Source organism: Carcharodon carcharias, chromosome 7 (assembly GCF_017639515.1).
Source record: "Carcharodon carcharias isolate sCarCar2 chromosome 7, sCarCar2.pri, whole genome shotgun sequence".
In the NCBI taxonomy this organism is placed as follows: Eukaryota; Metazoa; Chordata; class Chondrichthyes; order Lamniformes; family Lamnidae; genus Carcharodon; species Carcharodon carcharias.
Genome location: NC_054473.1, coordinates 22,638,355 through 22,710,443, shown reverse-complemented (window position 1 = coordinate 22,710,443; position 72,089 = coordinate 22,638,355). Strand labels below are relative to the sequence as shown.

The following is a 72,089-nucleotide window of genomic DNA, read 5'->3' as shown; positions in this document are numbered from 1 at the left end:
CAAAAATTTGGCAGATGGAATATAATGTGGGAAAATGTAATGTGCTCACTTTGGCAGGAAGAATAGAAAAGCAACATATTATTTACATACAGAGAGATTGCAGGACTCGGTGGTAGAGAGGGACCTGGGTGTCCTGTTACATGAATCACAAAAAGTCAGTATGCAGGTACAGCAAGTGATTAAGAAGGCAAATACCCTCTTGGTAGAAATCATGGACCCTGATGCTTCTCTTGTCTCTGTACCCCTTATTCCCCACTCCCCACGTTAACCCTCCCAACCCACCCCCCAGCTATCATGCATGATTTTTTTTTTCCCTTTCTAGATTCACCAATCAATTCACCAACCAATCACAGAAAAGGTACTGGTAAAATGATAATGCCTATTGTTGACATCTGTTACAAATATTGTCTGATATATGTGCAGCATGGGTCATTAATACTAAGAGCAGCAACAATATAATGTCATGTTAGTTTGTGTGCACCCAATAGGTGATACCACCATAACTATTAAACAAACCAAAGATTACAAATTTTACTTGAACAGCATTGTGCAATATTGTTAATTTGACAGGATAATATCCTATGAGTTATATATAACTCTGTGCTGATGATAACACCGATTTCAGTGGCTGCCTCAGCCATCATTAACATGTTCTGCACATGTTCTGGACATGCCTTCAGTAAATTCACATTTAGATAAAATCCAGATAAACTGCACAAGATCTTTTCCATTCTGTGGAAGTAGAAGATGACTTTCTTCTGCCTGGGTGCATGATATGATTCAATGTAATTATTTCATATGAGTGGTGTAATTGGATTCTATTTTGTAAACAATCTCACAGGGTAGAAAGATCAAATGGCTCCTGAGAAATGAAGTGGAATGGTCGAACAACATAAGTCTTCACTGTCAGTGAGGAGTATTGGTGCCCTCAGGTGTCTCTGTGGACACAACTTTAAAGAGGTCAAAGGACAACGACTAAATGGTTCACAATTGTATGTATTTTCTTGATTAGTAAGTCTGAAGACTCTGCTGAATGCTGCTTCTTACTACAATATGTTTTCAATATCTACAATGTAACACAACTTTATCATGATATTTTAATACCTCAGAAAACTCATAAAAAGTACCAAGATGGAGTGGAATAATAGCTAAGTGGACAAAAAGACAAGATTGAAGTCATTGGAAAAGACTCCCGAGAATCCAGTGCAGTGTAAATCAGATTACTGATTCACAATGAGCCCATTATGCACTACTGCTCTGGCAATTTCACCCCACAAAGCCCACTCACAGTAAGCTTTCATTAGCAACAAAATAAACAAAACTCCAGTCATGATTCCATCCCCTGTTCACAAGATAATTATGGATGATAAAGGCCATCTAGCCCAGGTCATCTCATCCATCTGGAATGGCATGTGAACTTACTTATTAGGAGCAGGAGTAGGCCATATGACCCCCTCAAGCCTGCTCCATTCAATAACATTGCCTACGTTATACCAGTGACTACAACTCAAAAATAGTTAATTGGCTATAGAGCGATTTGGTACATTGTGAAAGGGACTATATAAATGTAGGTTTTGTCTTTCTTTCATTACACCTGCATGCAGTAGACGGAGTGATTGTAGCAATGGTGAAATTGGAGGCCCAATGCTGAGTCTCTAAGGATAATTAATCACAGAGCAATCAACTGATGCTAGGAAAGTGGCTACAAGGAAATCACTACATTTACAACACAATCAAATTCTGTAGCTAATTCAACCTTAACATTCTGACTTCTCTGACACCAACCCACTGTCATACAATTGTGTTGTACACTGAATTAGCATCTTATTCACAGGTTCCATATGATGTTTCATTACATTTGTACTAACTAATTATGCAAACAGTTTTTTTTATTCTAATTGCTGTATGGAGATATGAGAGAAATAGGCAAATTAAGTGGAAAAATGTAATTAATAAACAAGAAACTCCAACAGCAAAAGAGTGTGACAGCAAAATCCCAAGAGAAATAACTTGAAGAAGTACTTAAGTCATAGGATTGGGTATCAATAAAGGTCCTTGATGGTAAAAGCCCTTTATGCTGTTTCTCTGGGATTTCAATGGATTTTTTTTGCCAAAGTTACAATGGGTGATCGGGAATCCTCACCCCCAGGGAAGTGTTAGTCCCACAGTGTGACCGTCTTCTGCTAGGTTTTAATCAGGAAGGTGTAGGATGGGATGAACTTGGAATGGAGTAAAACCTTTCTTTAAGCAATCTCTTAATGACAAATAACGATTGCATTCCCAGACTTTGCACGGGTAATAAAACAGGTGACACGGAGTCAACACCCCATTTTGCATCACTCTGAGTTTAGTTTCTTACATTTATTTTGATGAGGCCCGAGATTCTCAAATCACAGAATGTCATCAGAATTGTGTCTACTTTGTCACGACAGCTACCAACTACCTACGGGTATATTGAACTTTTTTTTTTAAAGAGGACCTGTGTTTTTAGAAGAAATACAAGTAAACACTGATCAAAATATGGCTGTTAATGTAAAGTGACAATCTTCTGGAAAATTCCTATGTGGATTATACTAACAGACCTGTCCTGAGAGAACACGGATTGTCGTACCTGAAGAGGTGTCAAGGCCTATTTCAAACAGAAACACTTGAAAGGAAGATATAGAAAATGCAAAAACTGGACTTTTAATCTCCAGTGTTTATGGAGACAATGGAGACTGATTCCCACATCTCAGCAGCCATCTAAAAGTCTATCTCCTGTTGTTTTATATCTCAGAATATGTAAAATGGCCTGAGATGAAGGAAAAATAGACTGTGGGTGCAAGACATGATGATTTCCCCCCCTGGGAATACACAAAAAAAAGAATTAAGAAGCTGGCTGCAGACCAGTGTTTGTGAGTGACAGAAACAAGAAGAAACACCAGTCAACCCTGCAAAGACAGGCAGGCGATCCTCTCTCTCTCTTTGCTGGGGGGCAAGTGTGTTCTAGCAGAGACTACGAGTAAAAAGAAACAAGGCAGCCTCTTAAGTTACACTGCAGAAAGAACCAGGATTCCTGCCTCTGCGACAAGCCAACAAGTATCTCCAACAAACTGTGAACCTGCCAAGGTCAGTTCTATTGAAATCACCCAACTTAACAAACGCAATGCATCACCATCTACACCTCACGAACAAGCCACGGACTGATTTGTATATTTTTTAACTTTTATTTTGATTGGTAACTGCCCCTTTCTGATCAGAGTGTGCATGTGTGTGTCACATCTTTATGATTTTTCCTTGGGTTTCAGTATCTAGTAGACTTATTCTTTAACTCAAGAAAGCCTGGCTAAATTGGCTCCTTAAAAAAAGAAATACATTTGGACTGGGAAAAGTATCCACAGGGAAAGGATTTCTAAATTAACTTTGTTGCGACCAACTGAGGGCGTTGAACAAAGAGGGGAGCCAACTCATTCCTCGTCGCCCGGGATCATAACAACAATTGGGGTCCTTCACGGTTGTAACAAATTGGAGATCTCGTCCGGGAATTTATCAAATTGGGGACCTCATCCGGGACAGGTCTTAATAACTTTAAGGCATAATAAAAATTTGGACTGCTGTTTAAATGCAGATTTAAATTCAAAAGAGAATTTTGAGAAGTGTACAGTATTTAATTTTGTGGTACTCCACCGTAAAAATAACACCCCCACTCGACTCCAAGCCCCCATCAATCTCCAACCACCCCCCATTCGTGTCCAACTAACCCCCATTCCCATCCAACCTCCCCCCGCAACCTCCAACCCACCCCCAACCTTCCACCCACTCCCTCAACTTCCCGCCACCCCCATCTACCCTACCTCCTCCCTCCACAACCCCAATCTACCCACCCACCCCCTCCAACCTCCCAACCCAACCTCCTCCCCCCTCTCCCATCCAACCTCTCGCCCACTCTCGAACACCCCCAATCTTCCCCCCATGCCCCTCCAACCTCCCACCCCCAGCACCATCCAACCTTCCCCCACTCCAAGCCCAATCCAACTTCCTTCCACTCCTCCAATTTTTGCCCCTCCAAACACGCACATATACACACACACAGGGTACCAATTCTTTCGAAAATTGCATGGATTTCCCTTGCCATTTTTGAACAGTGAACATTCCCTTGGCAGTGGCTGTGCTGCTGACCTTCGGGTAGTTTTGTGGTTTTTCTGGCAGACTTTCAAAAAAAATTCAGAACCCAGAAGCAGTCCAAAGGTCAGAAGCAGCCACGCAGCTACTGGTGAAACTGACCTGACACTGACAGACAGGCTATATAAAAAAAAACACGAAACACGTAGCCTGACACTTACGAATTTTTCTAAGCTGATCTTTAAGGTCTGAAGCTCTGGCTGGATGACCTGAGAAATCTGTTTAAAACCTCGGGCCCAGCTGTTTGGCACTCTCAGGACACCCCCTCTCCCAGGACCTGGTCGAGCCTCTTAAATGTTGTTGGAGCTGCACCCACCCGGGCAAGTGGGGAGTATTGCATCACACTCCTGGCTCTTAGCTGCTCCAGTTGTAGCAGTATTTATGTGGCTGGTTCAGTTTATGGGGCAACGCTGAACACACCCAGCCCCAGCCCCACCCCTCCCCTCCCCTCCCGCCCCCCATGCCACCCAGGATGTGGATAGTGGAGGATTTAGTGATGGCGGTGATCATCAAGGAGATGCAGTTAGATTCTTTCTTGTTGGAAATGATCATTGCCTCTCCTTTGCCACTTATCAGCCAATGCCTGGATGTTCTCCAGGTCTCACCGCATGTAGACATGGACTGCTTCAGTATTTGCAGAGTTGGATATTGAACTGAACACTGTGCAATCATCATTAAACCTGGTAATCTTAACTTCTGACCTTATGATGGAGGGAATAGATAAGGGAGAACCCGTGGATGTGGTGTATTTGGATTTCAAGAAGGCTTTTGATAAGGTCCCACATATGAGGCTAGTGGGCAAAATGAAAGCACATGGGGCAGAATTTCCCCTTCGGTGTGCGGGGGCAGGACCCACACGCTGACGCGTAAAATGATGCGGGGTGACATTAGGTGTGCATCCTGACGTCACCCCGCATCAGTTACATTTTCAGTTCGGCGGGCGCGCAGCCGAATCGGCTATGCACCCGCCAAATTGCCAAAGGCCTCTTAAGGCCTATTACTTAGCTAACTGTCGGGGCTGCCTGTCCAATCTTATGGTTGGCAAGCAGGCCGGGAGCCCAGGTGGGCTTCCGAAAAAGCATGAAACCTCATCCATGGGCGGGATGAAGTTTCATCACAGAATCACAGTGCAGAAGAGGCCCTTTGGCCCATCAAGGCATGACCTACCTACCTAATCCCATTTACCAGCACCTGGCCCATAGCCTTGAATATTATGACCTGCTAAGTGCTCATCCGGGTACTTATTAAAGGATGTGAGGCAAACCGCCTCCACCACCCTCCCAGGCAGCGCATTCCAGACCATCACCACCCTCCGGGTAAAAAAGCTTTTCCTCACATTCCCCCTTAAACCTCTTGCCCCTCACCTTGAACTTGTGTTCCCTCGTGACTGACCCTTCAACTAAGGGGAACAGCTGCTCCCTACCCATCCTGTCCATGCCCCTCAATCTTGTACACCTCAATCAGGTCGCCCCTCAGTCTTCTCTGCTCCAATGAAAACAACACAAGCCTACCCAACCTCTCTTCATAACTTAAATGTTTCGTCCAGGCAACATCCTGGTGAATCTCCTCTGCACCCTCTCCAGTGCAATCACATCCTTCCTATAATGTGGCGACCAGAACTGCACACAATACTCCAGCTGTGACCTCACCAAGGTTCTATAACTCCAACATGATCTCCCTACTTTTGTAATCTATGCCTTGATTGATAAAGGCAAGTATCCCATATGCCTTTTTCACCACCCCACTAACATGCCCCTCCGCTTTCAGAGAGCTATGGACACACATGCCAAGGTCCCTTTGTTCCTCAGAACTTCCTAGTGTCATGCCATTCATTGAATAACTTCCTTGTCAAATTACTCCTTCCAAAGTGTATCACCTCACACTTTTCACGGTTAAATTCCATCTGCCACTTGTCTGCCCATTTGACCATCCCGTCTATATCTTCCTGTAACCCAAGACACTCAACTTCACTGTTAACCACCCAATCTTTGTGTCATCTTTAAACTTACTAATCCTACCCCCCACATAGTCATCAATGTCATTTATATAAATGACGAATAGCAGCGGACCGAGCACAGATCCCTGTGGTGCGCCACTGGTTTCCAATCATTAAAGCAGCCTTTTGTCAACACCCTCTGTCTCCTACAACTAAGCCAACTTTGAACCCACCTTATCAAATTACCCTGTTACCCATGTGCATTTGCCTTCTTTATAAGTCTCCCATCTGGGACCTTGTCAAAGGCTTTGCTGAAAACCATTTAAACTACATCAACTGCACTACCCTCATCTACACACCTGGTCACCTCCTCAAAAAATTCAATCAAATTTGTTAGGCATGACCTCCCTCTGACAAAGCCATGCTGACTATCCCTGTGACTGTTCCTCTCCAAGTAGAGATAGATTCTCTCCTTCAGAACTTTCTCCAATAGTTTCCCTACCACTGACATGAGACTCACTGGCCTGTAGTTCCCTGGCTTATCTCTACAACCCTTCTTAAATACATGAGGGTTTTAAAAATGTTTATTAGGTTTTAACATTCAAGTAATTGACATGTCCCAGCTCTTGTGAGTGTCACATGAGGGGAATGTCAATAATATTTTTTTCTCTGTTCAGCACAGTTTTTAAAGTTGAAGCGATCTCCCTAAGGCAACATTTTGCCTCTGGGAGACCTGTGGGCTCTTTCGCATATGCGTGAAAGGGCGCACAGACTTTCTCAGGGAGTCCACCCCCCAACCCCCCGCACAGGGAGTGCACAGTGCTTCAGGGCGGACATCATGCTGGGCGGGCTTTAATTGGCCTGCCCGTGTAAAATGGCAGCGTGCTCCCGCCTGGGGATGATGATCGGGAACCCGCCCGCCCGCAAATGCGCCCGCACAACCCAACAGGCAGAAAATTCTGCCCATGGGATCAGGGGTAATATAATGGCATGGAATGAGAAATGGTTGACAGACCAGAAACAGAGAGTGGGGAATGAATGGCAGGCGGTGACTAGTGGTGTACAGCAGGGGCCCAGTGCTTGGGCCCCCAGCTATTCACAATGTTTATAAATGACTTGGATGAGGAAACCAAATGCATTATTTCCAAGTTTGCCAATGACACAAAACTGGGCAGGGTTGTGAGGAGGATGCAAGGAGGCTTCAGGGCAATTTAGACAAGTTGTCTGTGTGGGCAAACACATGGCAGATGCAGTATAATGTGGATAAATGTGAATTTATACACTTCGGTGTGAAAAACAAAAAGGTAGAGTATTATTTAAGTGGTGATATATAGGGAAATGTGGATGTACAAAGGGATCTGGGTGTCATTGTACACCAGTCAATGAAAGTAAATAGGCAGGTGCAGCAAGCAATTAGGAAGGCAAAATGATATGTTGACCTTCATTGCAAAAGGATTTGAGTTCAGAAGTAGGGATGTCTTACTGCAGTTATATAGGGCCTTGGTGAGACCACACCCGGAATATTGCATGCAGTTTTGGTCTCCCTACCTGAGAAAAGTTCACTAGGCTGATACGGGGGATGGCAGGACTATTGTATGGGGAGAGATTGGTTCGACTGTGCCTGTATACACCAGAGTTTAGAAGAATGAGAGGGGATCTGACTGAAATGTATAAAATTCTAACAGGGCTAGATAGAGTAGATGCAGGGAGGATGGTTCCCCTGGTTGGGGAGTCTAGAACCGGGGCCACAGTCTCAGGATGTGGGGCAGGCCATTTAGGACTGAGATGAGGAAACATTTCTTCACTCACAGGGTGGTCAACCTGTGGAATTCTTTACCACAGCAGCTGTGGAGGCTGGGTCACTGAGTATATTCAAGAAAGAAATTGATAAATTTTTGGATATTAGGGGCATCAAGGGGAATGTAGAAAAAGCAGGAAAATGGCATTGAGATAGAGGATCAGCCATGATCATATTGAATGGCCAAGCAGGCTCAAAAGGGCCAAATGGCCTATTCCTGCTCCTAGTTTCTATGGAAGGTAATTGATGAAGTAGCTGAATATGATTGAATGGACACTGTCCATTCAGAGGCTATTAAAATGCAATTCTTTAGTGGAATTCTTCACACGGTATCTGCTTCTCAGTAATGGAGTCAAAAATCTTAGAATCATTTCAGAGAAGTGGATGCTGTGATTTTAGGACTGTATGGTTTTTTTTAAAATGACAGTGCTGAGAAAGGCTGAATGGCCTTCCCTGTCCTCCTTTATCTTGCATCACATAGCAGACTGAGCGAAGCTGATAAAACAGACGAGCCTTTGCCAAACACCTTACCAAACTTCAAACATGGTAATAAAGGGCACAGAAATTAGACAAATCTGAACTGAATTGATAAACCAACTAACTGGTCTCTTAAAGAACAGATTGGACAATATGGCCAAGGTCTTTGATTAGAATTGATTATGGGATGTTCCCCAGAATGACCCTCTAGCAGCTTTTATCTTTAAATCCTCATCTTTAATCCAGTTACAGCTAATCTTGATCCTGTATGGATTGTGTCTGTGTGCCATGACAGGCTGAGATATCACAGCTTCCTCTGGAAGGCGAGATTCAGCAAGAAAGGGACTTGTATTGGGGAATTTCCAGAGTGTGTCATATACAATCCCCAAATAATTGTTAATAATAAGTGAAACAAATAATAGTGATAGTTATAAAAACAAAAAAACTGCGGATGCTGGAAATCCAAAAACAAAAACAGAATTACCTGGAAAAACTCAGCAGGTCTGGCAGCATCGGCGGAGAAGAAAAGAGTTGACGTTTCGAGTCCTCATGACCCTTCGACAGAACTTGAGTTCGAGTCCAAGAAAGAGTTGAAATATAAGCTGGTTTAAGGTGTGTGTGTGTGTGTGTGTGTGTGTGTGTGTGGGGGGGGGGTGGGGGGGGTGGGTGGGGAAGAGAGAAGTGGAGGGGGTTGGTGTGGTTGTAGGGACAAACAAGCAGTGATAGAAGCAGATCATCAAAAGATGTCACCAACAATAGAACAAAAGAACACAGGTGTTAAAGTTGGTGATATTATCTAAACGAATGTGCTAATTAAGAATGGATGGTAGGGCACTCAAGGTATAGCTCTAGTGGGGGGTGGGGAGAGCATAAAAGATTTAAAAATATTTAAAAATAATGGAAATGGGTGGGAAAAGAAAAATCTATATAATTTATTGGAAAAAAAAGGAAGGGGGAAACAGAAAGGGGGCAGGGATGAGGTAGGGAGCTCAAGACCTAAAGCTGTTGAATTCAATATTTAGTCCGGAAGGCTGTAAAGTGCCTAGTCGGAAGATGAGGTGTTGTTCCTCCAGTTTGCGTTGGGCTTCACTGGAACAATGCAGCAAGCCAAGGACAGACATGTGGGCAAGAGAGCAGGGTGGAGTGTTAAAATGGCAAGCGACAGGGAGGTTTGGGTCATTCTTGTGGACCAGACCGCAGGTGTTCTGCAAAGCGGTCGCCCAGTTTACGTTTGGTCTCTCGTTGTCTGCCTCTATCAGTCGAGTTTTGGTCCTTTGGTAATCCGACTGCCAAAATGAAAATTCACACATTTGGAATTCTTATTGAAGTGAGACTGAGACTGGAGAGTATTATCAGAGTGCATATCTAGTAACAGGTGTCCCAACTGAACCTTAAAGAGAAGTCCATTATCAAGGGCTTGCAAACCACTTAAAAATGGAGTTGCTCTGGGTGGCCTTATGGTCCTGTTTGCATCGTTTTCCTCTTTCACATTAACCCCTGCAGTCAAATGCAGCTGTCTTATTAAATCACCGAACCCTACTTGTCTTCAAAATAAGCAGATCAATAGCTCATAGCTAGCTTTAACTGAAAAGTGCACATACATACGCAGTGTTCATAATGCCTCAGACAAACGTCTACTGCAACGTCAAGATCCTGGAGTTTTAAGGACATAACGCTTCGGGAACTGAACCTGTCCAGAAACTTGTATGTTCTTTTCAAAATGCCTTTCCTCTTGTCAAGCACCAAACCCAAAGGCCCATTGATGAACAAAGTAACCAGTTCACAAACTTTTGGCTATACCACTCTAGAGGTGCTTTCTTGTTACAAGACAGATTATAATACAAGATTACAAGGATCCCCCCCTAAAACTGAGATAATGCTCCGGTAAAAGTATCGCCATTTGTGCTGCACTGATGTATCTTCCTTCTCATGTTCTTTGCAATATTGTGTCAGGTACTACTATAAACAAATACTGGCTCAGTCAATAAAGGCAGAATGTAACTGAGGCATCAAATAGTTCCAGTTCATTTGTTGGCCTGAGCTGAGTCAGCTGAGGTAATAGGAGAGATGCCCTGATTAGCATTGTTGCCTGGGTTACAGGAGGAAGAAAGAAGCTGAGATTCCATTGAGATCCAGCCTGACTGTGATGGTTCTCAGAGTCAATTAGCCCACTGACTCACACCAGGGTGATGAGGGGCTTGGAGGGAGCTTCCAGGTCGTGATGTTCCCATTTGTCTACTGCCCTTGTGCTTCCAGATGGTAGTGGTCGTGGGTTTGGATGCTTGGTGAGTTCCTGCAGTGCATCTTGTAGACGGTACACACTACTGCCACTGTGCATTGATGGTGGAAGGAATGAATGTCAGTGGATGGGGGTGCTAAGCAAACAGGCTGCTTTGTCCTGGATGGTGTCAAGCTTCTTGAGTGTTGCTGGAGTTGCACTCATCCAGGCAAGGGGAGAGTATTCCATCACACTCCTGACCTGTGTCTTGTAGTTGAAGGACAGGCTTTGGGGAGTGAGGTAAGTTACTCATCACAGGATTCCTAGCCTCTGACCTGCTCTTGTAGCCACAATATTTACGTGGCAAGGCCAGTTCAGTTTCTGGTCAATGGTAATCCCAAGGATGTTGCTGGTAGAGCAATTTAGTGATGGTAATACCATTGAATGTCAAAGGGCAATGGTTTGATTAAATCTTGTTGGTGATGGTCACTGGCTGGCACTTGTGTGGCATGAACATTACTTGCCACTTGTCAGCCCAAGCCTGAACATTGTCCAGACTTACTGCATTTGGACACAGTCTGCTTCAGTATCTGAGAAGTTGTACATGGTGCTGAATATTGTGCAAACATCAGCAAACATCCCCATTTCTGAGCTTACAGTGGGAGGAAGGTCATTGATGAAGCAACTGAAAAAGATTGAGCCTAGGATGCTACCCTGAGGCACTCCTGCACTGATGTCCTGAGACTGAGGTGATCGACTTTTAGCAACCACTAACATCTTGTGCTAAGTATGACTCCCACCAGAGTGAATTTGCCCTGCTTCTAATTGACTCCAGTTTTGCTAGGGCTCCATGATGCCACACTTGGTCAAATGCTGCCTTGATATCACTTCACCTCTGGCGTTCAGCTCTTTTTTCCATGTTTGATCCAAGGCTGTAATGAGGTCAAGAGCTGAGCGTCAGTGAGCAGGTTATTGCTAAGCAAGGGCTGGGTCTACAAGCCATCAGTTACTTCACTTGATTGGAGATTACCCCCATGATTGGGCATTGCCCATGATTGAGATTTGGCAATGATGCTATTTGACCCGCAAGGGAAACAAATACAAGTCCATTCTCATCTGACATCTACACACATGCACTTCCCAGGGGAGGGGTGGGATGGGCACTAGCTAGCAGATCAAGAACTGGAACCTTGGTAAGTGCTTCCTTTTCCTATCCCAGAGCCGCTGAGTTCATCTGTAGCATTCCTACCCGAACCTGGAGCTGTGATGTGCACAGACCAGGACTGGATATGTAACATATGACTCATTAATATAAAAAGGCTGGATCTTCACCCACTAAACCAGAGAAACCGAATGAAGATTTACAAAAGATGGTCACTGATATTTCGGTTTTAATATATGCACTTTTCTGTAGTGATGCAACATGACTCATGCAACAATGTGACTGGAAATGCCAAAAGGAAAAAAGTAGAAACAAAGGCACTATTGAAAATGAGTAAATGTCTCAAAAAGTAATAGGAGAAAAAAAATCAAAACTGTTATTAGGAATTATATAAAGCAAAGCTAATTTTAATTGTGAAATTAGGCAACATTAAAAAAATCCTCCCATCACTGTGTCATAATTCAAGCAACAATTCTTATGATAAAACTCATTCTTTATAGACATGCTTACTCAGTCTCCCCCCTAGTTGATATATTGTGCCAGAAGCATATTGGTCAATGAAACACCTTGGTGAGTATTAAACATTGTGCAGCTAATCAGAGGGAGTGCACCCTTGAATTGGAAAATAACCAGAAGTCTATTAATCTCAATTCAAGACTCTGATCACCAGACACTCTCCATTAGGCAAATTCATATATCTGATATCTCTATTCTGCTGCAATCATGTCCTCCTTCCTCTAATGAGAAATTAGTCAGATGTATATGGCACCCTTTGGCTCAAACCCAGACCATCTCAACAAGCAGCTGCTTTGAGACTGAGGATGAGTAGACACATCCAACATGAGTTAAATGTTTCATTTCTTGAAGTGAGAAAAGAATGTGCTCTGAAGTGTCGCTATTCGAGCAGCTGCCCCATGAATCTGATTTACTTGAACAGGTGTGATTCATTGCAAGCAGGTGGTCTGTCAACAAAGACTAGTCATCAGTAACATTACTTCATGGTTATAAAAACAAAAAACTGTGGACGCTGGAAATCCAAAACAAAAACAGAATTACCTGACCTGCTGAGTTTTTTCAGGTAATTCTGTTTTTGTTTTTTTATTACTTCATGGTGCCTGGCAGGAGTTGCGTCTGTTACATCGAGAACACAAAATGTGCAAGGACTCCAGCTAGTTTGCCAGCAATGAGCTTGAAACTAGGTAACTCAATGAAAACTTCGAGGCAAGTCCTCTAATCTGAACAGACTGTAACCAACTGTACCAAAAGAATCTACAGTCAATTCCCCCAAAACTAGGGAATTTGGAACTATGACCCCTTCATTGTATGCCTGCTTAGGAGGAAGCCATCCACATTCCCCATCAAGTCTGGCATTAATACTCCTCCCAAATTACAAAATGTCTGCAGTTGATCATTTTCTTCAATGCTTCAGGGAAAAGCACAATTGAATCCCTCAAGTCAGTGACGTTGGAACTAAGTGGCACTTTTTAATGCAAGGAAATTCCAATGATAGCAGTTAACAATAATTAACTATTGCCCTTTGGGAGGTAAGCTCCTACTTCCCTTCAAAAAGGAATACATGCCAATGCTGGGGGCAGGAACACCATTATGAATGAGTGTGAACAATTTTAGATTTGCTGCTTAAAGTTCTAATCTAGAGCTCACTGTACTAGCTTCAGGGACATTCTGGACATCAAACCAAAGCCAGCAGATTGCAGACTGTAACAAAATCCAAAATTGAGATGTAAAATTACACAAGGGAATTTAGATGTGATCAACTTGAAATCACAGGAGGGTGAATTACATTAAGTAGGCTACTCCAATTTAGGAAATAAAGAGAAAACTGGCAGTTAGATTCAGAGCAATGGGAGCAATCAGATGATCTCAAAAGGGATCATCACTTAAAAACAGTTAAAGTTACATTAATTTTTGCTAGTTGCCTGCACTGAATCAGGATCTAATCAGCATCACATAAAACTGGGAGTCAGTGTTACATTACCCCCAAAGAAATTCCCTTTTGACTCCTGTACTGTGGAAATTATGGTTTTATTTGATGAGTAAGAAGAATGCTTGTTAAGGAAGATCACATGATCATTAGTACCCAATAGGAGAGTAGTGCAGACTACCTCAGTAGTTAGTAGTGAGATAGAGTTTGAAGTGAAAGCACACATGTGGTTGCTGCCAACTACCTTGGTAAATAAACCAGAAGTTTTCCACCTTAGAAGTGTCATCTGATCAACTATCAATAGTATCAGCTCAGCTACCTCTCATCATGTACCATTTCACTTATTATGAATTCACATAGGGAGAGCATTTTTAACACCAGCAAATTAATTCCATATGGCATCCACTTTTCATGTCACACTTGATTAGTTTGCCCTAGATCAGCATGAAACAGAGTTTAAGATCCTGCCAAACTCTGCTCTAGGGTTCCATCCAAGGAAAACAAGTATTTGCAGCAAGGATCTCCACAGTAAGGAGAATGCTATGGGTGTTAACACCCTCTCCAATTTTCTTACTCCATTTCTCCAAAGAGATGTGGGCTAGGTATCAGTATTGTTCTCCACATTTGAAGCTCAGTAAACGGACCATTCGACCATAAGAAGCCATGACAGCATACCACAACCAGTATCTGTTTTTGCCCACAGTCCAAGAAGTCTTTTTCCCCCAGCTTCCCCTTCTGATAAAAGGGCACTGAGGCCAATTACAGTGCAATTCCTACTGCTGCATTGGAAACTGATTAAAAGGGACTGAATTGGCAAACCATTTAATCTGTGGCTCAGAACCACAGGCTTCATGAGGACTGAAGAATACGCACATTATGCAACTTGCTTTAGAAATATATCCAAGGTGAAATGGTAAAGCATGTACATACCCTGGCTAGAATTGGGAAATTTTGATACAACCATTCGGTCCATCCCACTTCATCTATCCAAAGCAAGTAACAATCCTGCTTCCCTCCCCACCTTCTGAAATTCCCTCCCATTCCCTCAGTTGCAACATTCCATACACCATTGAAAATTAGTCAACCCCTGCCTTTATGCTAATATTCTTACGTCTATTGCCAATTCACTGACTAGTGGAAATATTAGACCTCCTTTGAATACTCCAAGGCTTTTTGACTAGATGCTTTCTAAAAGTCCAATATACTATATTCACTTTATTATTTGAAGTCTATGCCTAAACAAAAAACATATGTAGACAACTTAATTTTTTTCATAACAGGGTAAAAAAAAGTAGTACTTGCATTGTTAGTTCTTTTCATGACCTCAGAGCATCCTGCTCATTACAGCCAAAGCAAGCAGTGGTGTAGTGGTATTGTCACTGGACTAGTATTCTAGAGAGCCAGGTTAATGCTCTGGTTGGGGGGGGGGGGTGGTGGTGGTGGTGGGGGGGGTGCAGGGGGGAGAACCAGGGTTTGAATCCCACCATGGCAGATGGTGAAATTTGAATTAAATAAAAAATTAGAATTAAAAGTCCAATGATGACAATCAAAGCCATTGCTGATTGTCATTAAAACCATTTGGTTCACTAATGTCCTTTAGGGAAGGAAATCTGCCGCCCTTACCTGGTCTGGCTCCAAACACACCGCAATGTGGTTGACTCAAGTACACTCTGAACAAGGGCAATTAGGGATGGGAAATAAATTCTGGTTTAACCAACATCCCATGAATGGAAAAGGAAAAAAACTAATCTAATGCAAGAATACCCTGCACAATTTTGTACACAGCAAGGATCCCACTAACAGCAATGAGACAATGACCAGATTATATGTTCATGTGGGGATGAATATCAGATAGAACACAGTACAACCCTGCTCTTTGACGAGTGCATTTGATCTTAGATGCACACGAGCAAAACAGGACTTCTGGTTTATGTTTTATCTGAAAGACAGTTACCTCCAACAGCATAGCACTCAGCATTGCATTGAAGCATCAGTGTGGATTAAGTACCAAGTCTCTGGTGCCAGGTTTGAACCTATGATAGTAGTGCCACCATGCAGCTAAGACAAGTGACTGACATGTCCTCAGGATGGCCAAAATGCATTGCAGTCAAAGCGTCACTTTTGAAAATGTAGTCAGTACAGACATGCTGCCAATTTGCACACAGAAAAGGGTCTATAATGGGGTGAATGACATTTTGGTGTTGCTTAGGGAGACAAATGTAATAGAACATAACATGTCCTATTACCCTAAAGACCATGTCTGCCCTCTCAGCTGGTTAAAAAGAAAATAGACTTATTAGATAGAAAAAAGTAAACCAGGTGAAAATGCTGCTTATAATTTTGACCAAGTGCTGTGCAATCCATTCTGCAATAAAGAAAGCACATTCCACAGCCTTGGAATGATCTACAATAAAATGCTACATTAAATTCATAACTCAAGTGATTTTGTTTTGAGTTTAAGGATATCCACCTTTTTTTGGCTTCTATTAAAACTTGTAAAAACTCAGCTTAAGTTGGCAGGGGGTGCACAGAAATCAAATCCAGGAAAATCCTCTCCAATCCATCTAGACAACCAACTAGTCCAGGTCACTGGCTCAGAATTACAAAAAGTCAGTATTGCAAGGAAAGAGGTGACCTCTGTCCCAGTCAGATACAGGGACAGATCTCACTAAAGGAATACAGCAATACTATATAAGCTAACAGCTTGTTCCAGAGATCCACGATTCTCTGGAAAAAGAGCCACCCCCTAACATCTAATCTAGATTCGATCTTCTACAACTTAAAATCGTAATCTTTGGTCCTGCCTATGTATTTAATTGGAAAAAAAATCCATTTTCTGCAGCTTTTAATACTTGATCAATTAACCCCAAGCATACATTGAGTCTAATGCTTAAGCCTGTCTTGGTAAACAAGATGGGTCATGAGGACTCGAAACGTCAACTCTTTTCTTCTCCGCCGATGCTGCCAGACCTGCTGAGTTTTTCCAGGTAATTCTGTTTATGCTTTATACTGGGGCTGTCTAATGTTCCACTTTTGTAACCCATGCAAATCCATAACATCAACCACATTGAGATAACCAAAACCATATTATTTCAAGTGAAACCTAATAAAAGATCAAGTATAAGATAGTATGCCTCTGTCATAACTCAGGTGTCCTGTGAATACACCTAATACCGTGGTTAGTATAGTTAATTGTCCCATGGTCTTGCTCATGAACTTATGCACCAGAACACCCAGATATTTCTCCATCTTTTAAACACTTTTCCTGAAAAAAAGGTGCAGATTGTGTATTTGCCCTGCTCACATTAGGACATGCACTTGCCCTCCAACAGTTACCAGTCATGAGCCTAAACCCAACACAAAAGATCCATTTGCAGCAATAAAGAATCATCTACAGTCTTCACAGGTTTAGTAGCATCTGTGAACTTGCCAATTATACTCAAATACCTGACATCCAGATCATGTTATGAAGACAGTTATGTTTTTAAAATGTCTCCTTCAAGGAAAAATTGAGAATTCTGGAAGCACCACAGCCTATATGATTTGTTGCCATGCAGGAGAAACTCAAACTTGGAAATATCAGGTGTGTTTTCACACCTTCACAGTAACTAACAGACAAGGGGCAGCTAATGACAGAAAAAGCAGCCGAGTGCAAGCAAAAAAAAAAATCAGCTCCTGCTGTGGAGAAAACTGAAGCTCAGCTTTATATTAACAAATTAGGATACTTTTTAAAGATGTCATTTTCTGTTTGAGTTTTGAAAGGAAGGAGGCAGAACTATTGAAGAAACAGGTGCAACAATTTAAGGACACGAAGTTTTGGCTTGGTGTGGCAGGAGGAGCCTGGAGTTACTTTGGATTTGTTCCTGTGATGCTATATTTCTGACAGGAATGCAGCACACAGCAAAAGGGGAAGACATCTTGATTATGTTAGAAAAGTATCTTTTTAGTTTGGTGTATTAGTTGCTTTTAAGTAATATTTGATCTATGTTGGTTTGAGTTTATTACAAGATCTTAAACTGGGAAATTCATTTAAGTTATTGGACTCAACAGGAGATTGTAACAATTAATAGAAAGCAGCAATTGTCCCAACAATAATTCCTGGCAAAAAACTGATGACTGGTCTCCAAACAGATCAAATACACCTGTAGACTACTGTCTACATGCTTCCAGCTAGTTCAAGCCAATTAATGCATTAGTACCTATGTGATTTTGTAGAGAAACTTTTTGATCTAAGACCAAGTTAATTGATATAACAATACTGAAGTCACAATTGGTGTTCTTAATATGTACCTCTATTTAAGCAATTATTTCCTCCCAATGATAACTGAAGCATTGTTCCCATCATTGAAGTCAAACTATTGGGTTTACCATTTCCTGGGTCCATCTTTTCAACTCTATTTGATTATTTGAATAGAAACACTGCAGGGGTACAGGGCACTACAGTGGCAGAAGGTCATATTGCTCATTTGGAGAGCCAGTGCAGACACAATGGGTCAAATGACCTCCTTCAGTGCTGTTAAAATTGGTGATTCAGAGACTACCTTTTCCTGTAAACTGGAAGGAGGCTGTCCCAAATTGCAGGGAGTTCTAACAATATGGACTGGGAACTGGCATAATACCTGTCTATCTTAAGGCAGATATCATCCAACCCAGCTGCTCTTATTTTCACCCCATATTCCAATGTAAAAATGAATGGAGCATAAGAGTGAATACCCTCATGAAGTGCTTATTTAACAATATTTCTGCCTTAACTAGTGAACCCTTTGTAACTGGTCCTTCAGCCAAATACAAGCTTTGACTGGAATTCTTCATTTTAAAAGCTTTTTCTTTTATTTGTCTATGATGCTCCTATTGTTTTGTTGATCCAAGAGGAACAGAATGAGGCTATGCATATTAGGTGCCTTAACTTGTAGAAGCTTAAACCTTGGCTTTGTATGCAATCTAACCAACACCTTTAACATTCAATGGTATTACCATTGCTCAATCCCCCACTAACAACCTGGGTGTTACCATTGACCAGAACCTGAACTGGACTAACCATATAAATATTGTTGCTATAAGAGCAGGTCAGAGGCTAGGAATCCTGCAGCAAGTAACATCTCCTGACTCCCCAAAACCTGTCCACCATCTACAAGGCACAAGTCAGGAGTTGATGGAATACTCTCCACTTGCCTGGTTGAGTGTAGCTCCAGCACTCAGACACCATCCAGGACAAAGCAACCTCCTTGATTGGCACCCCTTCCACAAACATTCACTCCTTCCACCACTGACACACAGTAACAGCAGTGTGTACCATCTACAAGATGCACTGCAGAAACTCCTTAGGCAGTACCTTACAAACCCACAACTACTACCATTTAGAAGGACAAGGGCAGAAGATGGATGGGAACACCACCACCTGGAAGTTCCCCTCCAAGCCACTCACCATCCCCTGGCTTGGAAATCTATAGTCATTCCTTCACTGTTGCTGGCTCAAAATCCTGGAACTCCCTTCCCTAACAGCACTGTGTGTGTACCTACACCACATGGACTGCAGCGGCTCGAGGCAGTTCACCACTGCCTTCTCAAGGTGGATTAGGGATAGACAATAAATGCTGGCATAGCCAGCAAAGCCCACATACCATAAAATGAATTTTAAAATTAGCCGAACACCTTGGCTTTTAAAAACAAAAACTCTTTTTGACTGGAGTATATTTATCTTCCACTTTTAGACACCTTGTTCCTAAAGTTTTGCATCAGAATCACCACCACATAGGGTTAGACAATTTATCTGATCAAATCATCTACCATTTTAGCAATGTACAAGATTCTTCCCGAAGCCAATTCCTTCTATTCTACAAGCCAACTGAAAGTAGAATGTTGTAGTCACTGTTACCTGCATGTACCCCAGAGGCCAGAGGTAAAATTCATTAGATCTAACATGATTTAGACAGGTCAGGTCAAGAAAGTTACTTTCCACCACCACAAGGTGAACCATCATACCAATGAATTCCTGGGGGTGCAGTGAACCAACAGGTGGCAGAGTATTTGAAGCTGCTGTAGTAGTAAATCACATTCTGATTGCTAGCTTTCTTGATGGTAGGAACCCTAAAAAACTGTTCTCACATTGGCAGCTACTGTCAGACAATTAAACCTGGAACATTTACTTGAGGAAGGTACTGATTGCAAGAGATAGAACCAACAGCACAACCACAGGAAGCAATAATCCAAGACTGGTATACGAATGCATCTTTACCATTAAACTTAAAAGCAAACATTATTAATTGCAGGCCAGTACAAAATAAGCACAGCAGCAAACAGACTTTTTTCCATTCATGAGATGTGTCGTCACTGGCTATGCCAGCATTTATTGCCCAAGGTGGTGAGCTACCTTATTGAATCGATGCAGTATATATGGTGTAGGCACATGCAGTGTGATTATGGAGGGATTTTGACCCAGCAACAGTGAAGGAACAGCAATATCGTTCCATGTCAGGATGGTGAGTGGCATGAAGGGGAACTGCTAGGTGGTGGTTGTTCCCATGTGTCTGCTACCCTTGTCCTTCTGGATGGTCGTGGGGTTGGAATGTGCTGTTTAAAGAGCTTTGGTGAATTCCTGCAGTGCATCTTGTAGATGGTACACACTGCTGCTACTGTGTTGGTGATGGAGGTAGTGAATGTCTGTGGATGGGGTGCCAATCAAGCAGACCGCTTTGTTCTGGGCAGTGTCCAGCATCTTGAGTGCTGTGGGAGCTGCACTCATCCAGGCAAGTGGTGAGCATTCCATCTGACTTCTGCATTGTAGATGGTGGGCAGTCTTTGGGGAAACCAGATGAGTTACTCACTGCAGGATTCCTAATCTCTGACCTGCTCTTGTAGCCACAGTATTTATATGTCTAGTCCAGTTCAGTTCCTGGTCAATGGTAACCCCCAGAATGTGACAGTAGGGGATTTAACAATGGTAACAATGAACATCAAGAGACAATGGTTAGATGCTCCCTTATTGGAGATGGTTACGGCCTGGCACCATAACCTGGATATTGTCCAGGTCTTGCTGCATTTGGACATGGACTGCTTCAATCTGAAGAATCACAAATGGTGCTTAACATTACATCAGCTACCATCCCCACTTCTGACCTTGTAATGGAAGGAAGGTTATTGATGAAGCAGCTGAAGATGGTTGGCCATAGGACACTACATCCTGAGGACCTCCTGAAACTGAGATGATCGACCACCAATAACAACCATCTTCCTTTGTGTAGGTATGACTCCAACCAGGGGAGAAGTTCCCCTACCACCTAATTCCCATTGACTAGTTTTGCTAGGGATCCTTGATGCCACACATGGTCAAATGCTACCTTGATATTAAGGGCAGTCACATCTCACCTGTTGGGCTCAGTGGTTTTGACCAAGGCTGTAATGAGGTCAGGAGCTAAATGACCCTGGCAGAACCTAAACCATGTCAGTGAGCAGGCTATTGCTAAGCAAGTGTCACTTGACAGCACTGTTAATCACCCCTTCCATCACTTTACTGATGATCAAGTGTAGATGGATGGGACAGTAATGGATTTGGCCTGCTTAGGGTCCAGAACATACCTGGGCAATTTCTCACATTGCCGAGTAGATGCCAGTGTTGTAGCTGTACTGGAACAGCAAGTTCTGGGAGTACAAGTGAGTACTATTCAGGGGCCATTACAGTACCCAGTGTCTTCTTAGTTTCTTTATATCATGGAGTGAATCAATTGGCTGAAGACTGGGGACCTGCAGATGGAGGAGATGGATCATCCACTTAGCACATCTGGCTGAAGATTGTTACAAATGCTTCAGCCTTAAAGATAATGGACTAACACCATTTCTCAATTAGGTGTCCAGTTTTTAAATGATCCAATAGCCCAGGCTGTTGGGAGATAAGATTCAAATAACAAACGTAAGCTAAATAACTTTGTACAGAGGTTAGACACTTTATTACACAACTGGTTTGAAACATATAGATTACAAATAGAGTTCACTTTTTCATAGCCTTTGCAGCTGACTTGGTCACTTTACCAGGTCCAGTAGTTTTCTTATCCACTGCCTTGATTACTCCAACAGCCACCGTCTGCCTCATGTCACGCACTGCAAAACGACCTGCAACACAAAAAGATTTGATGAATCTTTCTCCCCACCCCTTCCTTCTGTGCAAGGGAAATGGAAAGCCACAATAGCAAGATGCTTATTCCTCGCAGAGAAAGGAGGTCACTAGTTCTATTAGTTTGGTTTTGCATTCAATTTCTACAAACTATCAACATTCCCACCTGTCTTATCAAGATTCCATTTGTGGCAGGATAGAGAACCAAAGGGCACAAAAGTAGCAATGGCGGTGAGTAAAATCTTTTCCCATGCAGTAAAGTGTTTAGGATCTGAACAGAGTGTGGTGGCGGGGGTGAAGGCAGAGTCAGTTGTGACTTTCAAAAGGAATGGATCATTATCTGAAAAGAAATTGCAGGGCTGTGGGGGAAGAGGCAGGGGAGCAGCACCAGGTGACTTACTCTGTCAGAGGGCCAGCACAGACAAGATGGGCCAAATGGCCTCCTCCAGTGCTGTAAATATTCTATGATTAAATTACCTAGTATAATTCTTGCCAGCTGTGCTCAAGCTGATGGGGTGGAAGAGGAAGAGAAAACAGGAGGAAAAAAAGTCATTCTCACCAAGGGGAGGGTAAGCAGAGAAGGTTTCCACACACATTGGCTTCCCTGGAACCATCACAATGATGCCAGCATCTCCAGATTTCAAACTCTTTGGGTTGTCTTCCAGTTTCTTACCAGATCGACGGTCAATCTTCTGCATCAGTTCAGAAAACTTGCAGGCAATATGTGCAGTGTGGCAGTCTAGTACAGGTGAGTAGCCAGCATTGATCTGTCCAGGGTGATTCAGAATGATCACCTGGAAACCAACAGCAGTTCAGCAATTAGAGCACACAATGCTGTTCCACCTACAGCTGGTGGAATAGCATTTAGATCAGTTACAAGTGTTTAAAAAGGGAATCAAGGCCAAGTTAGTATGCAAGATTTAATTGGGCCAATTCTGGTACTTGAGTTCATTTACATTAATACCAATGCATGGACCAAATTACAGGCTAAAAGTTGGAAGTTGAGTAGATATATATTAACCCAGCTTACTTGAAGCCAGAGGACTCCCAGCTGGACATCAATTGCCCAAGTCCTCTATAGGAGGATCTTCAGCTATTTGACCAAGAATCAATTGGTCAGCAATCCCTGCATAGCCATGCTTTGCCCCATCTCCAGCACACAACTCTCAGAACTCTGCCTTGCTCCATTGTGCATCCCCATCTTAAATGCTACTCCATTGGCAGTGGTGCTTCAGCTGTCTCAGCCTTATTCTGGCATTCCCTCTATTGCTTCTTAAAATCCACCTCTGAACAAGGTTTTGGTTGCTTGTCCTGAGAGAGTGAGAGCAAACCAATATGATTTTTGGCCTCAGGGATTTAAGGGTTTATGGGGAGTGGGCAGCCATGAGCATACTGAATGGCTGAGCAGGGCATATGATCTACTCCAACTCCTATGTTAAGAAGCAATATTAAGTGGTTGTTGACGACCAACATGGTAGACATTTAGGACCAAATTGTGCACTGCTTGCTCACCTGGGCTGTGAAACTTCCAGATTCCAAAGGAGGATCATTCTTGCTGTCTCCAGCCACATTTCCACGTCGGATATCTTTTATTGACACATTCTTAACATTGAACCCAACGTTGTCCCCAGGCACAGCTTCTACAAGAGCCTCATGGTGCATCTCTACAGATTTCACTTCAGTGGAAAGGTTAACTGGAGCAAAGGTCACCACCATGCCAGCCTTCAGGATTCCTGTTTCTACTCTGCCCACTGGCACAGTACCAATCCCTGAATAGATTGTGGTAGAGAGTTAACTTTTGAAATATATTGACTTGATATTCAGGATAGATGAATTTGAACTCACCTCCAATCTTGTAGACATCTTGTAAGGGGAGGCGAAGGGGCTTGTTTGTGGGGCGTGCTGGGGGAAGGATAGCATCTAGAGCTTCCAACAGGGTGGTGCCAGTAGCATTGCCTTCCTTGCGGTCCATTTTCCAACCTTTGAACCAAGGCATCTGTAATGACAGTAGTCATTTGATGCACAGCATCTTTGCTCAGGAAGTGTTATACTGAAGTTTGAGGAACAGACCCAATTAAAACCAAGTTTAATGCACTTGAAAGGTTTTGGTGCAATAAAGTTTCTTACTGGTATTTCTGTTGAGAATGCAGCTTAAAATGGAAGCTGAAGTGTTGAGCCCTTCCAAAAAATTGTTAAATTCAAATTGTTTGGTTTAAATAATGCTTGAAGGGGTTAAAAATTGAGGCCAAGAGTGCAGGGATCAAGCTGGTTAACATCACAATCTAGACCCAGATCAGCCTGTAAGCAAATGCCAACCTTGTTTAATGCTGCAAGTGTCTTCATCAGGCTGACTCATGCCAGTCCTGCCCACATGTTGCAGGAAAAATTACTTTATAGTCCAAGAGACATCAGCCTAATTTTTCTCCCACATGCATGAACTTTCAACTAAAGTTACCACGTTTTAGGATTGATTATAGGAAACGCAAAAAAAGTGATTAATCGACAGAATTCCAGTTATGATTTCAGCACTATTTAAAAAAGGAAAAAAAATGTTTGGAGGAAGATAAATACCACTTAAAAAGAACCAACTTCAGAAAAGGAGATGTTGCAATTTAAAAATGAGCCATTGTGTAGTTACAGGTTCTAATTACTTGAGCTTAAATTGTCTTCTAGAGATCACCACTATGTTCATATAAAAACTTGGCATTATGAAAATATATTACTGTCAGAGGTTGCCAAGCAACAAGTATACATCCTTGCAGGTACAGCCAATAGAAGAAGCATTATTTATCCAGTAGAATAATGATCAGAGAAGGGATGTGATGGGTTAGATGAGGTTCATGTAAAACAAGCATTGGCACGGACTTGTTGGGCTGAATGGCATGTTGAATTGTAAACACTAGCCAGAGTCAAATTACTGATTTTCTACTTTCAAAATAAGATACATACGACTGTTTCCAATAGCAAACAAAAATGAAATGGCCACTTACTTTTTTGCTGGGTTCCAGCATGTTGTCCCCATGCCATCCTGAAATTGGTACAAAAGCCACCCCAGCAGGGTTGTAGCCAATTTTCTTGATGTACGCACTCACTTCTTTCACAATTTCTTCATATCTCTTGTTGCTGAAGTGCGGCTCCGTGGAGTCCATCTTGTTGACGCCAACAATTAGCTGCTTAACTCCCAAGGTGAAAGCCAGGAGTGCATGTTCTCTGGTCTGTCCATTCTTTGAAATGCCAGCCTCAAATTCACCTACACCAGCAGCCACAACCAACACTGCACAGTCAGCCTGAAAATAAATTTAGATCTGTTAGACGATGAACCACTTAAATGCAAGTTGGGGAGGTAAAGAGAATGTCACATTGAACCAAGGAAGTGAAAAGAATTCCAACTTAAACTGGTTTGTGGAGAGGTTGAGAAAGAGTGCAATGATGGGCTGAAAGGACAATGTGGCTGAAGGCTGTAAAAGGAGAGTAGGGAAACACTTAGAATACTGTGTCTCCAAAGAGATAGGAATGCCTTTAAAAATTGGCATAGCTCTTTGGGATGTCTGTTGGATGAAATGGTGACAGAGTCATGATGGCCAGGTGACACTTATCACTAGGTTCAAGGCTCAAGGCATGAAAATTAGAGTACATAATTGTGATGCACAATTTACATTTTTCACCCCCAAACCTTTTCCTTCCCCTTTCTCCACAAAGATGCAGATATATTCACAAAGATGCAGATATATTCAGAGAGTCCAAAGCTCATTAAAACAACTGGTTCTCACATCCACAAACACTTGATGCTTCTCTTGTTTTATGTAAACACACCTGGGAGGTCCCAGTGATCATGTTCTTTATGAAGTCCCTGTGCCCAGGTGCATCAATGATGGTGATGTAGTACTTGGTGGTTTCAAACTTCCACAGAGAAATATCAATAGTTATACCACGCTCCCTCTCTGCCTTCAGTTTGTCTAGCACCCAGGCATACTTGAAGGAGCCTTTACCCATCTGCAAGATACAAATGTTAAGAGTCTTAACATTATTTAACCATCTCTGCATTTCAAACTTCAGGTTCTTCCCCAACCCATCAAGAAATAGTGCTCTTGACTAACATTTAAGACAATTTCTTGGGCATTTCCCTAAGAGTTTACATTATTTCAAATCCATTGCAAGTGAAGATATGCATTCACCTTGGCTGACGAGTGCAAGTTTGTGACTACTTGGGACATTTAAATATGTGATCAATTTCTATATTGATTAGTACTTAAACAGTACTTGAATTACATCATTTGATGAAAGTACATGTTCTACAAATATTTTACTGATTATTTTGAAGGATTTAACTATTTACAACCAAACCTCATTCTTGGCAGCTTTAGTTGGGAACTCATGTAATGTGCCTTCCCTGTGTAATTTACAAATACATGCCATTAGCTTCAAAATCATTCATTGACAAAATTTCACTTCCAAATAGTGTTTTTTTTAAAAAACCTCATCTGTGACTTTTAAATAGGAATAAGGGCAAAACTCAGGCATTGGAATGTACAAAATGGGCATGTTGTGGAACTATAGGGGGTGATAACTATCCAATCTATCATCCAAAGTCAAAATGACCTTCATCTAATAGGTTTAGTACAACGCAGCTTGCAATTTAGGGTAATATTTAGCAGTGACTGGAAGATTCAGTAGTCAAATAAAACCTGCTCAAGGGGGAAAAAAAAGACCAAATTGTCTTGGTTATAAGGTGAATGTACTCTCTCAGCAATGCAAATTTACTGAGGCAAGGGTCAGTCCGAATCAAATTATGGAAACTCCAATTATGGCCCTGGCAACCAATTGTACTTAACCAACATAACTAAGTTGCAAAATGAAACTGGCCACTTAAACCCACAATTCAAATATCAAGCTTCCACACATTAATTATTTGCATGTAGAATGAATGGCCCATTGCCCAAGGAGATAAAGTTGTTGAAAATGACAGTATATGCACTCAGGATTTCACAATTTTTTTTGTTTACAGCAAGCAGACCAAAAACTATTAAACTTGGAATCCAACTGTATAAGGGCAGCAACATACAGTTTAACAAATCCAGCTTACAGTGTTCCTGGAGAGAATGTCTTCAGTATGAGTCTTTAATAAGGCAAGGACAGATAGTTGCAGTAATTATAAATCTTCTATCATACAGAGAAAGAACTTCAATAGAAAGCAATATTCATCTTGCAACTAAAAACTAGCATTAACAAAAGCAGGCTTACCTCAGCAGCTTCCTTCTCAAATTTTTCAATAGTTCTCTTGTCAATGCCTCCACACTTGTAAATCAAGTGACCAGTGGTAGTAGATTTACCAGAGTCCACATGGCCAATGACTACAATATTAATGTGGACTTTTTCTTTCCCCATGGTGATGATAATTCAGAAAAAAACAATACAATACCTTAAAAAATAGAAGAATGACAGTACTACCAAAGGCAGCATTTATATCAGCTAGCCAGCCTGTTTCTTGGACCTCTGTGCACCTGCATAGTATGAACAAACAAAATTGGGCTAATTGACATTCAATTTAGCAGTCTGGTACAACATTCTTGCTGATCAGTTAGGATAATTAAGCCTATTTTAAAGGGGCACAGACAATGATTACCAAATTCTAATAAAAACTTCTCAAGGTATCATAGTGTTCCTTTTATCTGCTTGATGCTCTAGTCTCTCCAGTGTCCATCAGTCATGGAAAGCCTCAGGTGCACAGCAGACACTGTGCGCTCTCTCTCTCCAGGGTCACCTGGGTGAGGGCGGAGCTGCAGAACAGATGCAGGCCGATGGGCCAAATAACTCCCTGGACTGCACTCTGCCTGGAGCCATCAATGGCCATCTTCACCAGGGCCAGCAGCAGACCTACAAGGAGGTCCTCGGACCTACCCACTCTCCTCCACACCAGGTGGCCAAAAATCAGGAGCATGGGTCTGAAGCGCTACCAGAAACAGAGAAGCAGCATCCTCCCACAGCAGCCCCTCCTTCACTCCCAGCCCCCCACCACCCACTCAAATAATGGAAGTGGGATTACAACCTCTCAAATTCTGCATTAATATGAAACACAGACTCATCCACGCAGTCTGGTAAGCAGAATCAGAATCAGTTTGTCCCTTCTTTAATTAACGATAAGGACAGGCTTCCCCAGCATCATTGAATGAGGAAAAAACTAACAGAAGTCCCCCTTTATAGAGGGTCACAACCAATAGAAAACTGAAATAAAGGAAAGTTATAAATAATAATATTTATTTACCATATCCACCAGAAGTGTCAGTTCCTGCAGTACCAAATGATTGCTGAAGGCCTCAGGAATACCAGGGAACATTGTGTGTTCCTTCGCCAGGGCCTCCCAGGTGGCAACAGGGATGCAGAAGAGCAGCAGGCAGCCAGAGTGACCAGCCCCACTGGTCATGTCCAACTTTGACCAATAGACAGCTACCTTAGGCCCAGGAACAGACACATAAAGAGGTCCTCCGTCTTCCGCGTGTCACCACTCCACACTGGGTGGCCAAAGATCAGGATTAAGGGACTGAAGTGGAGCTAAAGGATGAGGAATAGCAACTCCATCACGAAAAGGAAAAAGGGCTGCAACCTCTCACGCTCTGTGTAGATTTGAAACACAGACTCACCCAGGCCACAAAAGTTACAGTCTGGGGGTCCGTGAAATGGCTTCAAAACCTATTTGATGGTAACGATCCATGCAACACTCTCCACCTCAGATCTCCGATAGTGTGTGGAGGACCTAAAGCCCCAGGGTCCCTTTGGAATGGTTGGCACCCAGTCATGGTACAGAAGCAGAACAAAGTGAAAAGGGTGAATAACATTGATGAAATGGCATTCTCAATTTGGGATTATTCCTGGACATTGAGTGAACTGAAACTTTAGCCTGTTAACAGGAAACACAGCCAGCAAGGACTACAGGACAGTTGCCAGCATACATTTTAACTTAGATTGCTGAGCCTCACCGATTTATCTGGAGTCTCCGGGAATTAAAGATTAATCGCCCAGAGACCGCTGTAGCCAGCTGGGAGGGAAAAAAAGGTGGTGGGAGATCTGCCTGATGATTGAGGCTGCTGGATGCATTCAGAAAGGCCAATTTTGATGGACCAATAAGGCATAACAAGAATCAGCACAAGTGCTCTTTTTAAAGCACCAATAATATAAGAAAGAAATATATGGTCCAATAAAACCAAAAGAAGTTCAACTTAAACTGAAAAGTCCTGACAATAGCTTTTCCAAGTAAATCGGAACACGCTTTCCTGTGCCTATAAGCTGCTCTATACCCTGTTATACCAGCCAGTTGCAGTGGCCCACTCGGATGGTCCATTCAACAAATGGTGCTTCCACAATCAGGACATATTTGACTGAAAAATCGATACATTTTACATCAGGAGGAACTGTTAATGTTTATTATGGTGGGGTTGAGGGGTGGTGAGCGGGCACATAGACTTAACAATCAACTCAGCCATTTATCCACATAACCACAACCCGGTCTTCATCTAACTGTTGCCAGTCCTCCATGTGACTGCAACAAACTACCTGGTCCTTACTTTCACTGGAGGAAAACTATGGGTAAACTGCTTGCTCCATAGTAAATAAGTTTCAAGCCCAGTCCTGAAAGCAAATACATCATGTGATGAAACATTCAGGAATTTGTTCAACCTGAGTTGGCGATCTGGATGTCAACAAAATCTATCCCTGCCATTTGGCCTTGTCTTTAACTTTATTTCTCACTTAACATGATAAAACGAAAGGCAGAGCTTTTGGGGAACAGCATAGCGCAACATAAATTGGGTAATGATATATGAAATTTAGGTGAAAATACTGCTTCCTAAACTCCAAGATTAAGTGACAGCCTTGCATCAGCAAAGAAATGTCTCTTTTTACACAGGCCAGGATTGAAGCTATTGCTGCCAGGACAACTCAGACAGCTAAAATGATAGCATTAACTGGATAGCCTGTCCGAACTACTCATAGTTACACAGTTTTGAAATCTGTATCAAAAAAACATTCAATATCCTGCAGTATCCACTGGTCACATAAAGCTCCTAACAAACCCATGAACACCACAGAATCATATTCTATGTTTAACCGGGCCTGTAAAAAGATCTAAACATGGGCAATTGGTTGCAGAGATCCTTCCTTGCGACCTTGCATTCTGGACCTGGATTTCACTTGAATGAGGAAGTCCTCCATGTTGCTCACCCTACATGTCAAATGACTAAGACAATTTTGCCAAAAGGTGTACTCAGGTACGAAGGAGTTGTTCCTCAAATGGTGGTATAGTGACTTCAGCCTCTGGCTCCACAAATCTATCTGGAAAGCCAACCCTTCTGGCCACAGAATGGACAGTCAGCAAAACCAATGATTCATTTAAAAAGATAACAATTACCTTAGGAATCAAACTTTGGAAGAGTGTACTGTTTGCATTTGTAACCGAGGTGATATATTACATTTTAGATACCATGAGGTATAAAGTTAATGAAATTTTGACTAAAGCCTTTGCTTACAACCAGCTCAAAAACCAACCAATCATAAATATTAGTTTCCAAGCTGATTGTCCAATTACGATTTTAAAATGGAGAAATCACTCTCCCTCATAAGCTGGCCGACCTGCCAATTTAGCATGGCTTGAGAACCAACAGACAGTAAATGATAAAGTGTTAATATTAAATTAAATTAAGTAATGTTAAATGTTAAAGAGGGCATAGATTTAAAATAATTGACAAAAGAAGCACAAGCAATATGAGAAAAAACATTTTCACACTGCAAGTGGTTAAGGTCTGGAATGCACTGTCTGAGAGTGTGGTGCAGGCAGGTTCAATTGAAGCATTCAAAAGGAAATTAGACTATTGTGTGAAAAGGAAGAATGTGCAGGGTTTCAAGGAGAAGGTGGGAGAGTGACACTAAGGGAATTGCTCACTTGGAGAACTGTTGCAGACACAATTGGCTGAATGGTCTCCTTCTGGCTGTAACAATTCTGTGATTCTGGTGCAAGTAATCACTTCACCACCACCACCGTAATGTGAAGGCCAACTCCTGCTCCCAGTTCATATATTCAGAACTCTACACTCCAGCTACCTCAATGGTGTCAAGAACAGTCTCTTAATCAAGACCCTTCCACTGGAGTCTATTATCCCTGCCAGCCAGCCAGATGTTGCAACATGGCATAACCAATGAAGTGAAAAACAAGGAAGTAGAAAATGGAGCAAAGAAGTTTCAAAGTATTTCAAATTTGCCTTTAAGGAAGCATGGACCTGCTTGTCTCAGAGGCTCAAATACCAACAGATATAGCACATTATTTTAGCATTCTGATACATTGTGCTTAAAACTGGCAATGTGAAGATAACGTTAGCGTTGGGATTGCTAATCACAAAATTTACAAGTCTGTTTAAACAGGTGAAAAAAGTTGCTTACTTTTAGCAGCCATGTCATACATCAACATTGCTACATTTTTATGTTGAGCTAAATGAATATCACTCCTAATTTTCTTGGACTCGAACTCAAGTTCTGTCGAAGGGTCATGAGGACTCGAAACGTCAACTCTTTTCTTCTCCGCCGATGCTGCCAGACCTGCTGAGTTTTTCCAGGTAATTCTGTTTTTGTTTTTGTTTTGGATTTCCAGCATCTGCAGTTTTTTTGTTTTTAATCACTCCTAATGTATGAGTTTTGACAAGCCAGTGCGCTACTAAGTGGTAGAATGCATATCAGCTGTGGCTCAGTGGTGGCTCTCTTGCCTCTTAGTCAGAAAGTCCTGGGTTCAAGTTCAATCACTTGAACACGAAATCTGGTTTGACACTCCAGGAACTGAGGAGTGCAGCATTGTCAGAGGTGCTGTGTTTCAGATGAGAGGTTAAACTGCGTCTGCGCTCTGAGGTGCTGAGAAGGATTCCGTGGTACCATTTGAAAGGAGAGCAGGTGTCCTTGCCAATATTTATTCCTCAACCAACTTCAGTAAAACAAAGAGATTATTTAGTCATCATCATGTTGCTGTTTGTGGGGCAGGAAAATGGTCTTTCCTGGCCTACGGCAACGGTTTAGGACTGACTTGGTCTGTCGCACAGCCCAGAGAGCCACATTGGCTTATGAGGGAAGTTTGTACAGTGACTGTGATGCATTTACAGCACAAAATTTGCATTTCAATGTTTTTATTTCTGGATTAAAGCTGCTTGAGTTTTATGGGCAAACAAGGCGCTTTGATGTAATGATGTTATCACATCATGAGTTACTGAGCACAACTCTGTTTGCACACCTGGTAAAGCTAACGGCTGGAAACAGCGATAACACTTATCTGATATATTCCAGGGTAATCTGCTTACCACAAGGAGCTGTGGTATTGTAAAATTGGGTTGGTTTTTGTGTATGAGTTAATAGTGTAATGTCTGAGAATCTAAATTATAATACAGCAGGACTTCCAATTGGGAAATTTCACGTGAATATTTAACACCTTTATGTTATATTCCATAATAATGTTGAGTGCTTTTTTTAATCCCAGATTCTGGGAGGAACAAAATGATAATAGCAAACTACATACATTTGCTAAATTAGCTAGACATCTCTGTGAACCTACATTGGTCCTGTACAGTAAAATTGGCTGGCCCCTTGTGTTTTATGAGATGTTCCTCATCCTTGATTCTGAATGTTGCAATCAATGGATTGTGGGCATTCATAGTTTAGTGTTCCAGGATAAGCCCTCTGTTGTGCAGTACAGTTGAAAGTGAGGAGCCCAAGGGAGAGGTGATGTCAATAAGTGATCTCCAGGTTGTAGCCGCACATGGATTAGAAATGCTTCATAAACTCAAACTCCCCATCCTATCCTTCTCAAAATGCACAAAGTCCACAACGGTGGTGTTAAAATGAACACCTTCTCCCAACGCTCACAACTCGTGCTCATCACACAATCCACACCCTGCCTCTTATGAACAGAAACCTAATCTTATGCATGTACTGAATAGCATGCCTCAGCACTAACAATTTACCTGTTGCTTGGTTACAAATCGATATAGCCTGGAATGCTCAGCATTCCCAATAATATTGTACTAATCATCTGGCAATTCCATACTAAAATAGCTCATTCAAACACAATTTGGATGAATACCAATAAAAGACTATACTAATAAATACAGGAAACATTGGTAGCACAGTGGCAAAGCACACTGGAGTCCCAACATGCTGCCATACTGTTGTGTAAGATGTCGTTTGGTAGTCATAAGTCATCATTGACCGGGTTTCTATTCTCAGCTATGCCACCATCTGAGGGGGTTCCTGACCAGAGACTAAGCATTTATCAGGTAAGATTTTAGCAAAAATTATAAACAGTTTCCTGAAGAAGGCTACATAAAACTATAGGCCAGCTTCAAGATTTTGTGGGCAAATCACTCCCCATCAAGCTGAGCCCATTTGTTTTTAGTTTCTCAGACTGAACGTGGAAAAGTGTATGTCAACTTCATTTTTGTTTAATTTTGCATTTACATTGGTGAACCAATTCTTTGTTGCCAGCTCCAAATGGCGTAGGAACGGCAGCTCTTAACTTACAGGGTAGCTTCTATTGCAGGTTATTATTATTAGCTATCACTCACTGGAGAGGACGATTGTCTTCCATGAATCTGAAGATGGCTGATGAGGATGATTTGGGATCTCAGACTTTATAGCTTGTAGGACATTTGTTGTCATGTGGGATGTCTGATTGTGTGTTATCAGTTCAGCGCATGGCATGTTCTAAAGATGCCTGTGCGTGACAGCTTTTAGTGTGGAGAAACCGTTGCACACCAGTTTCCACATGTGCCATGACAGAGTGAAACCTTGATCCGAACCAAGATAGCTGGAGGTTTCATCCTGCTGCAGCCTTCGTCTGCCGGAACAGCCACTGAGATATTCCAGATGATGCATCTTCCTCCGTCTGTTCTGCCGTTGAGGCCATTGCAGGTGGACCCACTTTGAAACAACTCTGTGTGCCTAAGCTTGCACATGCCTTTTGTTTTAAATTATCGAGCAGAGGTTAGCGCTATTTTGTTGAATGCCACTAGCTGTCCAATAAATGGGGAAGGTTGATCTAAACCAGTAAGGGCAAAACTGTCCCATTGGCATACATCAAGCCAAGTGAGAGAACTTTCTCTGTTCAGCCTGCTGGTGCCCTTGTTGCTGATCACCCATATCTCTGGTGGCAAGCTAGTTGGTATTTATAGGACCATTGGTGGCAGCAGCAGCTTAGGAGGCATGGGCTTCCTGTTTTGAAGCAGGAAGGTGAAGGACTCAGAGTGCTATGGACGGTGTCGGGAGGTTGGGGGGGGGGGGGGTGGGGGGGGGGGGGGGGGGGTGGGTGGGGGGTGGGTGTTAATTTAAACAGTCCTGATTTCTCTTCTCACCTCCCATCCGTAAATAGAAAGGTGTTTTTGATTTAATTCTGTGGTAGTGTATTTTCCCAGCCCCTCAGTTTTGGTGTGATCCAATTCTCCATTAATAACCCCACAACAAATTCAAGTTAGGGTGAATTAAAAGGGTTAATTTATTTGTACACACTCAAATGAGAGATGAGAGTCCCAACATGGCCTCCTTTCCTTTTTTTATTCACTAACTGGATGTGGGCTTCACTAACTAGGCCAGCATTTACTGTGCTTCCCTAATTGCCCTCAAGTAGGTGGTAGTGTGGTGCCTGCTTGAACCACTGCAGTCCATATTGTGTAGGTACACCCACTGTGCTGTTAGGGAGGGAGTTCCAGGATTTTGACCCAGCGACACTAAAGGAACGGCAATATATTTCCAAGTCAGGGTGATGAGTGGCTCGGAGGGGAACTTCCAGGTAGTGGTGTTCCCATGTATCTGCTGCACTTGTCCTTCTAGATGGTAGCAGTCGTGGGTTTGGAAGATGCTGCTTAAGGAGCCTTGGTGAGTTTCTGCAGTGCATCTTGTAGGTGGTACACACTGCTGTTACTGTGCGTCAGTTGTGGAGGGAGTGAATGTTTGTGGAAGGTGTGCCAACCAAGCGGGCTTTTTGGTCCTGGATAGTGTCAAGCTTCTTGAGTGTTGTTGGAGCTGCATTCATCCAGGCAAGTGGAGAATATTCCATCACACTCCTGACTTGTGCCTTGTATATGATGGACAGACTTTGAGAGGTGAGGAGGTAAGTTATTTGCTGCAGGATTCCCAGCCTCTGACTTGCTCTTATAGCCACAGTATTTATATGGCTAGTCCAGTTCAGTTTCTGGTCAATGGTAACCCGCAGGATATTGATAGTAGGGATTCAGTGATGGTAATGCCATTGAATGTCAAGGAGTGATGGTTAGATTCTCTCTTTTTGAGGATGGTCATGGCCTGACACTTGAGTGGTGCAAATGTTACTTACCACTTGTCAGCCCAAGCCTGGATATTGTCCAGGTCTTGCTGCATTTGGACATGGACTGCTTCAGTATCTGAGGAGTCGCGACTGGTGCTGAACATTGTGCAATCATCAGCGAACAACTCCACTTCTGACCTTCTGATGGAAGGAAGGTTATTAATGAAACAGCTGAAGATGGTTGGGCCTAGGACACCACCCTGAGGAACTCCTGCAGTGATGTCCTGGAACTGAGATGACTGACCTCTAACAATCACAACCATCTTCCTTTGTGCTAGGTATGACTCCAACCAGTGGAGACATTTCCCTCTGATTCCCATTGACTCCAGTTTTACTAAGGCTCCTTGATATCAAGGGCAGTCATTCTCACTCATACAATAAAGGTGGGATAGAGAACAGAAAGAGGTATAGAGCAAAGATCACAGACAAAATAAGAATTATTGTTTCAGGTGAGTCCAGAGCCCAGGATCAAAGTCCAATGGCAGATTCTTTCAGAGTCAACAGGCTGAAGACATTTGCTGCATAATCCATTTTTCCAGTAGAGATGACTTCCATGATCTGATTGGCACATAGGGATGGTTTTGTCTTGTAGATGCCGCTACAGAAGTTCAGAAGTTCCAGTAGAAACAGCATAGATGGGGGCCAGCCATTCAAACCTGGAACAGAGTTCTGGTACTGTTGCTGCCTGCTAGATGGTAAAATGGCAGTGTCCGGTCTTTCAGCTCCACAAGGCAATATTACAGGTTCTAGCAGCTGTGTGGAGTGGTTAGGGCAGTATCATGTGACATGACTCCCACTTCTCCACCTTGGTTTGGACAAAGGATATATTTTCTTTGTCTGGATTCTTGAGAGGGTTAACGTTACAGCCATTAATGAGTTCAACAGTGTTGTCGGAGTTTGTCCTCCCAGACGGATCAGTTCTGTTGGCCAGGGCCTGGCCTTAGAAATGTAAAGGGTCTTTGTACAATTCTGTGGAATTTGATCCCTGCAGACATAGGGGGATATTAGTGCCACTTTAGAGATAACAAGGTTGCTATTGTTCTGAAGGCCAGAAATTCCTTCTATGTGAGTCATAGCCAGTCATGGCTTCAGCCATTTTAAAGCCTTTGTCCAGTTTTAAAGATTTTAGAAATTAGCCATGCTGATATTTATATATTTTATGAAAATACAGAGTGTGGTCTTAGCCCCCTGATGGAGAGGGGGCTCCAAAGAATAGGGCCAAAGTGGTGAAGCCTCAGCTATTAACGTTTGTGTAAAATAAAAAGGAAGAGAATGCACAAAAGAGCAAAGTCAGTGGAAGGTTGGACCAGGTTGCAAGGATAGGGTGAGGCAAGGCTAAAGATGTTGAGAAAATGTTTGAATGTAATGTATTGGAAGATGAGGTGCCAGTATAGAGTAGCAGAGATATGGATGATGGATGAACTGAGGACTCAATGCAGAACAGGACATGGGCAGCTGAGTTGAAGTTTATATAGGGAAGGAAATGGAAGGCAGCAGGAAGGACATTGACAAGATTAACTCCAGAGATGAAACACGTGTGAAAAAGGCAGCAGTAGGTGTGAGATAGGAATGGACGATAGGAATGGAGGTAGAAGATATATAGGATACAGGATTTGAAACTGAATTCTGGGTAGAACAGTGTTTTAATGTTCTGTGTAACCTGATTCAACCTGATTCAGTTGCAAAAGAGTTAAAATTTATGGAGACAGATTAAGACTATAGTTTAGATCTTCCTGATGTTGTTGGAAGAGAGTTGAACTCATTTTTAATTCATTCATGGATGTGACGCATTTGTTGCCCATTTCTAATTGCCCTTGAGAAGGTAGTGGTGAGCCACCTTCTTGAACCGCTGCAGTCCATCTGTTGTAACATAAAGATGTTAGGGAGGGGAGTTCCAGGAATTTGACCCAGCGACAGTGAAAGAATGGTAATAGTTTCAAGTGTTATGACCACCAGACATCATAAGATGGTTGTGTTTTAAACTGTCTCTTTAATTCAAGGTAAAATGGAGTAATGAAAAGGGACAACTGACCTGCCTGATGATAAGCTTGTGTGGCCTGGCTACCAGATGGACAGGGGGCCCTGGTCAAGTGCTATTGAAATTCACATGCCAACTTTAACACCTGTAAACAAAGGACAGTGCAGCTGGCTATGCCAAGGGTAGACTTACATACTCTCAGGCAGCCTGATTAAAAAATCCTTGGACATACAGTTAGATAGATAGATAGAGAGAGAGAGAGAGACAGAATGAAACAGCAGCAATTGCGAGCAACAGAGGTAAAGGCTGCTCTGTTAGCCATCAGGCAGAATGCAGGTGGGACCACAATCTGTGGTCGAAGAGACAGAACCCATGGACATTTAAGGACACTGGAAGGTTCACCCTAGCAAGGCCAGGAGCAGGAATCATCTGAGTGGGCCTTGCTGCTGGACGTCACTTCGAGGATCTCAAAAGATTGACGGAAGTGAATTTCAACTTACAGCTCAGCAAAATGTGGCAAGGTGAGTCTGTTGGAAGCTGGGAATAACTTTGGACTGGTTCCTGTAAAGATTATAATTCTGCAGAGAGTATGGTTGCAATGTATAAACATTGCATGGGGTTATCAGTCATGTTAAGAAACTAAAAAGGATATCTTTGTTGTAGTTGAGAGTATGAGGTGCCTACTAAATAAATGTTTGATTGTATTGATTTTAGTTTGTTAGTTATAATAAAAGTCTTTAAACTTGAAATCTTATGCGATTCTTTTAATTCAATCACTGGGAAGTCAAATATTTTTTAAAGAGTGATCTAATCTATGGGGATCATAACATGTCAGGATGGTGTGGTTTGGAGGGGAGCATGTGAATGGTGTTGTTCCCATGCATCTGTTTCCCTTGGCTTTATAGGCGTAAAGGTCACAGGTTTGGAAGGTACTGCTGAAGGAGGCTTAGCAATCAGTTAAGCAGTCTCACGGTACAGAAGTGGTGAAAGGCAGTGATGAAGAAGTTGAGCCAGATGTCATCTGCATACATATGCAAACTGATTCTGTGCCTGTCACCAAAGGCATTATGTGGAAGAGGACGGAGCAAAGTGTAGATCACCTTGCCAGAGACTCAGTGGGACTGCGTGGAATTCAATTAAAAGCTAAAGTTGGAAACTCTCAACTCACAAGACTCCTTTAACAGCACCTTCCAAACCTGTGACCTCAATTACCTAGAAGGATAAGGGCAGCAGACACACGGGAACACCACCTCCTGCAAATTCCCCTCCAAGTCACTCACCATCCTGACTGGGAAATATGTCGCCGTTCCTTCACTGTTGCTGGGTCAAAATCCTGGAACTCCCTCCCTAACAGCACTGTGGGTGTACCTACACCACATGGACTGCAGCGGTTCAAGAAGGCGGCCCAGCATGATCTTCTCAATGTCAATTAGGGATGGGCAATTAATGCTGGCCTTGTCAGCAATGTTCACATCCCAAAAAATGAATTCACAAAGACAACATGCTGGTCGCATTAGGACAGGTAGGAGTGGAATGGCAGCACATTAGTCCCAGAGAGCTGGACATAAGAGGAAAGGCAATAGAGGAGTTTGGCAAGTAGGCCACATGACTGCTGTGGAAAGGAAGAAGCGCAAGGATAATCCCCCCGGGCACAATTACAGAGGTTGAAATTTGTGTTTAAAAGCGTAAACCTGAGTCAACAGAAATAGAGCAGTATTTGTAATATAATAATTAATAACAGGTCATTCGCTTTGGGTCTGTGAAAGACAAATTGCAACATTTTCTTAGCAGTGAGAGATTAGGAAAGAAATTTAGGCAACTATGTGCGCAAATCATTTAAAGATAATATACAAACACAGAAGTAATTTTAAAAAGCAAATGAAATGTTATCCTTTATTTCAATTATGTTAGAATTTTAAAAAGTGAGGGAGTCTTAGCTGTACAGAACTCTGAGAAGACTCCATCTGGACCATTGCATTCTGTTCGGAACCTCAGGTAGATATAATAAGCTTGATTTACCACACAGCACAGATTTACCAGAATGATGCCAGGGCTTAAAAGGTTAAACTGTTAGATCAGGTTGCAGAAATCTGACTTGCATTGAGTTTAGATGGTTGATGAGTGATCTAATAGAGACATGTAAAATAATAGAGCGATTTAATAGAGCAGTTAAAGAGAAATTATTTCCTCTGGTGGGGGAATCCAGAAAAAGAGGGTATAATCTTAAGATTAGTGCCAGACTATTTAGGCGTGAAATCAAGAAACATCTTATCAATCAAAGGATAGTCACTTATACTTTTTTTTAACAATTATCCCAATGTTCTTCGGGTAGATCTCCTATCTTCCACCCTCCATAACTTAAGCTTGTCCAAAACTCTGCTTTCCATATTCTAGCTCACACTGAATACCACTCATCCATCACCTCTGTACTCACTGACCTACATTAGCTCTTGGTCCAGAAACACTTCAAATTTAAAATTCTCATCCTCATGTTCAAATCCCTCCATGGCCTTACTCTTTCATATTATTTTACCCTCTTCCAGCCTTACAATGCCACAAGAACTCAGTTTCTCCAAGTATGACCTCTTGTACACCCCCACTTCCTTTGCCCCAACATTGGCAGGCTTCAGCTGTCTAGACCCTAAGCTCTGAAATTCCCTCGCTCCCCTTCTCTCGACTTAAGGTACTCTATAAAACGGTGCTTCTCAAACCTTTTCCCACCATACCCTATTTTAACGCTTGAAAATTGTAGTAGTGGGGTAGAGCAAAGCAGGGAGAGACGTAGGAGCGGTGTGGGACTTGGGACTAGAAACAGCCACAATTAATAGTGCAAAAGCAACATGGCTCCTTTATTAAAACATCATCTTCAGATTCTGCTTGCAGACTCCCTCTGCTGGTACAAATCTGAATGGTGGCTCCAATGGGACAAAATGTACATATTGCAATTTTAAAACACGAATACGTTACAAGTGCGAGGGGTGGCGTGGAGCAGCAAGAGATTGCTTTTCCAACGATCATTTTGGAGGTATGATGGAGCCTCAGATAAAATTCTTTTCGGAAGCATTGTTAGAATCAAAAACGGAAATAAAAACCTGTGGGCACATATCATGTGTCCCTGGACCATCCCGCCAGAGTGTCCACTCCACGGCCGCCATTGCTGCCTCAGAGTTCACTGTTCATGGGTTTGTTAACCAAGGTTTGGGAACCCCTGCCTTAAAACTTACCTCTTTGACAAAGGTTTTGGTCACCAGTCTTAATATCGCCTTCTCTGGCTCAGTGCTAATTTTTGCCTGATTACGCACCTGTAAAATGGTTGGGATGTTTTATTACAAAAACTGCTATATAAACACAAATTGTTGTTTGCTTTGATGTAATGCAAATCTGGAATTCATTCCCCTAAAATTCAAATTGTCAAGGCTGCAGTCAATCGATTTTTGGGGGGATCAAGTTATCAAAGGCTAAGGAACAAAGGAGGGTAAGTGGAGTTGAGATACAAGATCAGCCATGTTCTAACTAAAAGGCAGGACAGCCTTGAGGAGCTGAATGGCCTACATGTGTTGCTATATTCCTAAATTCTAACATATTAGTCTATATATCCTGATAACTCCAATGAATAATACCAATGGATTAATTACAGCTTAGCTTCAGTTACCGTGTGTGGCGAAGTTCAAGAGAAAGGTGACTCTTCCATTTGAATTATCTTGTCCCACAAACTGCAGATTATTAAAAGGGCTTTAGACTAGAGATTCTTTATTTTTGTTAATGGAATCCTTTAGCTTGTTTACATATTTTGCTGCAAACACAAAATAGCCATGGGAGAGGAGAGATGCACCAGGATCTTAATTTAAAGCATTACTGTGATCTAAATGTACTCATCTAACCAAGGGAATGGTTGGAATGCTTCCCCTCAAGCATTTTCCAACAGCGAGATTTGCTCATCCAGTTACTTTTAAGTTCAGGTAATTGCTATGTATAAAATGCACAATGGGAGAACTTTGTTTTTCAAGCTGTGAGGGCCATGTTAATATTTGGAAAATGGGATGTTTACTTTAACAAGAAATGCTTATAGATTGTTCAGTTCGAGGTAGAATATTATGAAAACTTCATTAACTTTTGAATACGGTGCAGAATTCCTTTCAAAACTCCACACTTAACCATTGTATGCAGTTGTCACACTGAAGGTAGAACAAAGACCACAGGTCATACATTGGGGGGAAAGAAGCTTACATTAAGTGAGAGAATGGAATGAAGGAAAATAAACTAGAAAAATTTACTGATAGGGAATGAAATAGAACAGGGGTGGGAAACATTTAGTGGGAAAAATTCGATATCCCCCAAATGGACACAGGGATTGCGATGCAGGGTTAATCAACACCCAGTTGTTCCGATGCAGCCAGCACACAAACTTTGCACTGACTGCTCATTTAAATGTGCTGTTGAGTGGCTGCAGGCCTCAGCAGGGGGCCCAAGTTCATGTACGGCTAACAACATTTTAACCTAGCCTACATGACTCAAAGCCAGTCTGTACCTCTTAAAGGGAGGTGCATTCTGACTGCAGCAAGTGCTGGAAGCGACTGGGGAAGATTGACTGATCCCTCCAAGAAGGATAAATATGCGCAACAGGGCAGAGAATTTGCTTCGGGTTAATCTGACACAACACTGGAGACCTTGGTGCATGAGCTGAAGACAGGTCCTCTATCCACATGTAGCTAGGAGGTCCTGAGACAAACTTTCCGAAGGAAATGGGAGCAGATAGCCATTGCTGTCAATGCAAGCAGCGTAGCCCCAAGAACCTGGATGGTGCCAGAAAAAGTTTAATGACCTCACATGGGTGGTTAAGGTCAGTGAATTCATGCTCAAATGTCATGTCGGGCCGATTTTAGTAAGGGCTCTGAAGACAGGTCCAAAGGCCAGGGGCTACACCACCTTCGCCGTTTGTGGGAGCCCCGTTGCTTTTTGTCCCATCCAGCAACTAATCCCTTTAGAGATGGGATTCCACTTCCACGACAGGCAGTAGCCTTCCACCAGGCTTGCTTTAGTCACTGGGGTAGCACTATGAAGGAGCACAGGACAGGCAAAGGGTACACAGAATTCAGACATATGTGTGAGTAATTGACTTTTGTATGGAGTGCTGGATGGTTTGCTTGATACAGTTGATTTTGAAAGTTTGTCTTGGGCTGGCTTTTATTTCAGCAGCCGCCATGATGGTCAGTAATTAAGGGCAGGTAAGTTTGGGGACTGTTGTATGGGGAATTGGGGTTGAATTCACTGGTACCGTAGTCAGACTTACTGATCATGGACAGCTCGGCCAGAGAAGGGATGTGTTGGTCATCTCTTCCCTTCCTCCTTGTCTTTTTCCTCCTCAGTTACTCACCATGTACCTGGCAACAAAGGCTGTGTCCTCATGATGGCGAGGCTGTGCTCAATGCACCAGACCACGATGAACAAGCAAGTACTTCAGGGCTCCCCAAGAGCGATCAGGCAGTGGAAACATTGTCTAAGCATCCAATGGTCTGCATGGAAAAACATTTTGTGTGACAGAATAGATCTTGTTATAGGCATTCTGCCCACGTGTGGGGATTTGTGCATTGGAGCAATGAACCAGGTGGTTGGCAGATAGTGCTTGTCATCCAGAAGAAGAAGGCTGAGACTAGGAGTTTCAGCATCTGTAATTTTCCTCCCATTTACTATAATGGGTAGAAAATTACAAGCTCATAGAAGCAGGAAACCCATGTCCAACTCTTGATCTGGTGATAAAAAATAACTGAAGGACAGTAAAAGGAGTCAGAAATCTGTAGACACTTGCACCATTCTCATGATCCCAAGGAATGTGTGGAGACCTCAGGGCAGATTTTCCTACGGTTGTGTTTGGTGTAAAAGATTGCCTTGGCATATTGAATAGAGAAAAATCAGAGAGACACTTATGGGTGTGTAATGCTCCGCATCTAATTTTCTTCTGCAAGTTGTGCCTAGGTGATCCTTTATGTAAACACAATTATCTTCTGCCCACCTTCTCTTGCCTTCCTTTTGGTGAGAGTGGTCCAGTAACATCAATCATTTTGAGCTTTTTTGCAATCATAATCTAGTTTCAAGCAGAAAATGTGAGCCCTTGTTAATTATTATTGGATCAGTGAAGGTGGTGGACTCTGAAAGAAGCTGATTAATCTGTATGAATGAAGCATTTTAGACTGCCAATAACATTGGCCAAAGGGAATGGCACTGGAGTGTTTTATAGAAGCTCTATTCATCCTACAGTGCTTGAGTGCAAATGCATTTTACCACCTTGTTAATGAACTTCCTGAAAGTTCCAAAGAGGGGTTGGTGGTCCATTGCAACTTGAATATTCGAAATTTCGCTTCTTATCCCAAATGCCGTCCTTGCCAAACCGGGTCCTGATCAGAAGGCATTCAAACCAAATGGTGCTGAATACAAATTACTGAATTCCTCTCCGGTCAAATACCATTTCATCAGCATTGAGAAATGAACAGGTGTGGACCTGAATAATGATCCTAAAAATAGGTAGCCTCCAAAGGTGAGGAAGAAAAGATGCTTAAATACAGCAACAGTCAAGATAGTGTTAACAAATCAAACACTCATCTGCATCAGATATATCCAATTCATATGCAGTGAATAACTTAATAATATGACCCATGACTTCATGTGATGCAAGATTCAGCTTTCTTGTGCCATATTTCATCAGTAAAATGCTGTTCTTTGATTTCTATTATACAGAGGTTCAGATCAACTTACATTTTTAGCTTTAATTATATTACCCATCGGAAGAATCCTGTGAAAAAAGTCTAAAGGCTCTAAAGACTATTTTTTTATTTGTTCATGGGATATGGTGACACTGGCTAAGCCAGCATTTATTGCCCATCTCTAATTGCCCTTGAGCAGGTGGTGGTGAGCTGCCTTCTTGAACCTTTGCAGTCCATGTGGTGTAGGTACACCCACAGTGCTGTTAGGGAGGGAGCTCCAGGATTTTGGCCCAACGACAGTGAAGTAACGACGATATATTTCCAAGTCAGGATGGTGAGTTGCTTGGAGGGGAGCTTTCAGATGGTGGTGTTCCTACGTGTTCACTGCCCTTGTCCTTCTAGATGGCAGCGGTCGTGGGCCTAGGAAGGCTTGGTGAGTTGCTGCAATGCATCTTGTAGATGGTACACACTGTTGCCACTGTGCATTGGTGGTGGAGGAGCCGAATGTTTGTGGAACAAGTGTCAATCAAGCAGGCTGCTTTGTTCTGGATAGTGTCAAGCTTCTAAAGTGTTGGAGCTGCACTCCTCCAGGCAAGTGAGAGTATTCCATCACACTCCTGACTTGCGCTTTGTACGTGGTGGACAGGCTTTGGGGAGTCAGGAGGTGAGTTACTCACCACAGGATTCCAAGCCTCTGACCTGCTCTTGTAGCCACAGTATTTATATGGCTAGTCCAGTTCAGTTTCTGGTCAATGTTAACTTCCAGGATGTTGATAGTGGGGGATTCAGCAATGGTTATGCCATTAAATATCAAGGGGAGATGGTTAGATTTTCTCTTGTTGGAAATGGTCATTGCCTGGCACCTGTGTGGCATGAATGTTACTTGCCACTGCATTGATGTCCTGGAACTGAGGTGATTGACCTGCTACAACCACAACCATCTTCCTTTATGCTAGTTATGACTCCAACCAGTGGAGAGTATTCCCCCTGATTCCCATTAACTTCAGTTTTGCTAGGGCTCCTTGGTGCCACACTCAGTCGAAGGCTGCCTTAATGACAAGGGCAGGCACTCTGACCTCACCTCTGGAGTTCAGCACTTTAGTCCATGTTTGAAGCAAGGCTGTGATGAGGTCAGGAGCTGAGTATCCCTGGTGGAACCCAAGCTGAGTGTCAGTGAGAAGATTATTGCTAAGCAAATGCCGCTTGATAGTACTATTGATGATCCCTTCCATCACTTTACTGATGAACGAGAGTAGATTGGTGGGACGGTAATTGGCCAGGTTGGATTTGTCCTGCTTTTTCTGTACAGGGTATAACTGGACAATTTTCCACATTGCCAGATAGATGCCAGTGTTGTAACTGGAACAGCTTGGCTAGGGGCGTGGCAAGTTCTGGAGCACAAGTCTTCAGTACTATTGCTGGAATATTGTCAGGGCCCATAGCTTTTGCAGTATCCAGTCATTCCTTGATATCACATGAAGTGAAACAAATTGGCTGAAGACTGGCATCTATGATGGTGGGGACCTCCAGTGGAGGCCAAGATGGATCACTTTGCACTTATGGCTGAAGATTGTGGCAAATGCACTGATGTGCTGGGCTCCCCCATCATTGAGGATGGGGATATTTGTGGAGCCTCCTCCTCCAGAGAATTGTATACTGTTCACCACCATTCATGACTGGATGTGGCAGGACTGCAGAGCTTAAATCTGATTCGTTGATTGTGGAAACTCTTAGCTCTAAAACTTGCTGCTTATGCTGTTTGGTATTAAAGTAATGTTGTGTTGTAGCTTCACCAGGTTGACACCTTATTTTTAGGTATGCCTGATGCATGCCCTCCTGCACTCTCCATTGAAACGGGGTTGATAATCTGGCTTGGTGGTAATGGTAGAGTGGGCGATATGCCAGGCCATGAGTTTACAGATTGTTGCTGTGTGCAATTCTGCTGCTGCTGATGACCCATAGCGCTTCATGGTTGCCCAGTCTTGAGTTGCTAGATCTGTTCGACATCTATCCCATTTAGCGCGGTGGGAGTAGCACACAACACGATGGAGAGTATCCTCAATGTGAAGACAGGACTTCGTCTCCACAAGGATTGTGCGGTGGTCACTGGTACTGTCATGGACAGTTGCATCCGTGCCAGGCAGGTTGGTGAGGATGAGGTCAAGTATGTTTTTCCCTCTTGTTGGTTCCCTCGCCACCTGCCGCAGTTTAGCAGCCATGTCCTTTTGGACATGGCCAGCTTTGTCTGTCGTGGAACTACTGAGCCACTCTTGGTGTTGGACATAGAGTCCTCCACCCAGAATACATTCTGCATCCTTGCCAACCTCAGTGCTTCCTCCAAGTGGTGTTCAACATGAAGGAGCACTGATTCATCAGCTGATGGGGGACGGTACGTGGTAATCAGCAGGAGGTTTCCTTGCCCATGTTTGATCTGATGCCATGAGACTTCATGGGGTCCAGAGTCGATGTTCAAGACTCCCAGGGAAACTCCCTCCCGACTGTTTACCACTGTGCAGCCCCCTATGCTGGGCCTACACTGCTGGTGGTACAGGACATACCCAGGGATAGTGATGGTGGTGCCTGGGACTATGTCAGGCTGTTGCTTGATTCGACTGTGAGACAGCTTTCCCAATTTTGGCACTAGCCTCCAGATGTTAATAAGAAGTTTGTGATGGGGGTGGGTGGTGGTGGTGGTGGTGGTGGTGGTGGTGGTGGTGGTGGTGGGGGGGGGGGGGGGGGGGGGGGGGGGGGGGGTGAGAGACAGTGGCATTGTGGCATTGTCACTGGACTATTATTCCAGAGACCCAGGCTAATGCTCCGGGGACCCAGTATGAGGTCCACCATGGCAGATGGTGAAATTTGAAATCAATAAAAATCTGGAATTACAAGTTGATGATGTCCACGAAACCATTGCCGATTGTTGCAAAACCCTGTCTGGTTCACTAATGTCTTTTAGGGAAGGAAATCTGCCATCTTCCCTGGCCTGGTCTGCTTGTGACTCCAGACCCACAGCAATGTGGTTGACTCTTAATTGCCCATGAATGAATAAAAAAAAAGGGGACTTTGCAGGGCTGAATTTCCTGTTGTTATTTCTGCTGCCTAGGTCGATGCCGGGTGGTCCATCTGGTTCCATTTCTTTTTGACTTTCTAATGGTTTGGTACAACTGATTGGCTTGCTTGGCCATTTCAGAGAGCAGTTAAGAGTCAAGTGGCATCGCATTAGACTTCTGATTCCAGATTTTTATTGAATTCAAATTTCACCATCTGCCGTGATGGGATTCAAACCCAGGTCCCCAGAGCATTACCCTGGGTCCCTGAATTACTAGTCCAGTGACATAACCACTACACCACCGCCTCCCCAGTTGGCCATGTACAAACCAGATTGCGAGGCTCAAAGTTGCTTGTGGAAACGTGCAATGCTCCAATTAACTAAGTTAATTTTAAAATACAATTGTCATTTGTTAAAGCCTAGAGAAATAGGTTCCTTGTGCTCTTTGCAGGCTGGTGTGGAGTACATAATAGAGGCAGGTAATGGCTGTTGGGCTGATGAGGGCTAAAACATTGCTATCTGCTCTTATCAAAAAGTCAGTTGCAAAAATGCCCAGACGAAATAGACCCCATTGCAATAGTAATTGCATTGGTATCACTGCAAAGATTTATACAACAATTTAAAGCTTTTATAAAGAACAGCAGGGTCTGCCTGGTGTAAGAAGTCTTGCCCTGAAACCCTCTAACAAGTGTTTCACATTTCACAAAAGTCTGGCAGCAAAAGCACTAAAAGGAATTGACAAAGAGTTTTATGTAAGCTTAGATTCCAAATGGTGAATTTTTATATTCCAAATGGTAAATTCTTTTGTGGAATGAATCCACCTGTATTTTCTTAAGCTTCAGTTATTACCTGGAACATATTCAGGTTAATGCTATCTACTCTTAAGCAGTTTGTTGTTTTCAAACCATATAAAATCATCAGCAAGAACTTTGCACTTGCAATTGGTACTGAGTCCCTTGTAATTAACTTTAACTCCCCATGGTCCATTCCACCTCAGCTGAAGCACATTATGTATTGTGTAACACCAACAGCTTACACTTTGGCAGCGGCTTTAGGTTTTTGTGTGTGGTTTTATGAGGCCAAGCACTCAGGCAGCGGAATGCCTTGGAACATGTATTCCAGTGTGTGTGTTGGAGCTGCCATGGTAACTACTTGTTGGGCATTGGATTCAGCGCTTGGATCTTTTAAAATCCTTAACTAATGACTTCAGAAAAATGTGTACACAAGTATTCACCCCATGCTGAAACTGCTTGCACCTGGCACTGAGCTATAATAATCTCCAGATCTGAGCAGCACTTTCTGTGTCACTGGGCTTTAAAGGTTGGACAAATTCTTCAGAACATCAGACCGTTTGAGACTCAGTCTTAGCATTTTTATGATCTTAGTTACCCTCTTATGCTGATGAATCCCCATTCATGATTTAGCTGAACCAGTATTCACTGCAGCATTTAGTCTGTAAATAAGCTCTTTGGGATGGTGTTTTAAGTTGCAAACTTGCTCAGCCCTTTGAAGCTTCTCTGCCTAAAACTGATTTAGTTCAAACTAAGGTGATTGGCAAAAGAATCAAAGGTGGCATGAGGAAAACCTTTCTTTTTATTCATTCATGGGATGTGGGCACCACTGGCAAGGCCAGCATTTATTGCCCCATCCCTAATTGCCCTTGTTCAGAGGGCATTTAAGAGCCAACCACATTGCTGTGGGTCTGGAGTCACATGCAGGCCAGACCAGGTAAGGGTGGCAGATTTCCTTCCCTAAAGGACATTAATGAACCAGATGGGTTTTTACAACAATTGACAATGGTTTCATGGTCATCATTTGACTTTTAGTTCTAGATTTTTTTTTACTGAATTAAAATTCCGCCATTTGCCTTGGTGGGATTCGAATCTGGGTCCCCAGAGCATTACCCTGAGTTTCTGGATTACTAGTCCAGCGACAATACCACTACGGCCTCACATTTCCTTCCTACCCTTTTTTAAGTGGTTATAAGAATGTACTGTCCGAGTCCAATGGAGGAAAATTCAATAGTGGCTTTCAAAAGGGAATTGGATAAGCAGCTGAAGGAAACAAATTTGCAGGGCTATAGGGAAAGGGCAGGAGACAAGGACTAGCTAAATTAATCTTACAGAGAGCAGACCAAATGACCTCCTCCTGTGCAGTAACCACTCTATGATTCTACTTAGAATGATACAGTGCAGGAGGTGACCATTTGACCCATGGTGCCTATGGTACAGCCATTCAATTAATTCTACTCCTGTGCTCTTTCCCCATAGCCCTGCAAATGTTCTCCAATCAAGTATTTATGGTTGCCAATAGTAATAGTTGTTAATATTTTACATGAACCTCTAAATTACATTGTAGCCTCTAACTGGATTCCTCATAGTCTTCAATGAGGTGATGCAGAATCCAATCTTCATTCTTTATTAGATTGACAAAAATACATTAATAAAATCTTCATCTATCCATGAATGTATCAAATTCATTAATAAGTGTACATTTTTCCTTCCTTTCCAAGGCAACTTGATATGCTAACATTTAGTTACTTAGAGCTTATAGTGCAGAAACAGATTATTTGACTTAATTAGTCAGTGCCGTTGTTTATGCTCCACACAGCCTCCTTCCTTTTCATCCAACCCTATCGGCAGATCCTTCTGTTGCTTTCTCCCTCATGTATATACCTAGCCTCCCCTTAAATGCCTCTATGCTAATGTCTCAACTATTCCATGTGGTGGCAAGTTCCGCATCCTCATCATTCTCTGGGTAAAAATTTTCTCCTGAATTACTTATTGGATTTATTAGTAACTCATTTATATTTAACAACCCTAGTTTCGGCTTCCCCAAATAGAAATATCTACTCCAGTCTACCCTAGCAAACCCTTTCATGATCTTAAAGGGGAGTCAAGAGTCATGGAGAACAGGCAGGAAAGTGCTCTCAGGCCCAGATCTGATCTTATTGAGTGGTGAAGAATGCTCAAGAGGCTGTAAGAACTACACATGCTCCTATTTCTTATGTTAACAGCCTCCATCAGATCATCCCTCAGCCTTGGTTAAAAATTTAAAAGACATGAGCCTGTACTTTTTGATGGGGGGTGGTTAGTGGGGACTGGGGGAGTGTGAGGAGGATTGAAGGGCTGGATTCCTAGTGGGTGTACAGTAACATAACTAGAAGTTCACCTGTAACTGAAATAGATTTTCTTTAGAAGTTCTTTGCAGAATTCTCCCATTCCACATTAACACCCAAACTCCCTTGTCAATATGCACACTGAATCTAGTATCCCCAGTCCAAAATAGTATTTGCAGACTCATACTTTTGCCATATTATTGTAGTACAGCCTTCAGATTGCTCTTATTTGAGCATTCCTAAGTGTAAAAGTCATGACAGAAAACCACAGAAGATCAAAGGGCTCTGGCTTTGATAATTCTGAAAACATTTTCACAGTAATGCTTGATGAGTGGACTGGAAAAAGAGACAGGTTTATGTTCCCTCACCGGGATAAAAATGGGCCCAGACAGTGCTGAAGTGCAAGTTTAAACAGTGAAACAGGACTGGGGTCACAAGAGTTCTATCATAGGAGTTGTGTAAAATAGTAATTACATTATCCTCTGCATTATGTAGGACTAATAGTTCCTGGTGTCAGCTCCTGGTGTCTCTGTTCTGCTGTAGCTCTTGCTTGGACTTGTATTCCTGAAACCTCTTTAAATCTGCGGAAAACAGAACCTGGAATAGGGAAGTACAAATAATTAGTCGTTGAGAGGTGGAGAAAGAACACAGTAGTGACAGTAAACGGTCAATATTGACTCTCCAAGCCATATTTCATTTGCTGCCAGGAAATGGTTCAATTCTATAATTGCTACCCTTTAGACTTACACCAATGTATCAACCAAGATACATGTGAGTTATCACAAATTACACAACTGATTCACCCTAGACACAGATTCTTTCTTATTATACACACTTGTAACTCTCCCAGTATCCAATATCATGTCTAAGCCCAACAATTACACTATAATCTCTATCGTTGTCCTGCGTCATCTTTCTCCAGTGCTCTATCTGAATCCATCAATCAATCACATTATAGTGCATAGATTACTTACAAATTCCAACTTGGAAAAAGGTTGTTCAGCTCATCCAATTCAAATTGGTGTTTACCCTGCGCTCAAGCAAGTAGCTCGAATCACATTTAACCATCCTTTCCCCATATCCCTTTATCTTCTTTTTCCTTTATTTATCTATCCAATCTAATCTTGAATGTTGAAAGCTTCTGCCTCAACTATTTAACCCTGGATGTGAATTCAACTGCATCTCTTGCTCCCTGTTCTATAAATCTTTTATTTAACCTTGTATCTATTCTCTTACTCTAAATCTTTTATTAACCATGATTGACAGGTAATGTAGTCAATCAATTTAATGGTTATAAGTGCCCTCTTCTTAAAGGGACACCACTAATATAATTCAACTTGAACAAAAATGTAATGGAAACTTAACAAATCAAATTAAAATTTGGTGTCAGGTGTTGATGAAACATTCCAGTTGCCCCAGTGGTCAGCATTCGTGGAAGGACTCAAGTGTACAGGCGGACGCCGGATTCTCCCACTTCCAGGACACCCTGGCACAAATGTTTAACTGTTGAAGAGAGGCACACAGTCGGGTCAAATAACCTCTTCGGCTGCCAGTTGCCTGGAATTGTTGATAGGGCCCCTTGACTCTTGACTACTAGAAATAAATCTGCTCTTATCTATCCTAGCCCATCTTTCCGGAATTTTAAACACTCCTGTCGTATCACCCCATAATCTGCACATTCCTATCAAAAAAAGCTCCAATCTTTCAAGTCTACTTTTGGATGTATATTTGCTAATACAGCCTGTATCCTGTTGGATCTGCACTGTACCCTCACTAAAGCCTTAATATCCTTAGTACTACAATACTACATACACTGCCTGAGGCCTTATTGAGATTTTATATAGAAAGGCTCATCACTACCTCTTGGCATTATATTCTATATCTCCTGTTACAAGACCTAGAATCCTTGTATTCCCTTTTCGTTCTTTTGATCATTACGATTCTTGTAATCGTCTAAGAATTGTGCATTTTTATTACTTACAGAATGTGCCCAGCCAGCAAAAGGACCCCACAGGTTACGAAAATAATCACCTGAAATAAAAATATAGGAGGTAGTTAAGGTTCCCAGACATTACTAAAAAGCTGCTCCATGTTGTAAGTATAGTGTATAATGCTCGATACATGATGATCTGGTGATGGGTTCTGTGCATTAACATCCTGTGTATGCTTTTATAATTTCAACCAAATTTAAGGACACAGCAGCATTATAACAGAGATCACAGAATATGAAAGCACTGAACTAAAGCCTTCAGCTTTTAAGACTAGCCATATTAGACAACAGAAAGTGTTAGAAATGGCAGTACACCTAAGAGAGTTTGTTGTATTGAGCAGATTCTGTATGCTGTTTTTAGCAGATATTGTACAGCAGAAAGGATTATTAATGAATACTGTAGGTAAGTAACCCATTTAACAGACTATTCAGCAGGGGATATGGCACCAAGATGTAATATTAAAAAGTAGGATCAAGGTGCACAAAAAGACTGGGAGAAATGGTTCAATAGAAATAATGCCAGAATTAAGTGGGATCATAGAAAATACAAAGAGGTCAAGTTAAGTTAAACCAGCTTATATTTCACCCCTTCCTTGGATTCACCTAGTTCTGTTGAAGGGTCATGAGGACTCGAAACGTCAACTCTTTTCTTCTCCGCCGATGCTGCCAGAATCTGCTGAGTTTTTCCAGGTAATTCTGTTTTTGTTTTGGATTTCCAGCATCCGCAGTTTTTTGTTTTTATCAAGGTATGTTTGGGTTGTATGTGTAAATGCACAAAGTATGGTTCATAAGGTTAGTGAGCGACAGGTACAAATAGCCTTGTGGGATATGATGCAGTGGTGATAACTGCAACCTGGCTCAAAAAAGGGGAGTTTTGAATGCTTATCATTTCTGGGTACCAAACAGATAGGGAAGGATAAATAGAGGATGAGTAGCAATTCTAATTAAGGAAAATATTACAGTGTTATAAGGAGACAATGTCCTTGAGAGTCAAAAACAAAACTGATTTGTTTGGAGTTTAGAAACAAAGGAGTTATTACGCTTCTGAGTGTATTTTATAGGCCAGCAATTAGTGGAAATTAGATAGAGGAGTGGATTTGTAAAGAAATTCCATAGAGGTGAAAGAACTATAGAGTAGTGATAATAGGAAAATGGGACAGTGATTGTGTTAAGGGCAGAGGAAAGGAGTTTCTGCAGTATGAGCAGGTGAATTTTCTTGATTGGGATGTTTCCTGCCCAATGAAGAACGAGGCAGCACTGGAACTAGTTCAAGGGAATGAAGTTGGTCATTGAAGAATACCACAATTGGAAAGCATCTTGGGAACAGTGATCATAGCATCATTAGATTTAGATTAGTTACAGAGAAAGACACAATAAAAGGGTTGCATGCAGATTAGTGAGGCTGGATAGGCACAAGGCAAATGGAAGTAATAACTGGGCACTTTGCCAAAACTATGGTAAATGAATGAGAAAAAAAATGTTCAATGGAGGTACTAGGAAGGCTGGCAGTACTGAAAGTAGTTAAGCCACCTTGACCAGGTAGGATACACCATAAGTTGCTAAGGAAGTAATGATGAAAAGAGCAGAGTTGCTGGTCACAATCTTCCAATCCTCCTTAGGTATAAGGGTGGTGCCAGAGAACTAGAGGGGTGCAAATGTTATACATTGTTCAAAAAAAAAAGGGACCAGGATAAGTGTGGCAATTAGGCCAGTCAGTTAATTATCAGTGCTCGGGAAGTTTTTAGAAACAATAATCTGGGTGAAAATTGACAGCCACTTGGACAAGCATGGACTATTAAAGGAAAACCATTGTGGATTTGTTATGGGAAAATCATGTTCGAATAACTTGACTTGAGTTTCCTGATGAGTTAACAGAGAGGGTGGATGAGGGTAGTGCAGTTGATGCTGCGTATATGGACTTCCAAAAGGCATTTGATAAAGTACCACATATTGGATTTTTTAGAAAAATTGAAGCATATGGGGTAAGAGGAGCAGTAGCAGCATAGATACAAAATTTATTTTTTTTTTAAATGATCCATAAAAAGGAAGCATGTGCAGGGTTACGAGGAGTAGGCAGGGAATGGCACTAGGTACATTGCTCATTTAGAGAGCTGGCGCAGACATGGCAGACTGAATGGCCCCCTTCTGTGCTGTAACAATTCTGTGATTCTGAGATTAGCTAGGGCATATGTTTTTTTGGGCTGGAAGGAGGTATACAGTAGCATTCCCCAACGTTCAGTACTAGGACCACAGCTGTTTTTGTTATGCATTAATGGCTTGGACTTGAGGGTGCAGAAGACAATTTCAAAATGTGCTGATGGCACAAAACTTCCAAGCATAGTAAACGGTGAGAAAGACAGTAATACATTTAAAGAGGACACAAATGGGCTGGTGAAATGGGGAGACGGCGGCATTGTGGTAATGTCACTGGACTAGTAATCCAGAGGCTCAGGCTAATGCTCTGGGGACATGGGTTCAAATCCCACCATGGCAGCTGGTAGAATTTAAATTCAATTAATAAATCTGGAATTGAAAACTAGTCATTGATTCTTGTAAAAAAAACTCATCTTGTTCACTAACCTTACTTACTACTTACCTGGCCTGGCCTACGTGACTCTTAACTGTCCTCTGAAATGGCCTAGCAAGTTGCAGTTCAAGGGAAATTTAAAGATAGGCAACAAATGCTGCCTTTGCTAGTGATGGCCATATCCCATGAAAGAATAAAGGAATGATGGACACAGATGAAATTCAATGCTGTAAAGAGGTGGGAAGAATGACAAGAGACTTGCACAATTTTAAATGGGATGCAAGAAGAGAGAGACCGGGGTTGAGTGTTAGCGGACAAATCTTTGAAGGTGACAGGACAGATTAACAAAGTAGCTAATACAGCATATGGAATCCTGGGTTTTATAAATAGAGACACCAAGTACAAAAACCAGGAAGTTATGCTAAATCCACATCAAATGCCAGTTCCACTGTAGCTGGAGTATTGTGGCCAATTCTGGGCACCACATTTTAAGGGAGATTTACTAGAATGGTTCAGGGATGAGGGGCTTTGGCTAGATTGGAGAAGGTGCAGTTATTGTTAGAGTAGTGAAGGCGTAGGGGTAATTTGATAGAGGTGTTTAAAACCATGAATGGCTTAGAGTGCATAAAGAGAAACTGTTGCAAAGGCCAAAGGATCGATAATGAGATTTAAGGAAATTGGCAGACGAACCAGAAGCCACTTTATTACATAATGAGTGGTTAACACCTTAAATCAGTTCTGCTGAAGAGTCATGAGGACTCGAAACGTCAACTCTTTTCTTCTCCGCCGATGCTGCCAGACCTGCTGAGTTTTTCCAGGTAATTCTGTTTTTGGTTAACACCTTGCCTGATGGGGTGGTGGATACAGGATCAAGAGGAGCTTTCAAATGGTATTTAGATAAATACTTGAAGAAAACAATGCAGGGATATGGGGAAAGAGCAGGGCAGTGGGACTAACAGGCTAACAGGATTGTCCTTTGAAAGGGCTGGCACAGGACTAATGGTTTGAATAGCCACCTTCCATACCGTACAGTTCTATGATTCAGAGCATCTATAACTAGTTATCGAAACAGTGGTTCCTACAATGCAGTTTATTGCTCCTATTAAACACCCTGGATCGATCTTTTTCCTACCAATTTCTCGATACACTTTGTCAGTGAGAGTCCTTTGACCTGACCCCAGGTGGGATTGATAATCACGCTTCATGATCTGCCAGACGTGTGTGTCCACGGGAATAACTTCCGCCTTGTCCAGAGACATCAAGCAAACACAGTCAGCCACCTAGAACCAGGGATCAGAGAATTAGTAAATACAGAGAAGAATGTGTTGTGAAACTTGTCTGATGAAGATAGGTTATATAAACTTGGTTCACATTCCCCTGAATTTAGAACACTGAGGGTGATCTGATCGAGATGCTTTTAAAAAAAAAAATGGATTTGAAACAGAAATTATTTCCTCTGGTGCGGGAAACAAGAACAAAGGGACATAATCTTAAAAGTAGAGCTTGGAGCTTGGTCATTTGGGGGGGAGGGGGGAATCAGGAAGCATTATTTTCCACATACAAGGTAGTGGAATTCTAAAATCACTTCCCCAAAAAGCTGCCGATTCTGGCTGAATTAAAATCTTCAGGAATGAGATAATTATGGCAGGTAACCAGAGTTAAGATGCAGATCAACTATTAGATAGGTCCACTAGAATGGAGCAGGGCTGAATGGCCAATGCCTGTTCCTGTGGTACAAATACATAGTTGGATCTGTCCGTACACTCAGCCGAAACTCAGCTTCACTTTCACTCCTCGGTTCTACGCAAGAGAAGTGGATGGAAACAGAATGTAAAAGCCACGAGGACTGGCTTTGCAGCTATTAGTACAAATTCTAAACATTGTGCGTCTGCAGTCTAATACCAGTGATCAATGTCAGAAGGCAGCTTTTACCTAAAATGGGAGTTCATTTCCCCAACATTATTACCTCTCATTTTGATAAGCACATAATCCAAAAAGGAAAATAGACAGGAAAAAAATGGTAGTTATAGCTCCCTTCTGGCTTTTCCTCATTTTAGTTAAGGCTGAGTCAATTTTGCAGCAATCAGAGAGTTAAAAGTGAAGAAAATGAAACAAATTTCTTTCAGCTTAGGAGAATAACAGCAGTTAAATGTTTAAACTCTCATCCACTGGTTGAGACATTCACAGGCAATCTGACCCACCTTTGTCCCCACACCAGGTAAAGTACACAGTGCACGCTTTGCTTCCTCATATGGTGCCTCGCGAAGTGAATTCAGCCAATCGGAACCATGTTTGTCAAGTATCATCTTTGCACTCTGATTGACGAACTTTGCTCTGTATCCAAATCCCAGAACCCGTAGCTGTTTCTCCACATCATCTCCTATGTGGGGAATCACAAGGAACCATCATCCTTTATTCCAATCCAGCACTCATAGTTGCCCTCTCCACATCATCCTCACCCTGCCCCTGCCTCTCCCCATCATCCTCCACCTCACCCCTGCTGCTCCACATTATTATGTAAACATAAAAATCAGCATATTCTTTGGTTTCTCATCTCTTGGCTAACTTTCAGATATGACCCGTAGAACTCCTTGCCCACTATTAATTTCTGTTGGCATCTGTTCCATTTAGTGCATGGTACATTGTTATTTAAGTTAATGATGTTACACTGTATACACCTACAGGTCAACATCTTTCTGTACACAAACTCACCTGTTACAGTTCATTAAAGTGGACCCATTTACAACGCTAGAATTTCTTGTTGAACTGGTCTGAAAGCAATGTGCTTCTATCAGTCTGCCTTTTTTGTCTCTCTTTGTCACTGGTCTGACTTATTGAGGGATGAAGAGAGAAGTTGCATTTATATAGTGCCTTTTGCTTTCTTGGGATGTCTCAAAGCACTTCACAGCTAATGAAGTACCTTAGAAGTGTAGTCACTGCTGCAATGTAGCAAAACATTGTGACTGATCTGTACACCGCAAGGTGAGATAAATGTCCAGATCACTGGTTGAAGGATAACTTAGAGGTGAAAGTGCTACTACTGAGCCAAGGCTGACACTGATTACTTATACACTTTTTGATTTAAAACTTACTTATTACACAATGTTTAGCTAAATGATGACTAGCCCCAGCTGCTAATGAAAAACCAAAGAGCTGCCCCACAACCAAAATCACTCAAATAAACACTACACCAACCCAATATTTAGACATAGGTTGATGAAGCTCAGTCAGTAACCCCTCAGCAGCAAAAACAGAATTACCTGGAAAACCTCAGCAGGTCTGGCAGCATCGGCGGAGAAGAAAAGAGTTGACGTTTCGAGTCCTCATGACCCTTCGATATGAGGACTCGAAACGTCAACTCTTTTCTTCTCCGCCGATGCTGCCAGACCTGCTGAGTTTTTCCAGGTAATTCGGTTTTTGTTTTGGATTTCCAGCATCCGCAGTTTTTTTGTTTTTACCCCTCAGCAGCAGATCACTAAAGAGTTTAATGAAACTTCAATTACCAGGCACCACCGATGTCTGATTTTAAAATGGTAAGATTGCTCTTATTTTTCGCAATTGAAGTTCATGCAACAAGATAGAAGTTCAAGACCCAAGAACTTCCGAATTTCTTCTGTGGAATGGAACTGAAGCTTGATCCATTGTTATTGGTGCTGCCTGGAGGGTTTGCTGGAAGTACCATTTGCAGACTGTGGTCCTGCTCTTTTGTTCCAGAAAAGTACTTAAATAGTTTTCCAGTGTGATATCACCACCTAGTGGTAAAAGAAAAATGCTACAGGCAAAATCACCTTCAGGGAAAATACAATTGACTCCTTCCTCTCTCCACTGCTACAAACCTGGATTTGTGCCAACCGCTTTTCAGTTGGTAAAAAGCTAGTTTCCAAGACTTGTGTACATTCTCTTTTCTCCTCCTCTCCTCAAGGTGTTGATACATTGTTAGGGTACGAATCCATTGCTACTCCCCACCACCAACCTGCACATGTTTATTAATAGGATTGCCAACTCTAGTGGGACATATTCTGGACACAACGTAATGGTTTTAAGAGCTGAGCTGCTCGAAACTCTTTAAATTATTGAATAAGCAGTTTGCCCAAAGATTTCCACCAGCGGAAAATAAAGACCAGGTAGCTTGCTGTGTCACATGACGGTGCCGGTGTTTGCATGGTTACCTGGTTGCAGTCATACGGTAGCAGTTACACCTTTATCTTGCAGCAGTTGCAAGACAAATAGTTGAGCTGATCATTTGCAAATGTCTGTGACCCCACATAGTAACTGTTAATAATTCATCCTGATCTAAACATAATCTACACCTTGATCAAATAGGCCCCCTCCAGCAGTTAGAGGAAGCACTGTTTATTAAACTCACTCCCTTCCTAGTGGTCAGGTAAGTCTCCCAGAAGGAAAAAACAGTTCAGACCAGTACTCTTATTTCCCAGTTTTTACTGGTGTTCCTTTTTTTAATTCATTCATGGGATGAGGACTTCGCTGGCTGGGTCAGCATTTACTGCCCATCCCAAGTTGCCCTTGAGAAGGTGGTGGCCTTCTTGAACTGCTGCAGTCCATGTGGTGTAGGTAATACCCACAGTGTTAGGAAGGGAGTTTCAGGATTTTGACCCAGCAACAGTGAAGGAACAGCTGCCCTTGTCCTTCTAGATGGTAGTGGTCATGGGTCTGGAAGGTGCTGTCGAGGAGCCTTGGTGAATTCTTGCAGTGCATCTTGTAGATGGTACACACTGCTGCTACTGTACATTGATGGTGGAGGGAGTGAATGTTTGTGATTGTGGTGCCAATCAAGCAGGCTGCTTTGTTCTGTACGGAGTCAAGCTTCTTGAGTGTTGTGGGAGCTGCACTCATCCAGGCAAGTGGGCAGTACTCCATCACACTCCTGACTTGTGCCTTGTAGATGGTGGACAGGCTTTGGGGAGTCAGGAGGTGAGTTACTCGTTGCATGATTCCTAGCCTCTGACCTGCTCTTGTAGCCATAGTATTTACATGGCTAGTCCAGTTCAGTTTCTGGTCAATGGTAACCTCCAAGATACTGATTATGGAGGATTCATTGATGGTAGTGCCATTGAAATCAAGGAGCGATGGTTGGATTCTCTCTTGTTGGAGATAGTCATTGTCTGGAACTTGTGTGACGCAAATGTTATTCGCCACTTGACAACCCAAGCCTGGATATTGTCCAGGTCTTGCTGCATTTGGACATGGACTGCTTCAGTATCTGAAGAGTTATGAATGGTGCTGAACTTTGTGCAGTCATCAGCGAACATCCCCACCTCTAACCTTATGATGGAAGGAAGGTCATTGATAAAGCAGCTGAAGATGGTTGGGCTGAGGACTCTACCCTGAGGAACTCTTGCAGTGATGTCCTGGAGCTGTGATGACTGACCTCCAACAACCACAACCATCTTCCTTTGTGCTTGGTATGACTTCAACCAGTGGAGAGTTTTCCCCCTGATTCCCATTAATTTCACTTTTGCTTGGGCTCCTTGATGCCACACTCGGTCAAATGCTGCCTCGATGTCAAGGGCAGTCACTCTCACCTCACCTCAGGAGTTCAGCTCTTTAGTCCATGTTTGAACCAAGGCTGTAATGAGGTCAGGAACTGAGTGGCCCTGGTGGAACCCAAACTGGGCGTTAGAGAGCAGGTTATTGCTAAGCAAGTGCCACTGTTAATGACCCCTTCCATTACTTTACTGATGATCAAGAGTAGACTGAAGGGGCGATAATTGGCCAAGTTGGATTTGTCCTGCTTTTTGTGTACAGGATATACCTGGGCAACTTTCCACATAGCTGGGTAGATGCCAACATTGTAGCTGTACTGGAACAGCTTGGCTAGGGGCGCGGCAAGTTCTGGAGCACAAGTCTTCAGTACTATTGCCAGAATATTGTTAGGGCCCATAGCCTTTGCAGTACCCAGTGCTTTCAGCTGTTTCTTGATAACACGTGGAGTGAATCAAATTGGCTGAAGATTGGCATCTGTGATGCTGGGGACCTCTGGAGGAGGCTGAGATGGATCATCCACTTGGCACTTCTGGCTGAAGATTGTTGCAAATGCTTAAGCCCTATCTTTTGCACGGATGTGCTGGGCTTCTCCATCATTGAGGATGGGGATATTTGTGCAGCCTCCTCCTCCAGTGAGTCGTTTAATTGTCCACTGCCATTCATGACTGGATATGGCAGGACTGCAGAGCTAAGGTATACAGACCTTAAGTTCAGGCCAATATCCTTATTTCCCAGTTTTTACTGTTTTATCGTTCTGGGCTGGGAGATTAATCTTCAATTCTGAAGACGCTGGGTCAACCCAGAAGGGTTGTTAACTCCAGTTATCAATCATCTGTGAATAAACTAGCCCAATAAGCTCAACGGGCCATTTGATGTTGGACAGTATCATGGCCAAGCTTATCCTCAGACGTCATCCAAACCAGCACACATGCACCAGGGGGTCACTGGATAGCAATCAGGAGCTGAAAGCAGGGCCAATTTTCCTTCCCCAAGGCTGGGCTCACTGAAGCAAACTGTAGCACACACACTGCCAGCTAAACCAAGATCAGCTCACTCAGGGAGCAAAGTTGGATCTTGCTGGTCAGATAATCACTTGATAAACTTGCTAAGCCACTGGGAAGATTCTTTTATAATTGTCTTTCAACAGCAAAATTTCACAACTAGCATTTGGTAAGTAATTGGGGGAAAGAATCAGGAACATGTATCAAATGACTTGGAAACACAACACTCAGAGATGACATTGCAACAACCAGAAACTAGAGGTATCCTGGGCATATCTGTATAGCCAGATCTGAAAGGCCAGTGAATGGGTTAAATTGCAGGGGGTGTGTGGGGAGGCAAACAATTTGGTTTGTGTGTTTTATTGCTGTGCGTCTTACTAGTGACAGAGGGCTAGGTGGAAAGAAACAGTTCAGTGGAATGCAAACAAGAGCAAAGATTCAAGTCCAGGACTGGACAGACTATTAGTCAATCCGGTGAAACCACCTCCTGTCCTTCACCCCTCAATCGCTTGCAATAACATTGCTAACCAGAAGGCTGAACAAACAACTCAAAAAGCGACTTGTAAAGAGCTTGATTTGGAGTGTTTTGTATGGATGTGAGACTTGGACTTTATGGAAGAAGGAGACCAACATGCTTTAAAATGTGGTTTTGGAGGAGAATGGAAAGGATCTGCTGAACAGAGAGAATAACAAATGATAAAGTGCTGTGGAGACTGAATGAACAAAGAAATTTGCTGACTGTAATTAGGAACAGGCAGGCAGATGGGGCAGGACACATTTTAAGAGGAAACAGATTTGTAAGAGATGCTCTGGAGGGAAAATTTCAAGGAAAAAGAGGTAGGGGAAGGAAGAGAATATCAATGTTGGATGGCTTGAAAGTTAAAGGAAGTTGTTGGAAAATGAAAAGACTGGCACAGGATAGAGATATGGAAAGATTACTATGAACCAAGGAGTTGCCTTTGGGCACAGAACAAATGATGATGATGATGATGATATCAACAAGTTTCTCTTAACATTGCCAGTATTACGGCTCCATTTCCTTCCAGACAATCTTTTCTAAACAATAAGATCTCTCTCTGTGTAAAGTTGTTAAATCTGAACTGTTCATCTTCCCTCTTTTAAGCTTCCTTCCAATATCCATGTTCCTTTGTAATACAGTTTCCAATTACAGAAAACATGTTAAGGTCTGCCTTATTATCCATTAAAATCTACAATGCTGCAACACAGACTCCCCTGAGCCTCCCTGGGTTCAAGGGGCTGAATGGACTATTCCTGTTCCTATGTTCTTTCACTGTATATGCTCATGCTTTTCATAACCCAAGTGCCTGATACAAGGTTATCAATTTCATTGCACATTGTACCCCGAGACTTGAGGTTTTAAAGGCTGGCAAATTCTAGATACCAGCTGGTCATGGCTGGAAATTCTACAGAGAGTAACTTATCTGCTAACTCCCTAAATCATATCCACCATCTACAAAGGTACAAGTCAGGAATGTGAAGGATTACCTTCCACTTGCCTGGATGAATGTGGCTCCAACAACACTAAAGAAGCTTGAAACCATCTAGAACATACAAGCCCACTTGATTGGCACTCCATCCGACACCTTAAAAAATCCACTCCCTCCACCACCGATGCACAGTGGCAGCAGTGTATACCATCTACAATCTGCACCGCAGCAACTCACTGAGGTTCCTTCAACACCACCTTCCCAATCTGCGACCTCTACTACCAAGGAGGACAAGAGCAGCAGATGCATGGGAACATCACCACCCGCACGTCCCCCTGCAAGACACACACCATCCTGACTTGGAAATATATCGCCGTTCCTTCACTGCCGCTGGGTCAAAATCCTGGAATTTCCTTCCTAACAGCACCTTGGGTGCACTTACACCACATGGACTGCAGCGGTTCAAGAAGGCGACTCACCACCACCTTCTCAAGTCCAATTAAGGTTGAGCAATAAATACTGACCTAGCCAGTCCACATATTGTATTGCAACAACCTGGGCAAGCAGTCATTCCCCATGTCTAAACATGGATGCTGAATGTTTGTAGGCTATGTGACCCCAAGGGGCATCACGACAAAAATCCCAACCCTAATTCAGGGTTGAACATGCCCTCATGCATCAGTATTCGCCTGTCCCAGCTAGGGGTCACTGGAAAACAAGAAGGACTGCTGCCTGGCTCTGTTCTCCTCCTCTCTTTAACCCAGTGGCACTGGGTCAAAATGTCACACCCCCACTCTCCAGCCAACAGCCCCACCAAACTCTTCCTACTCTGGCACCAACCTGCCAGTGCCTGCAGCGTTGGGAATGAGTAGTAAGTGTAGGAGTCCAGCTTGCACAGCCTCTCTCCGTAGGTCTGGCATAGGCGCTCAATCATTCCTGTGATACGCGAGATGTGGTTGTTGGAGGTGCAGATGAAAGAAAAGAGACACTCGGTAGGATCTTGGCGCAGGATGCGGACCCCTGAAACAGCACAGAACACAGGGGCACAGGTTAGAAATAAAATCATTCCTCACTGCCGAGCTGAATAAATAAACTTCCACAATAATCGAGCACTTTCTCCTTCACACACTGTACGTATCTCATCAGAGCAGGGGAGTTTTAGAATTTAAAGCATCTTCTTGAGTGAATAGAGTTTATGAAATATGAATCGTGCAGCCCTCAATTCACTAGCTTCCACTTTCTGCCATGCTGTCTGCAGATGAAATGATAATGAAAGACACGTCATTCCCAGATGTAGGCGTCGCTGCAAGGCTGGCATTTACTGCTCGTACCTGGTTACAACTGAGTAAATTGCTAGGCCACTTCAGAGGCAGCAAAGAGTTAACCATGCTGGTGTTGACTGGAGTCACCTACAGGCCAGCAGACTGGGTAAGAATGGAAGTTTTGCTTCTCTGGCATTAGATTTTTTTAAAAAATCTCAATTCAACACCTTCATCGTCACTTTTACTGACCCCAGCTTTCATTACCTTTTTCTAAAGCCTAAATTTGAATTCTCAAACTACCATGATGGGATTTGAACTCAATTTCTCAGCATCATTAGTCCAATAACATAATCATTACATTACCATACCCAAATAACCAATACAATAGCATACCCATATAAAGTTATGCCCCTTTGTTCTAGACTCCCCTACCAGAAAATAGTTTCTATCTACCCTATCAAATCCTTTAATCATCTTAAAAACCTCAATTAGATCACCCCTTAATCCCCTATACTCAAGTGAATACAAAGCTAGTCTATGCAAGCTGTCCTTATAATTTAACCCATTCAGTTTACTAAAAAGAACCATGTGCCACCACCTCATTCTCCTCATTCCCAGTAGCTGAATCTACATTCGAATTACACATAAGCTATCAACCAACAGAACATGAAACAAGTAAATGGCAATATTCAATGCGAAACAGCTCCATCTCCCTATGTAGCTCGGGGTCAATTTTTGCTTGCTAACACTTCAGTGAATTGCCTAGGGACGTTTTACTGTGTTAAAGGTGCTTTATAAATGCAATTATTGTTGTTATTTACAAACCCTGCTGTATTCCAAAATGCATGTGTCAAAAACAATGAAGCCACTTCCTGTGAATTTACTTTCAACAAAACTAGACACTCGGGGGGTGGGGGGGCAGCTAATTTCTTGTATAGTGGAACATTGTCACAGGGTCAAACTAGCCCAGGCTCTCTAGCAAAAGCCAAATACAATAGATCATGGAAATCTGAAATAAAAACATAAAACGCTGGAAACGCTCAGCAGCTCGGTCAGCGTGTATGGAGAGCTGTCGGAGTATTTCCAGCATGTTCTGCTTTTAACTCAGGCTCTCTGCAGGCTGTCTTCTAGAGGAAACAGATCCAGACAAGTATCATTCCAAAGCCTTTGAAGGTGTTTTGAATCAAAAGCCCATTCATAATGAATCTCTCTCTCTTGAGGTACCATGCCCCGAGATGGCGTTGATGACCTCATGTTAATCTTGCTCTGGAGGTGTGGATCATCTTCATTGGTGGTTCATTCATCCAGTTTGCGAGGTTCTTTAGAAATACCGTTCCTTATCTACCTCAATTTCTTTTACCATCGATCTGTCCCATCAGCATCAGACTTTCTAAATCATGATTTCTTATTCCAAGAAATTCCAACTGTCTCTTCCTGATTTTGGTCAGCAGAGTTGTTTTGCTCTCAGATTTTACTAGCACCTCCTCTTTGGTGGTGTGACATGTCCAAGATATCTTCCTTATTCACCTCAAAATCCACATCACTGTAGCCTCAATTCTCTGCATTACTTCACTAGTCATCCAACACTCAAAATTGGTATGATGTAACATTCCAGGATTCTCAGCTTTGTTTTCATGGCTAATTTTGAGTTGATAATACTTTTTCATTTTTTAAAATGCACCTTTGGCCATTCCAATCCTTCATCTTATTTCTTGGTTGCACTTTCTGTCAAACATTGACATAGTTTGTAAGTAACAAAATTTGTCTACCTGTGTGATCTTTTCATACTTCACTGTGACCCTACATTCTGCTACGATTTTCTTTTTGGACACTACTAGACATTTGTTTTCTTACAATTTATGCTCAGCCCTTCTTCTCACTTTCACTCGCTACTCTATCCAAAATCTTTTGCAATTTCCCTTTAGAGTTGGCATTAACAATGGTATCGTTGGCATATCTTATATTATTAAAGTTGTAACTTCCAACTAATTATCCACGAAGTTCTTCAATCTCTCCCAGAATATTTTCACTGTACAGGTGGAATAAATCTGGAAAGAAAACTCACCCCTGTCTGACTCTCTTTTAATCTTCACAAAATCGCTTAGATCGTTCTCAACTTTTAAGGCTATTGTTTGTTCCCAATAAAGGATTTCTTATCACTTCTAAGATCTTTGCCATCAAGGTCAAGACACTCTAACATGATCATCAGTTCTTCATGGTTCACCTTATCAAGTGCCTTACCATAATCAATAAAACACATGATTACATCTTTTTTCCTCTCTATGGCTCTTTCTGATAGAATGGGTACCATAAAGATAGCATTCCTTGTTTCTCTATCTTCTACAAAACCACATTGAAGAGTTGAAATTTCCAGCATTATATTGCTGCTGGCCCGATTCATCAGTACTCGAAGAAGGATTTTAGTAATGTGACTCATCAGACTATTGTGCAATGGCATTCACAGTCAATTGATCCAGCCTTTTTAGGGAGGGCAATAAACATTGATTTACTTAAGTCTGCTGGTATTTCTCCCGTGTCGTAAACTTCATTAAAAATGAGAGTCAGTTTGTCTACTCCAAAGCCTTCTAAACTTTTAATTTGTTTGGTGATCATTTCCTCTGGGCCTTTGTCTTTATTGATTTTCATCTTATTTATTGCTATTCTTACTTCAGCTTTCATGATCTTTGGACCATCCATGTTTTTCTTGTCTGTTGTCCTCAGCTAAGTCTTGTATGTATTCAGTCCACCTTGCAAGAATTTTAAAATTAGATGGGCAGCCAATCAGGTTGTCAGTTCTTCTAGTTAATATGTGTGATCATTGGGACTTAAGACTTCACCGCTCCACCCATCCTAGATTCTATAAAATGGGTACAATCCATGTTTCCCCTTCCTGGGAATGAGGGGTCACAATCTCAGAAGGGGTTGGCCATTTAGGACCGAAATGAGGAGAAATTTCTTCACTCAAAGAGCTGTGAACTTTTTGAGCTATGGATGCTCAGTCAGAGATCGATAGATTTTTGGGTTTGAAGGGAATCAAGAGACATCGGGATAGCACGGGAAAGTAAAGCTGAGGTGGATCAGCCACGATCTTATTGAATGGCAGAGGAGGCTCTTGGGACTCAGGAGCCTACTTCTGCTCCTATTTCTTATGTTCAAAACCTCTGATAATAGCTTATTAGAACCAGCTTTTGTTTCATGAAGAACCAAGACTCAGATACATAATGAATTGTTTTTCTGTACCTTACAAGGACAGCTCATTGAAACCACAAGTAACTTCCTGTGTACTTTCACCGTAATAATGCAGACACAAATAGTGTTATCAGAAAGGATCAGACCACCGACACTCATTGAGCCCATTCACTTCACTTCAAGTGCATTAATCAGTCACAATTTATTTTAAACATGATACGTTCTTAAGCATTAGAATAACTGTAATAAAACCACCAAATACCCTAACTAGGTGAATTAGATCATAAGAAATAGGAGGAGTAGGCTATTTGTCCCATCAAACCTGCTCCACCATTCAATAAGATCATGTTGATCTGAATGTGGCCTTATCTCCACTTTCGTGCCTGTCCCCCATAACCCCCGACCCTCTTGTAGATTAAAATTCTGTCTAACTCAGCCTTGAATATATTCAATGGCCCAGCCTCCACTGCTCTAGGGGGTAAAGAATTCCAAAGATTAACAACCCTGCTAAGTTAAAACAAGATCCGTCTTAAGTTGGAGACCTCTTATTTTGAAACTGCCCCCTAGTTCTAGATTGACCTACAATGGGAAACATCCTTTCAGCAACTATCTACCCTGTCAAGCCCCTTCAGAATCTTATATGTTTCAATAAGATCACCACTCATTCTTCAAATAGGAAGTACCTTCTAATAACTAGCATCCCTTCGGAACAGTGTTTGCAGTGCTGGGTGCAAAATGTCAACCAGACCTTCAAACAGACACAGGCACCACCCATCCAGTTATCATGTAAATATTGAGCTCCTTCAGGAAGCCACTCACCAGGGAAATCCTGTGCTACTCGCTCAAAGTGTTTGTCAGCTTGACTCCAACGTGAGTACAGCTCAGAGAGACGCACATGCAGCTGAAAGTAGTCAGTTAGAATCCTGCACTCCCCTTCATCCACAGCACTGCTTTCCGATTTCAACAGTCCAGGTGTGCTCATGTTCATCTGTTGCATGTGCTCCACTGGTTCCATTTTCACTTCAGGAAATGTCATCTCTCTTTTTGCAAAGTCTCCATCTTCACTTTTAAATTCCATTTTTATTCTATTTTCCTTTTTTACTTTAACACCGATCGTATTTGTGGAAGGTCCTTTTCTCTTCTTGTGACCTGTTGATAATTGGGTGGCATTTTCAGCCTCCTTGGAGTACGTCCGGTACCAGATCTTATCCTCTGTCTGTTTCAGAGTCCACACACGATTCGCTAAGACTCCTGTCCAGTGCCCAGGGCTTGTCTCCTGCCATCTGCAACAAAAGATTCTCGTTCAGACTGGTGCTGATTAAATACGGGTGCTGTCTTTTACTTCAAACTACCTGCTGGCTCCTCAGCCACAATTATTAGCCTTGCCCTTCAGGTTCCATTGTCCTCTCCCTCGATTACAAGTCCTGCAATCTCGCCCTCAACTGAATCCTTAGCTTCGGCTCTCAAGCCCATACAACACTCCAATGATCAAAATATCAGAAGTCACCCTTACAACTCACGCTCCCCCTGCTTACTCCTAATCCAGTCCCAAGTCAAAGCAATTGGGGATAGGTTCTCTCTTTCTCCACTTAGAAGTCACACCGGCAAGGCCTCCACTCCTTGCTGCAACTCGAACTTAGGCCATTATGGAATGAGAGGGGGTCAATTCTCGGTCCTGTCCCCCCACTAGAGGACTGAGGCACTGATCCAGGGCCTGCTGCTATCTTTTTCTTGGCAGTCGTTGGGGATGATGGCAACAGCAATGTACAGATGGAAATGTATACAAATACTATGACTACAAGAGCAGGTCAGAGGTTGGGAATTCTGCAGCGAGTAACTCACCTCCTGACTCCCCAAAGCCTGTCCACCATCTACAAGGCACAAGTCAGGAGTGTGATGGAATACTTTCCATTTGCATGGATGAGTGCAGCTCCAACAACACTCAAGAAGCTCAAAACCATCCAGGATAAAGCAGTCCACTTGATTGGCACCCCATTCACCACCTGAAAAATTCACTCCCTCCATCACCGATGTACAGTGACAGCAGTGTGCAGTGTGTACCATCTACAAGATGCACTGCAGCAACTCACCAAGCCTCCTTAGACACCACCTTCCAAACCCACAACCTCTACCATCTAGAAGAACAAGGACAGCAGGTGCATGGGAACACCACCACCTACAAGTTCCCCTGCAAGCCACACACCATCCTGACTTGGAAATATATCACATTCCTTCACTGTCCCTGGGTCAAAATCCTGGAACTGCCTCCCTAGCAGCACTGTGGGTGTACCTACACCACATGGACTCCAGTGGTTCAAGAAGGCGGCTCACCTCCGCCTTCTCAAGAGCAATTAGGGATGGGCAATAAATGCTGGTCTAGCCAGCGATGCCCACATGCCGTGAAGGAATAAGTTTTTAAAAGCTTACTCAGAATTGTGTTGTTCACAGGTGCCCGTATATACACTGGAGTTAATGATACAATGGTAAAACACACTCATTCCATTCTAACCGACACCAAATCTCACAAGCATAAACTCACCGGAACGACTGACCACAAGAAAGCACAATGTCTAGCCTCAGCTCAGAGCGAGCACAGGGGAGTGAGTGCCACAGTGCTGAGCATGAAGTTAGCGTAGTGTGTCGCTGCATGGCTTTATCAGTAAGTTGACCAGAGATTATCCCAATGACCCTGTAAAACAGAATGAAAGGATGTTACTACAACAGCTGTGAAAAGCTTACTCCAGATCAGGGAAGCAGGGTCAATGTTTCAGCGCAGTGACTTTTCATCCAAACTGGCAAATGTTACAGGTATAACAGGTTTTAAGCAAGTACAGAGACAGGGAAAGAGGCGAGGGGAGGAAAGAATAAAAGGGGTTTGTGATAGAATGGAAGGCAGCGTGTTTGAATGAACGGCAGCAGAGTCATTACCTGCTGCCCAAAAGGAGAAGGGCAGAAGTTATGATCACAAATTGTTGTACCCCACGTCAAGTCCGGAGACATAATTGTGAGGTCCAATTCCTCAAGCTTCCATTGGTGTTTCATTCAAACAGCATAGGAGCCCGAGGTCAGAGTAGAAGCGGGTCAGGAAATGAAAATGGTAAGCAGGAGATGCTCGGGGTCATGCTTTCAGGTTGAAAAGAGGTGTTCAGAAAAGAAAAAAGAATGATTATCGCAGGGAGACAAGAACTTCTCGTTTAAAAAAAATTAAAGTCTTGGCATTGAGGTGTCACTGATTGCCCTGAGAAGGTGTTGGTGAGTCACCCTCTTGAAACAGCAGGTAATAAGCTGAGTAACTTGCCCAGCTGCTTCAGAGAGCAGTTCTAAGCCAACTACATTGGTGTGAGGCTGGAGTCACCTATCAGGACAGCAGGTTTCCTCCATACAGCATATTAGTGAACCCTTGTTGAATTTTTATTATTGATACCAGCTGAATTGAATTTCTCAAACTGCTACAATGGGATTTAAACTCCTGTTCTGTGCATTATTAATCTAGTAACATAACCCTTACGCCACGTGAGACATTCCGTTCCCTGCCCATAACTGCTCAAACCCCGACCCCTGTCCATCACTGCTCAAACCCCGACCCCTGCCCATCACTGCTCAAACCCCGACCCCTGCCCATCACTGCTCAAACCCCGCCCCTGTCCATCACTGCTCAAACCCCGCCCCTGTCCATCACTGCTCAAACCCCGCCCCTGTCCATCACAGCTCAAACCCCGCCCCTGTCCATCACTGCTCAAACCCCGCCCCTGCCCATCACTGCTCAAACCCCGCCCCTGTCCATCACTGCTCAAACCCCGCCCCTGTCCATCACTGCTCAAACCCCGCCCCCTGTCCATCACTGCTCAAACCCCGCCCCCTGCCCATCACTGCTCAAACCCCGACCCGTGCCCATCACTGCTCAAACCCCGCCCCTGTCCATCACTGCTCAAACCCCGGCCCTGTCCATCACTGCTCAAACCCCGACCCCTGTCCATCACTGCTCAAACCCCGCCCCCTGCCCATCACTGCTCAAACCCCAACCCCTGTCCATCACTGCTCAAACCCCGCCCCCTGCCCATAACTACTCAAACCCCGACCCCTGTCCATCACTGCTCAAACCCCGACCCCTGTCCATCACTGCTCAAACCCTGGCCCCTGCCCATCACTACTCAAACCCCGACCCTGTCCATCACTGCTCAAACCCTGTCCCCTGTCCATCACTGCTCAAACCCTGGCCCCTGCCCATAACTACTCAAACCCCGACCCTGTCCATCACTGCTCAAACCCCGCCCCTGTCCATCACTGCTCAAACCCTGTCCCCTGTCCATCACTGCTCAAACCCTGTCCCCTGTCCATCACTGCTCAAACCCTGGCCCCTGCCCATAACTACTCAAACCCCGACCCCTGTCCAACACTGCTCAAACCCTGCCCCCTGCCCATAACTACTCAAACCCCGTCCCCTGCCCATCACTACTCAAACCCTGGCCCCTGCCCATCACTACTCAAACCCTGTCCCCTGCCCATCACTACTCAAACCCCGACCGCTGTCCGTCACTGCTCAAAGCCCGCCCCCTGCCCATCACTGCTCAAATCCCACCCCCTGTCCATCACTGCTCAAACCCCGCCCCTAACTACCTGCCTCTGCCCATTAATGGCGCCACATCCGCCCCTGTTCACCACGGCTCAAAGCTTCCTCATGTTGAGCTAAAGCTTTTACTTTGCACCTTAATTTGGTTAATTTCACTCTTTGCTGGTAACCTGTCACCTGTATTCCTTCCGAGTCCCCCCGCCCCCGGTTAATGACAATTCGCTGCTCGAGTATTTGGACCTCAGCCCCGAGCCTCATCCCGGTGGTGGCCGAGTGAAGATTTTGCGAAGTGTCTTTTTTCCCCGTCTCCAGCGTCTATGTTGGCCGAGTGTGTGTCTCCCGAAGTTTTCCATACATTTCTGTCAGCCAGCTGCAGCCTCAATTAAACGGACGAACCGGCAACAACGTGCTTGCGAGACAAGAGCCTGTCATTTATGCGTGGCAATAGTTACTTGTGTTATTTAAAAACTATGATCTATCTTTTTGATGCATCTCATTTTTAAAAATACCCAAATGCCTAGTTTAGATACAGAACATTTTACTCATTAGCTCTACCTGTCCCACCCACTCCCCTAAACCAGCTTATATTTCACCTCTTTTCTATTTTTACT

General features: G+C 42.8%; 2 protein-coding genes across 4 annotated transcripts; both read right to left on the bottom strand.

Moving 5' to 3' along the window:
- Positions 1–21,678: 21,678 nt before the first annotated feature.
- Positions 21,679–27,186, bottom strand: LOC121279887 (elongation factor 1-alpha, oocyte form-like). The gene is made up of 7 exons (XM_041191409.1): positions 27,043–27,186; positions 25,615–25,794; positions 24,792–25,088; positions 23,647–23,797; positions 23,314–23,570; positions 22,361–22,595; positions 21,679–21,800 (listed from the first exon to the last, which is right to left on the bottom strand). The coding sequence occupies exons 1-7, from the start codon at positions 27,184–27,186 to the stop codon at positions 21,679–21,681; spliced, it is 1,386 nt and encodes a 461-aa protein (XP_041047343.1).
- Positions 27,187–49,272: 22,086 nt separating this feature from the next.
- ogg1 (8-oxoguanine DNA glycosylase) lies at positions 49,273–71,785 on the bottom strand. Of its 3 annotated transcripts, none has more exons than XM_041190805.1 (8): positions 71,656–71,785; positions 69,448–69,597; positions 67,728–68,191; positions 63,298–63,477; positions 56,705–56,883; positions 55,636–55,783; positions 51,968–52,017; positions 49,273–50,583 (listed from the first exon to the last, which is right to left on the bottom strand). In XM_041190805.1, the coding sequence occupies exons 2-8, from the start codon at positions 69,555–69,557 to the stop codon at positions 50,500–50,502; spliced, it is 1,215 nt and encodes a 404-aa protein (XP_041046739.1). In that variant the 5' UTR covers positions 69,558–69,597; positions 71,656–71,785; the 3' UTR covers positions 49,273–50,499. The 3 variants fall into 3 exon arrangements, with proteins under 3 accessions (XP_041046739.1, XP_041046738.1, XP_041046740.1); XM_041190804.1 differs by having other exon boundaries at positions 71,615–71,758; XM_041190806.1 differs by lacking the exon at positions 63,298–63,477 and having other exon boundaries at positions 71,615–71,758.
- Positions 71,786–72,089: the final 304 nt, after the last annotated feature.

Coding starts and splice junctions, on each gene's coding strand:
- LOC121279887 (XM_041191409.1), bottom strand. CDS start 27,186: ATGGGGAAAGAAAAAGTCCACATTAATATTGTAGTCATTGGCCATGTG. Junction 25,795..27,042: donor TTGAGAAGGAAGCTGCTGAG/GTAAGCCTGCTT, acceptor TGTATCTTGCAG/ATGGGTAAAGGCTCCTTCAA. Junction 25,089..25,614: donor TGATCACTGGGACCTCCCAG/GTGTGTTTACAT, acceptor ATTTATTTTCAG/GCTGACTGTGCAGTGTTGGT.
- ogg1 (XM_041190804.1), bottom strand. CDS start 71,736: ATGAGGCTCGGGGCTGAGGTCCAAATACTCGAGCAGCGAATTGTCATT. Junction 63,478..67,727: donor AGTAGCACAGGATTTCCCTG/GTGAGTGGCTTC, acceptor GTGCTGTTTCAG/GGGTCCGCATCCTGCGCCAA. Junction 55,784..56,704: donor TACCTGGTGTGGGGACAAAG/GTGGGTCAGATT, acceptor CCCTGGTTCTAG/GTGGCTGACTGTGTTTGCTT.